Below are 72089 nucleotides of genomic sequence, written 5' to 3'. Positions count from 1 at the left end.
CACCAAGGGTCCAGTCTGGCTACAGGAGGTGATCACTTCAGGTTCCATATTCCCACTGCTAGGAGTCTCAACTAAAATTGCCCCCATAGAGGCTCTTGGTAGCCTCCCCCATCCTGGGTTTCTGGCAGGTTCTAGAGATACCACCATCATTATGCTATTTTTAATTATTTATTTGCATTACAAATGTTACCCTCCTCCCAATCCCCTCCCTTCCCCCCTCTCCCTAGACATCCCCCTACCCTGAGGTATCTAGTCTCTACAGGATTAGGTATGGCCTTTCTCACTGACACCAGACAAGGCAGTCCTATGCTGCATATATACCAGGGGCCTTGGACCAGCCTGTGTATGCTCTTTGGTCGGTAGCTTGGTCTCTGGGAGCTCTGAGGGATTCAGGTTAGTTGACACTGTTAGTATTTCTATGGGGTTGCCATCCCCTTCATTACCTTCTATCCTTTCCCTAACTCTTCCATAGGGGTCCACCAACTCAGTCCAATGCTTGCCTGTAAGTATCTGCATCTGTCTTAGTCAGCTGCTGGTAGAGCCTCTCACAGGACAGCTATGCCAGGCTCCTGTCTGCAAGCATAACATGGCATCAGTAATAATGTCAGGGATTGGTGCCCACCATGGGATGGACCCCAACTTGGGCTGGTCACTGAACAACCTTTCCTTCAGTTTCTGCTCCACTTTTGTTCCTGCATTTCTTTTAGATGGGTCCAATTCTGGATCAAAACTTTTGAAAGTGGGTTGGTAACCCTACCCCTCCACTGTAGACCATGTCTATCTACTGGAGGTGGTCGCTATAGATTCTATCTCCCTAGTGTTGGGCATTTCAGCTAAAGTCATCACAATTGAGCCCTGGGAGACTCACATTCCAGGTCTCTTGGACTTTCTAGAGGTTCCCCCTATTTCCACCCCTGCAGTAGCATATTTCAATTCTCTTGGCTTTCTGCACCTGTCTCCTGTCTCCCCCAATACCTGATCCTGCCCCCCGCTTTTTCCTCTCCCCTGCCCCTCTCCTACCCAGGTCCTTCTTTCACTCTGCCTCCAGTTATTATCTTGTTCCCTTTTCTAAATGGGATTGAAGCATCATTGCTTGGGCCTTCTGTCTTGTTAAACTTCTTATAGTCTATGTGTTTTATCCTAGGGATTCTGTACTTTTGGGCTAATATCCACTTATTAGGAGAGAACCAGCTAGACAAATGTATTGTCTGACATGCACATAGTGGCATGTACACACACATAAGCACATCAGAAATGTATGGAGTGGTAGTAGTAATTAATAATAATAAATGATTTTAAGACCCACTAGAACTTCAGCCCCTTCTCCAACTGTATTTGGTACTTATCATCATCCTGACTACTTCTGATGGACTCTCTCCTTCATCTTTATATGGGTTCAAAGGACCCAACTCAGATGGTCAGGCTTGCTCTGTAAAAGTCATTTTGGCTGAGCCCTCTCTCTCTGTCCCAAGGCAACAATATTCTGCAGTATGATTTGAGAGTCTGCAGTTTATGAGCAGCTATGGTAAGAGTCTAGTGACTCTTGCCACTATATAAGATTTTTTCTTTTTCTTTTTTGAATTAATTAATTAATTTTTACACACCATATTTTATTCCCTCACATCCACCCTATGATGGCTCCACATCCCACACCTCTTCCCCAACCCCCTGTCTCCACATAGATGTCCCCACTCACCACCCCACCTGTACCCTAAAATTCCTGCGGCCTCCAGTCTCTTGAAGGTTAGGTGCATCATCTCTGATTGAACACAGAACCAGAAGTCCTCTACTGTATGTGTGTTCGGGGCCTCATATATCATATATATACCATATATATATATGTATAATATATATATATATGGTATATCCTGTCTGTTTTATGGTCCAGAGTTTGAGAGATTCCGGTGATCCTGATTAATTGAGACTGCTGGTCCTCCTACAGGATCACCCTTCTCCTCAGATTCTCTCAGCCTTCCCTAATTCAATAAAAGTGGTGAGCTCCTTCTGTCCATTTGTTTTGTGCAAATATCTGTCTCTGATTTTTTTCAGCTGCTTGTTGGATCTTTTAGAGAGCAGTTATTCTAGGTCCATTTTTGTGAGCACACCATAGCCTCAGTAATAGTGTCAGGCCTTGGGGCCTCCTCTTGAGCTGGATACCACTTTAGGCCTTTCACTGGACCTTCTTTTCCTCAGGCTCCTCTACATTTCCATCCCTGTAATTCTTTCAGACAGGAACAATTATGCAACCGAGGTATGACTGTGGGATAGCAACCCCGTCCCTCACTTGATGCCATGTCTTCCTGCTGGAGGTGGGCTATATACGTTTCCTCTCCCTACTGTCAGGCACCTCATATAAAGTCCCTCCCTTTGGGTTCTAAGAGTCTCTCACCTCCCAGATCTCTGGTGCATTCTGGAGGGGACCTCCAACCTCCTATCTCCCTGTTTCCATTATTTCTGTTGGCACTCAGAGAGCTATTACATGTGGGTAGGGAGGAACCTGGGAGGAAAAGTGGACAGGGAAGGGGATTGGGGGGGAGGGCAGAGGGGAACCTGATGTGGTATTGGGTGAGGGAAGATAAGATGCTTGTCTTCTATAGAAGGAAAGTTTTCACTTTCCACATATGGATTCGAACATTGTGATTTTTGCCTTCCTGTGCCTGCTGTATCCAACAAACATCTGAACCCTCATCACTAAAAAGGATATGTTTTTCAGTCAAGATGCCTGAGAAGGTTATAAGCAGCTCCTTTCTTCTTCTTCATGCCATGGCCAGGTGGACAGGATTTCATTTGGAGGATTATCTGGAAGGCATATCACATAAAATTCTACAACAAGAATAAAGAATGCATATTATTATAGATAATGAGTGAGTGGCAAACATATACCACATTCAGTTTGAATGCACACTGTCCTGTATTCCATCCTAATGCAGTCACATGCCATCCTATGTACACACATGCAGACACTTATTTTTCCATGTTTTACAGAGATAACAGTAGACAGATGGGGGGAGAGTTGTGCAGGTGTCTCCAGCAGTGAGCCTTGCTCTCATTTTGGAATGCAGTCTGTAGTCTTAGCAACCAACAGGGTTGTTTGGGATTCCCATGGCCAAAAACACAATTAGATATAACCCGGTTCTGGTACCAGAAGGTCCATTTGGTGGCAAGCGATGCCAGTTGGGACTCTTTCCTATTATATGGCAGTTTCGCTTAGATTTCCATACATACATACATACATACATACATACATACATACATACATACATATATGACTACCACTCAAATGCCCCCTAATGTTAGGTGCCTTTCCCCATATTTCCCACACTCTATCCTATCTCCTTTCCCTCCCTCTTGATTCTTCCATTCTAGCTCTACATATCTATCAGTAATTATTTATTCTGTCTCCCTTTCCTAATGAGAAGCATCTGTCCCATCTGGTCCCTAATAGTACACCTACTATAATACTGTTAATACTACTATAGTCTCTGGTTCTTAGGTATCATTAACTTCACAGCTAATATATGCATACAAGTGAATATATACCATATTTGTCTTTCTGAATCTGGAACACATCATTCATGTATTCCTAAGTTCTGTCCATTTGACTGCAAATTTTATGATATCATTTTTAAGAGCTGAGTAATTCCCCATTGTGTAAATGTACCATATTTCCTTTATACATTCTTCTGTTGAAGAACATCTGGTTTGTTTCCAAGTTCTTGCTATTATGAATACAGCAGTATTTAACATGGTTGTGCAAATGTCCTTAGGATAGGATGGAGCATTCTTCAAGTTCAAGGGTCCCCAGTATCTCTCTCTTCTATTAGTGTATCTGGCTTTCTGTTGAGGTCTTGGAACATTTGGGGTTGAGTTTTGTGCAGAGGGATAGATGTGGTATATTTAGATTCTTCTGCATGCAGACATCCAGTTTGCAGTTTGACAGCACCATTAATTGACGACACTGTCATCTTTCCATTGTTTAATTTTGGCCTCTTTATCAAAGAACAGGTGTCCATGGGTGTGTGGCTTTATGTCTAGTACTTCAATTAGATTTCATTAATCAACCTGTCTGTTTTTTGTGCCAATACCATGCTGTTTTAAATGCCCTACCTCTGTAGTTCATCTTGAAGTTGGGAATAATGAGACCTCCAGCAGTTTTTTTTTCTTCTTCAGGACTGTTTTAACTATCCTGTGGCTTTTGAGTTTCCATATGAACCTGAACATTGTCTTTTTAATGTCTATAAAGAATTGTGTTACAATTTTAATGGGTACTGCATTGAATCTGTAGATTGCTTTCAATAGGAAGGTCATTTTTACCAGTTGATGACCATGGAATCACTTTCCATGTTATGATAAAGAAGACTTTAATTTCTTTCCTCAATGACTTGATGTTTTTATCACCCAAGACTTTCACTTGCTTGGTTAGAGTTACCCAAAAATATCTTATTTGATGTTACTGCGAAGGGTGTTGTTTCTCTGATTTCTTGCTCAGTCCATTTGTCATTTGTTTATAGGAGGGCTACTGATGTTTTTGGGTTAGTTTTGTATTCAGATACTTTGCTGAAAATATTTATGTGCCATAGAAGTTTCCTGGTAGAATTTTTAGGGTCACTCATATATACTATTGTGTCACCTGCAAATGCAGATACATTGACATCTTCCTTTCCAATTTGTTTCCCATTGATCTCTTTCACTTGTCTTTTTATTGATGTAGCTAAGGCTTCAAGCTATTGAACAAGTATGGAGAGAGTGGACAACCTTGTCTTATTCCTTATTTTAGTGGAATTCCTCTGAGTTTAAACTGCTTTTTTATGTTGAGGTATGCCCCTTGTATCCCTAACCTCTCCAGGACTTTTATGAAGTGGTGTTGGATTTTGTCAGAGGTCTTTTCTGCATCTAATGTAGTGTTTAATCTTTCACGTTGCTCATATGGTGTATTACATTTATCTATTCATGTATGTTTGACCATGCTTAGATCTCTGGGATGAAGCCTGCCTGATCATGGTGCTTGATTTGTTCTTGGATTTGGTTTGCAAGTATCTTATTGAATATTCTTGCCTGTATGGTTTTATAAGGGGAAATTGGTCTGTAATCCTCTTTTGTTGTTAGTTTTTTATGTGGTTTGGGTATCAGAGTAAATGTGGCCTCATAAAATGAATTGGGCAGTAGTGTTCCTTCTGTTTCTGTTTTGTGAAATACTCTGAGGAGTTTTGGCATTAACTCTTCTTTAAAAGTCTGCAAAAGGGCTGGAGAGATAGCTTAGCAGTTAAGAGCACTGACTGCTCTTCCAAAGGTCCTGAGTTCAATTCCCAGAAACCACATGGTGGCTCACAACCATCTGCAATGAGTTTTGATGCCCTGTTCTGGTGTGTCTAAAGACAGCTACAGTGTACTTACACATAATAAAGAAATAAATCTAAAGAAAAATAAAAAGGTCTGGAGAAATGGCTCAGTAGTTACTGCTTTTTCAGAGGACCAGGCTCAATTCCCAACACCTACATGATGGCCCACAACCATATCTAACTCCAATTCCGGTGGATATACTGCGGACTTCTGAAAGCACCAGGCACACTGGCAGTGCACAGATATTCATACAGGCAGAAGACTCGCATAAATAAGATACTAAAGTTAATTTTAAACTCTAGTCTGATTGCACTCTGTGCTAAAACCATCTGGTCCTGGGATTTTAGGGAGTGGTGGGATATTTTAATGACTCTTACTATTTCAATTGGAGTTACACATCTATCTAGTTTGCTTATCTTGATTTAACTTTGGTAAGTGGGATGCACAGAGAAAATTATCAATTTCGTTTGGATTTTCCAGTTTGGTGAAGTACAGATTTTAAACTATGCCTTTATGATTCTGTGGATTTCCTTGGTTCTGTTGTCAAATCTCTCTTTCATTTCTATTTTTTTTTCATTTGAACATTCTCTCCTCACCTTTTAATTAATTTTGTATAAGGGCTTTTCCATCTATAACTTTCCAAAGAACTTTGTTTCATGGATTCTTTGTGTTGCTTTGTTTGGTTCTATCTTATCTATTTCTGCCCTGAATTCGATTTTTTCTTTCCATCTACTTCTTTGCGGTGTGATCTCCTCTTTTTATTCTAGAGTTTTCAATTGTGTGTTTTTTATATAAGCACTTAATGCTATGAATGTCCACTTTAGAACTGCCTTCAATGTATTCCATAACTTTGTGTATGTTGGGTATTTGTTTTCAATCAGTTCTGCAAAGTCTTTTATTTCTTGATTTCTCTTTTGACTCATGTAGTGGTTTGACAATACCCCCAACCCACAGACCCATAGATTTGAATACTGAGCACCAGGGAATGGCTCTATATAGAGAGATTAGAAAGTGTGGCCTTTTGAAGAAAGTATGCCACTAGAAGTAGGCTTTGAAGGTTCAAATGTCCACACCAGAGTGAGTGTCTTGCTCTCTCTCTCTCTCTCTCTCTCTCTCTCTCTCTCTCTCTCCTGCCTGGGGATCAGGATGTAACACTCTCAGCTAATTTTCTAGCAATGTGCCTTTTGGCTTCCCACCATGATAGTAATGGACTGACCCTCTGAATTAGCCCCTAATTAAATGTTGACTTTTATAAAAAAAAAAAAAGTATTGTCTTGGTCATGGGGTTTCTTCATAGCAATAAAACAATAAGTAAGAAAAGGATACCAAAAATTTTGCCTCTGAATAAAGTTGAATTAATTATGAAAAAATCTTTTAAAAATAAGAAAAAGCTTGAATTTTGTGCTGGATACTCCAATTTGGATAACCTGGAGTCTAGCTCTCCTTGCCAGCCAAGACTGTTCCTGGAGAACACCCATATACACCGCGCCCTCTGCTGGACATGTTCTTATCTTCAGTCGTCTCACAAACAGCACAGAAAGGCTAGGACAATGTAGAGAACAAGATCAGGGAATCATGTCTGCCCTCTAGAGGCTGAATAGAACCAGGCTGACCCTCCAGAGAAGCCCCTGAGACAAACTGCACCCAGCTATTTGGAACCACTTGGCACCTGCACTTTAGCCTCCAGAGACACCACCACATGTGCATCTCAGTCGTCAGAATCATCACCATCTTCTGGAACAGTGAAACTGTTCCTGGAGGATAGAGAGTCCAAGGATCAACCACAACAGCCCTGTTGAGAGGCCCTCTCCTCTGAGTCTCCTGTGCTCTCTGCCTGCTGTGGGTCCCATAGCTGCCTCTGCTCTCAAGATAAATTAGCAAACTGTTTAGAAAGGTGATCAGACTGGAGAATATGTGAGGGGAGACTGGACAGAGGAAATGAGAAGAGGAGGAGAGAGAAGAGTGCAATGATCAAACTTGATTTACTCAAGAACCAGAGGGAAAATCAGAAGAATATCTGAGGTAGTGCCAGGAAAAGGTGAGCCGAGCCAGACACAATATTGTTAGGAGACAGTAGAAAGATAATTGTGCTAACAGACTCAGAAGATAGTTTGTGACAAGTGAGCCAGGAGAAGCTGAGCTGAGCACATAAGCTAGAACCCTGTTTATCATTTGGAGCTGCTAGTGTTGGGGAAAGTGGGAGAAGGGGCTGTTTGAGCTCACTGTTGGGGAACTGAGGGAGGAGCAGTGAAGACACACTTTGGAAGACACACTTTTGGAAGACTCACTCTGGCCTGGAAACTGAGAGGAGGGCTGATGTTTGCAAGAAAAGGGGACAGAAGAATCTACAAAATAGCAAGAGAGAAAAACTATAAACAAGGATGGGGAATAATTGTTTCTTCTTCTGCAAAAGCTCCAGTCTACTTCTCTTCTTACTTCACATCTTTGAGGATCATGGCATTACATGGGTTCTCTACCCAATGGCCTTAAGGAAGGTTGCCTTGCAGTATGGCTAGAATCATGCAACTGCTCCCATGTGACCAAGTTGCCTTCCTTAGCTTGCTCTGGGCTGTTTGCTTTACCACCATGCTGGTTTGGAAGGGAATGGTCCCCATAGGCTCATAGATTTGGATGCTCAGTGCCTACTTGAGAGGGATTGAGTGGTATGACCTTGTTAGAGTTGATGTGTCACTGGGGGTTTAGGATTTCGAAAGTTCAAGGCAGTTCAGTGTCCAGCAGTCTCTGTCTCTCTCCTCTCTCTCACCCCTCCCTTTCCCTCCCTATCTCCCTCTCCTTCTACCACTCTGCCTATTGATCAATATGTAGAATTCTCAGATCCTTCTCCAGCTGCTATATCTTCCTGTGTCCGACCATGTTTTCTGCCGTGATGACAATTAACTAAACTTATGAAATTGTATGCCAGCCCCAATTTAGTGTTTTCCTTTACAAGAGTTGCCTTGGTCATGATGTCTCTTCACAATGACAGAAAACTAACACAGCTACCAAAAGTCACTTTTGTTTTTGAGCTTTGTACATGTAAATGAATCTGACCCAAACAGAGTTTTGTTTCATCTCAGACATATATCCAATTTTAAGAAGATACGACATTATCCCTTTGTGTAGTGGATTTGCCTGGTGCTGCCTGTATGCAAATGCTAAATTCTGTACCCCAAGATCTGGCTTCTGCAAAACAAGGAGATCCTCAGTGTGATGGTTTGTACATCCTTGGACCAGGGAGGGGCACCATCTGAAGGTGTGGACTTGTTGGAATATGTGTGACCTGGTTGGAATGGGTGTGTCACTGTGGGTGTGGGTATAAGATCCTCACCCTAGTTGCCTGGAAGTCACTCTTCCACTAGCAGCCTTTGGATGAAGACATAGAACTCTCAGCCCCTCCTGCACCATGCCTGCATGGATATTGCCATGCTCCCACCTTGATGATAATGGACTGAACCTCTGAACCTGTAAGCCAGCCCCAATTAAACGTTGCTTTTTATAAGACTTGCCTTCATCATGTTGTCTGCTCACAGCAGTAAAACCCTAAATAAGACAGAAGTTGGTACCAGGAGTGGGGTATTGCTGTGATAGGCCTGACCATGCTTTTATTTGAAAGAATGTGGATTTTGGGACTTTGGATTAGAAAAGCAGTAGAATGCTTTAAATGGGGCTTAATGGGTCATCCTAGTAGGAATATGGAAGATTTTGTTTCTGGGAGTGATTTGAACTGTGTTGACCTGGCCCAAGTGATTTCAGAGGAGAAGAATTTCAGAATGTGGCATGAAGACTGTTTTTGTGGTATTTTGGTGAAGAATGTGGCTACTTTTTGCCCTTGTCTGAAAAGTTTGCCTGAGGCTAAGGTGAAGAGACTTGGATTAATTGCATTGAAAAAAGAAGTTTCAAAAAAGCCCAGCAGAGACTTTGTTCTCTGGTTAAGTCTTATGAAGAGAAGTTTGAATAAGCATAGCAAGCTTAGAAAGGAAAAATATAAAATATATGGTTCGAGTATTAAAGGAGTACCAGGAAGTAAAATGGAGCAAAATCTTGTGTTCTAGGAGATAACAGATTAGGAGTGGGACCTTGGGGCAAGATTCTACCCAGCTTAATTAGATCCAGGCATGGTGGTACACACCTTTAATCGCATGCTGATCTCTACATTCAAGGTCTATAATCTATAGAGCAAGAACCAGGATAGCCAAGCTTAGGCAGTAAAGGATTTAGAAAACATAAAGCTAGTGATAATGTAATAGTACAAGGGGATCATGTTCTAGTTCCTGTAAGCAGCAGAACTCAGCAGTTTCAGCCATGTGGCTCTGGATCTAGAGTTAAGAATGGAAGGAACTACAGGGAAAATTGATGCTGGTTAGCTGGAGCTAAGGAATTAGGAGTGATTAAGAAGAGATCAGCATCACTGAGGTGAAATCTTCTGGAAATTGTTTTCTGGGAGCACAAAGAAGCTGTGTTCCAGAGATACCCAAGGTTGTACCTCATGCTGTGGCTGGACTTGGTAATGTGTAAGAGTCACTCAGTTGGTACTGCTTGTGAAGGAATGAAGGGATCATGGAGAGAAGCTGAGGCTTAGCACTGTGAGAGGCCAGGGAAGGCCATTGGGGAAGGTGAAGCCTCAGGTGTAGTTGATGGCCCAGGACTGAAGGGGTCATGCAAAGGATTTGAGGCTTGGCACCCTGAAGAGAGCCTATGAGAGGCTATTGGTGAAGCCTAGTTGGAGTGGAACACCCCAGTGTATTGGAAATGTCAGTACCATGGGATGATCACCAAGAACAGCAGCCGTAGTGGATTGGATCAACCTGACCATAGAGTGATACAGAGGACAGAGATGGAGAAGTGATGCCAGCCCTTAGGAGGAGTCCAAAAGATCAAGCAGAATCCCAGACACTGGAAGAAGAAGCTGTAACATTGAAATTGCCTTGGAGACTCAAAGATGTTAAAGATGCCAGAGCCATGGGATACATGCTGAGGAAAGCTTCTAACAGGGAGTAGAACCAGCCCAGGAGAAAGCAGTTTGTCGCAGTCAAGAAAGATGAAAAAGGAGTGGAGATCTGAAGACCACTTTGACATCAGTCATGGAGATGCAGAGTTTAGAGTTTGCCAAGGTGGTTTCCTACCTTGTTTTGGGGATTACAGTTAATTAAGTTGAATGAGTCTCAGAAGAGACTTTGAACTTTGGACTTTTAACATTGCTGCAACTGCTATAGACTATGAGGACTTTGAAAGTTGGACTAAATGCATTTTGCATTATGCTATGTTTAAGTATGGCCCCCATAGACTCATGTCTTTGAACAAGTCTATGGGGACCAGGGAGTGGAATGTGATGGTTTGTATATCCTTGGACCAGGGAGGGGCACCATCTGAAAGTGTGGACTTGTTGGAATAGGTGTGACCTGGTTGGAATGGGCGTGTCACTGTGGGTGTGGGTATAAGATCCTCACCCTAGTTGCCTGGAAGTCACTCTTCCACAAGCAGCCTTTGGATGAAGACATAGAACTCTCAGCTCCTCCTGCACCATGCCTGCCTCGATACTGCCATACTCCCACCTTGATTATAATGGACTGAACTTCTGAACCTGTAAGCCAGCCCCAATTAAATGTTGCTTTTTATAAGACTTGCCTTCGCATGTTGTCTGTTCACAGCACTAAAACCCTAACTAAAACACTCAGGTACACCAGATTTTGTTACATATACGTAACCCCACCAAGTTATCCCTCTTTGGTTAATAAAGATGCCTGTGTCCTGGGCTGCACAGAAGAGAGGAGGAGGAACAGAATTCCTGAACTTGAAGTCCCAGTCAGAGACCGTGAGGAGAGAAGAAAGAAAAACACGGGGTAGGGGGTAGGGTGTGAGCCACCATAGAGAAGGTAGGTCATGAGTGTATGGCCAAGAATTTGGCCAGAAGAAATAGGAGAGGCCCATGTGGAAGGAACATGGCAAGTATCTTAATTAGGGTTTTCCAGCTGTGAACAGACACCATGACCAAGTCAACTCTTATAAAGGACATCATTTAATTGTTCTGGCTTACAGGTTCAGAGGTTCAGTCCATTATCAAGGTGGGAGCAGGGCAGCATCCAGGCAGGCATAGTGCAGGAACAGCTGAGGATTCCACATCTTCATCTGGAGGCTGCTAGTGGAAGACTCACCTCCAGGCAGCTAGGATGAGGGTCTTATCTTTCTCGTCACCTGCTGCTCTCCCTAAGCTTGGCTGTTCTATAGATTGACCTTGAGTTCAGAGATCTGAATGCCTGTCTCCAGGGATTAAACGTGTGTACCACCATGCCTGGATCTAAAAGTAACTCGGTAGGATCTTGCCCCAAGGTCCCACTCCCTTAATCTGGTCTCTTCTAGAACACAGGATTCAGCTCCACTCTATTTCCTAGTGCCCGTTTAATTGAACTCTTGAACCACATGTTTGCTTTCTTTCCTTTCTCAACTTGCTCCTTTTCATTAAACTGCTCTTCATAAGAGAGAACTTTAGTAACCGCACAACAGAATTTACACCAGGCTTTTTTGAGACTTCCTGTTTCAAAGTAAATAATGAAATTATTTCACCTTAGTGTTAGGACAGACTCTTTGGACAATGGCAAAAAGCAGCCACATTCTTCGCCAAAATACCACAGAAACAGTGTCTGAGCCTCATACTGAAATTTCTTCTCCACTGAAACCTCTTGGGGCCCGTCCTCATAGTTCAAACCACTCACAGCAGCATAGTCTTCCATATTCCTTCTAGGATAGCCCATTAAGCCTCACTTAAAGCATTCCATTGCTCTCCAAATCCAAAGTCCCAGAATCTACATTCTTCCAAACAAACACATGGTCAGGCTTATCACAGCAATACCCAACTCCTAGTACCAACCAATGTCTTAGTTAGGGTTTTACTACTGTGAACAGACACCATGACCAAGGTACCTCTTAAAAGGAAAACATATAATTGGGGATGGCTTGTAGGTTCAGAGGATAAGTCTATTATCATCAAAGTGTGAGCAGGGAAGCATCTAGGCAGGCATATTGTAGGCAGAGCTGAAAGTTCTACATCTTCATCTGAAGGCTGCTAGCAGAAGACTGGCTTCCAGGCAGTCTTAAAAGCCACACCCACAGTGACACACCTACTCCAACAGGATCACACCTACTCCAACAGGGTCACACCAACTCCAACAGAGCCACCCACACCTTCTAATAGTGCCACTCCCTGTGCAGAGCATATACAAATCATCACAGCCAGGTAGTCCCTTCTATCTTCAAGATGTTTAGGTCAACACATGGTTTATATTTGTTTCCTGTAGGGGAATTGCTAAGGGATTAAAACTAGAATCAGGGGTACCTTAGAATTGGCTCCACAACAGAAGTAAATTTCCCTCATACTCTGAAAGTATTAATTACCTACAGGTCCTTCTCAGGAAGGAGTAGGATTTCATAAGCCCCTCTCCCTAGCAACTATTAACTTTCTATCAATACCCAGGAATGGGAGAGAGGCTCATAAGCATTCTACCCTCTCTGTGACAGGGAAGGAAGGCCCAATCTTCATCAGGTAGTAACAGCTGCTGAGACTTCAGGCATGCAAATGCTATGTCATGTCCTAGAGACTTGAGTCCACACCACTCCACCCTCTCTTCTACCTTACATACATTCTTTTCTTGCTTCTATGGAGCTGTCTAGCCCATGGAGGGGATGATATGCATGCCTCTTTTAAGACTGTGAATTCCATCTGGACATGCTGGTGCATGCCTTTAATCCCAGCACTTGGGAGGCAGAGACAGGCAGATTTCTGTGTTCCACGCCAGCCTGGTCTACAGAGTGAGTTCCAGGACAGCCAGGGCTACATAGAGAAACCCTGTCTCAAATAAAAAGTCTGTGAATTTCACAATCACATATTCTCATCACTTTGGCCAGTTAAGAATCTCTGCAGTAACTGCTATCAGACATTTCTCTGGGCAAAACCAATAGCAGCACTAACATAAATTTCACTTGTTAAAATCCCCTGTAATACCTCTAATAATTCCTTTGTTGCTTGAAATATTTGCACTCTATTCATTATGTTCGGTCTCTCTCATTCCAAGAGACACTAAACTTTGTGTCATTGTCAGACTACCAGCTGCTTCTTAAAGCTATTTTGCTCATTGAGCTTGGTAAATGTGGTGACTTAGAACCAGATTCTCCATGCTAAGAGACTCTCAAGGAGTTTCTGTGGAACGGGGCTGGTCCAGACACTCTAAGAGTGAGAAGTGAAAAGCGTCTGGGTGAAGCATCTGAAGATGAGAGGAACGAAGAGCCCAATTTACCACTTTAAACAACTCAGCATGCAGTAGCTGTGCTTTTCATCTTCTTGTACCTACAGTACAGGAGCCATAAGCTGAGGTGAGAGCTCAGCACCAGGGCCTGACAATGTGTTAAAGAGGCTGAGTGACTTTGGACCTTACAAGAGCAGCCCATGCCCTCCAGTTCAGCAAGCACAGAACCCTTTAATAAAGGCCTGCATCCACACCCACATTCAGTGTCTTTTCTGGGTGGATATGTACCTACTGAGTATCCTCCAGGAAGCAAAATGCAGGTGCAAGCACAGCTTGAAATCTGAATAACTTGGATACAGAATTTCCAAATGTCTCAGTTGGCACTTGGACTATATCAGTTGTATTCATTGTGTATTTGGTATTTTCACAAATAGTTATTATTTGGGGATTCCTAATATGTTCAGAACAAATCATATACATTTTAATTTCTATAGGAACATATGAAGAACACTTAAAAATGTATAAATGAATTGAGCTATGGGTGGTAGCCTTCCATTCTGCATGAATGTAAATCAAAATAGTTTAGGGCGTATTTTCAGAACCCTGCACCACAAGGTCCATCCCACATTCCTCTGAGCATGCTACTGCAGCTGGAAAGCATTAGTCTGCCAGTATTAGAATTTGCCTTGGGATTGATCTTCAGTACCTGACATGTGTGATTGTTCTGATGGCCATTCAGTGAGTGTTAGTGAGAGAGATGACACAGTAAGGACACTTCTAGAGAGTGACAAGAACAACCAGCTTCCAACTTCCATTCCTGACTCCCAATTTTCCTTAAATATAAGATTTTCTTCCTCCAACGGTGGACCACTAACTCTGCTTCAAAAGTAGACATTTTCTCTTCCCATTTCATCCTCAAGAATCTATTTCTTTGATGTTTAAAGGCAGCATATAAAGTAATGGGTTTCATGATGACAGATTCCCATACCTTGTCCCACCCCATATCCCCGTCTTGCTAGTCCCCTTCTTTCTCCCTGATTGTCCCTGTTACTACTTTCCTGGCCCCTGTACACAAAGTTACTCTTTGTACCTCTTTAAGGACTTCACCTCCTATCTTATTATAACCTTTCTAGTTTCATGCCCTACCCAATACAAAATTGCACAAGAACACAAATTTAAACATGGTTACTCATTTGAAGTTAACCCTGAACCATCTCTTTCTGCATTTGGTTTGTTTTGTTGAACACATACATTTATCAGCGCCTCTGAAACCTCTCTGCATCCTCACATAGTGCTGAAGCAGAGGCCTCTTGTCTCTTCCCTCTCTATAGTTCTGTTCATCAGAGCCAAATGCATAGCAATACTCATTACCTCCATCATCCCTAGGAGAGTTACATGGGGCATTATGTCTCCTACATATGAGTGCTATGTGAAATGGGCATATGACATAGCTCACTTCATAGCATCGACCATGGAACACTAATAATAATTCTAGACTTGACTGAAACCTTTATGATACTACTGCAGTCTCTGACCTGCAGAGACAAGAAAGACAGGGACACCAAGGAGGGTTCACGCAGCAACTTCTTTACTTGTGGCTTTTTCTCTTACATCTTTCTTTCCCACAGCTTCTTCTTTCCCTGTTCTCCTCGCACCAGGCCCTATTCTCCTTACTCACAGCAACTGACCTCATCTCGCTCCACACCACCTCATCCAATCAGAAATCACACATGCTCCAGACTTGAGCTCAGGTTGTTCACTGATAGGCTGACAGATCTGGATCACGAGGAATATGCATGCTTTCACTGTGCATGTTCGGGCAAGGCAGTAAACATGCTGGGTTCACAGGGCCTGGCAATGGGCCAGGGCGCTGTCTTGGCCCATGCGGCTCCACTTACTTCCCGCATCTCCTCCTTTTTGTTTTATTAGTATCTCTGGGATCAGCATCTGTCTTAGGTTGCCCCCATCCATGCCACATCCTTAGCCTTCATGGGAGTGACGAACTCACTCTCACCATCCTGTCTTAGGAAAACACATTACCTCCATCATCCCTAGGAGAGTTACATGGGGCATTATGGCTCAGACATATGAGTGCTATGTGAAATGGGCATATGACATAGCTCACTTCATAGTATCAACCATGGAACACTAATAATAATTCTAGACTTGACTGAAACCTTTATGATACTACTCACCTGAGGGTCTTACCCGTCAATGACTACTGATCCAGCATATTGAGCCAACATTGGGGGGATGTTCCTGCTTCCAAGGCTGCCATAGCCTGCAATAAGGCTCATGTATCAGCCCTGTACCACTGTTGCATATGTGCCATCCACCAAAGCATTCCTCCACACACAACAGTCAGCAGGAACACCCAAAAGACCATCCCGCCCCAATTTTTTAAGAATCTCACAGTTCCCTGGATGATCTCCATCCATGGCTTTGCAGTTGCAATCTCCACATGGGTGTTGTTCATGGCAACAATTGATGATCGCAATTCCTTCATCTTTGTGTCGAGATTGTGACTCCAATTTCCTAGCAGCATCTCACCAATTTCCTGTGATAGATTTGCAGCTCTGGAAAAATTCTCATACTGAAGAGAGGTTACACACATTCCTGCCATATGAGTAATGCAGGAAGCAAATACTAACTGCTCCAAAATATTCATCTGTTCCTACAACCAATCCACTCTTTGGTTAACCATAAAGATACCAGCTTTCAAATTCGTATTCCAGTGGAACCGAAGTCCTGATTTCCTCTTTTCAGTCCCCTTGAAGGGAAGCTAACATGGTGACTAGGCAAAAGCAAAATTTGAGCAATTCTATCTCCAGGGGAAATGGCAGACACCGCTCTGGGGGAGGAAAACATGATCTTATTTTTGTGAACACCTTATTACTTTCAAAACACAGAAGTACATAAAGAAAAACCTTTTATTCAAACTTGGCTATATTCTGTTTTATACCCCATACCACACTATCTTCTGTTCCCTGCCTGTTCACTAAATATCTTTTCCACATCGTTTCAATACTTACTAAAATACAGATTTTATAGACATAAATTTGTAACATATTTACATAGAGCATACATATGCATACCTAAGAACTTTAAGTGTTTTTATCTTACACAAAACAATGGTCTCTTTCATAGTGTTGTTTTCCTTCTAATACTATTGACTAGTCCTCCCATCCACTATATAAGACCATCTTTTCTCTTTTTCTTTCATTTAAAGCATTCTCCTTTAATGGCTCAAGTTTCTACTACTGAGTCTTCAGGAGCTTTCCTGCAGGTTGCAATGTTTTATCTTTGAGGAAATTGCTCAAAAAGTACCTAACTCTTACTGCCTTTATCAGAGTTTAAACATGTGTTCGAGATTTTACTTTTGCATGAAGACTATGCTTTCCCCTTTTGTCTCCCTCATCTTTATAGGGGGGAGGAGAAGGCAACAGAGGGGCTGATGGTTTGGGTGGCCTACTGCACCTCAAACTCCAGCGGGCATCCGATTACAGATGTCACTGTTACTATCAGTCCCCGTAGCTGTCACTAGTAGACCTTTTAGAGCTAGATTCCTTCTTCTCTTTCTTATCTTTGGTTTGTTGTCTAAGCTGTTTAGGTTTTCAGTGGCTAGCCTGAGAAGCAATCTCCTTAGCCTCCTCAAGGGCCGCCGATCCTTCCTCTATTTCAGCTGTGTACTTTCCACTAGCATCCCTCAAACATGTCCTGACCAAGTTCCAGATGGCTAACATTTTTACTTTCATTTTAGTCGCAGTTGAACCCATGTTGCTGAAATTCCCTTCATCTCTATTCCTGAGAACCTTAATGCTTTGTTCCCCTTTTCCCGGGAACCTTACCTTCATCTCTATACCTGAGAACCTTAATGCTTCGTCCCCTTTTTCCCGGGGAACCTATCTGATTTTCTCCTTCATGAAGAGAGACAATCACTTAGAATGATTATTAATAAAGACAACTTGAAGCACCTGCTGCATGGGCACATTGTATGTTGTAACAAAGGACCAGATCCTCCTCTCCTGTGTGTATGCACCTATGTTAACACAGGGACCACCACACAGGGACCATCATTCACTGTACTGATTTTAAGAGAAGCTCTAACAAAAAGTCTTCATAAAATACTTAAGAAGTGGGATACACTGCAGTGAAGTGGAATATTTAATACTTATGTAAATGCAGAGCACAAAGCTCAGAAGATAAGACAGAAAGGGATCAGTACAGAGACTTTATTGGGGGGATCTGGGTTCTCAAAAATGAAACTTTCATTACATCATCTTTACATTTTTTTTGAGAACAGGAAGAATTTTATACATCTTTACAGACTTCTCACTGACTAAATAGTCAATAAATATTTGCCTATTTGGTGAAACCCAGTATCAAACAGAACTAAACACAACAAAAAACTTAAGAGAAAATGAATTAACAGGGAACATTTAAGATAACTACAATAAATGTTGACAAGTACCTGTGACAGAGTAGAATAATTTTTGTTAGTTATAATTCCAAATAATCGGCAGTGGTATGTTCTCAGTATTGTTTAGATAAAAACACAGAATTTAGAAGTTTCCACAGACTCTTACAGTCTAACTAAAGAGGTTCTAAACAGGCCACTTACCTAAATTTCCTTACCACTGCTTACTAAACTTTCCTTACCACTGCTTACTAAACTTTCCTTTCCGCTGCTTACTGAAATTTCCTTACTTCTACTCTTACCAAAATTTCCTTACCGCTGCTTACCAAAATTTTCAAAGGCCTGTACTTTCTTTACTCACCATTGCCGAACAACTCAATGAGTTCCCCTTATGGGCCACCAGTTGTCACTGGTTCTTCGAGCATGAGAGACAAGAACAACAAGGACAACAAGGCAGGTTCACGCAGCAGCTTCTTTACTTGTGGCTTTTTCTCTTACAGCTCTCTTCCCAACAGCTTCTTCTTTCCCTATCCTTTTTGCAGCAAGCCCTATTCTCCTTACTCACAGCAACTGACCTCATCTCGCTCCACACCACCTCATCCAATCAGAAATCACACACACTCCAGGCACGAGCTCAGGTCGGTCACCGATAGGCTGACAGATCCGGATCACAAGGAATAGGCATGCTTTAACTGCGCATGTTCGGGCAAGGCAGTAAACATTCCGGTTTCATGGGGCCTGGCAAGGGGCTAGGGCACCATCTTGGCCCATGCTGCTGCACCCGCTTCCCGCACATACCAACACAGGTTATGTGTCTCTTGTCTGCAGTGGTCCAAAACCCTAGGTCTCATTTTATCTATGCCCTTCATTTATAAGCCTTAATTCTTCTATTCCATAAGCTCTTCTACCTTGGCTGCCATTCGGCTCTGACTTTGGACTTGGCTCTATTTCCACATTTGTGAGACCTCCCTTAGGCTCTGTTAAGTATCTACTTTATCATCTATTGATATTCATATAAAATCCTTAATTTCTGCCGTTGTATCTTATTTTTCTAGAGTGATACCTTGTCCCCTAGGCCTGTTGTATATGTTGGCTAGGGTCAGTCTTTACTAGTAAACCATATCCCAGGCTAAAAAGAAGTATTTTTTTTAACAATTATTATTTATCTTAATGTATATGAACACACTGTCCTTGTCTTCATACACACCAGGAGAGGGCTTCAGATCCCATTACAGAGGGTTGTGAGCCACCATGTGGTTGCTGGGATTTGAACTCAGGACCTCTGGAAGAGCAGTCACCACTTTAACTACTAAGCCATCTCTACAGCTCCCAAGGAGTATACTTTATTGTGAGTTTGGTGAGTCCTGCTCACAACACTTTCCTTGTGATGACCCTACTGTCTTCCTTAGATTGTTGCTCCCTAAATCCTGTTATAGGGACCTAGGTCAATGTTAAACTCGCTTAGAAATGTATTCAATCACACTATGTACAGTAGTATACTCTTGTAAGCCCAGTACTCCAGAGGCTGAGTGGGGCAAAAATACCACAATTGGGCTATAAAGTGAGTTTCAGTATAGCCTGGGATGCATAATGGAACATATATCAGTGAAAAAAGTAAACAAAAAGATATTTATTAGAGCCCAGGAGAAGCTCTGATCCTGAAAACTTGGAAGTTGACAGAGGACAACTGCAAATTTGATGCCAGCCTGGGTGATTTAGTGAAACCTCATCTGGAAATGACACAAACAACTGAGTATGTGTGTTAATTTTGATAGTCTGAGTGTTTCAGAGAAGTCTAGGACATAGTAGGAAAAGTTCCACTTTTTCCCATGTGTGAGGACATTTTTGAAAGTAATTATGTTGTGGGATCTCTCATCTAATCGCCAAGCAAATCTGTTGGCAAGTTGTCACATGGTATTGGTAGTTACGTGGGAGACAAGGATGCTTGAGGAATTAGTTCATTAGAACCATATACTTGAGTCTGTTTCTTACCTTGGGCCTTCCTATATTCCTTGTTGGCCACCCTAATCCAAGATGAAGGGAAGAACAGCCTCCCTTCATACACTGCATGTATGGTAAAAGCGTCTATCAACTAAGCCCACTGAAACTGTAAGCCCAGAGTAATCTTTCTGCGTTAACTTTCTTTCAGGATTCTGTAAACAATGAAGCAATAAAAACTAGTCCAGTGCAGCTCAGTGGTGAGCCCTCACCGCACATGCAGGAGGGCCTGGGTTCAATCCCTAGAATCAGACACTACACTTACTCCCAAAAAGTTAAAATTAGAGGGTAAAAAAAATAACTTTTGATCTCCATAGACATGAGCATCTGTCTACACTGAGCCTCAGGCTCTTTGGTAGATGAAGATCCTATGTGTGGTCAAGCAAAGACAGATTCTACCACATAAAAGAATTTGGATTTGTCACCTTTGTGCACACAGGGAAGGAAGTGTATCCTAGCCAAACAATGAAACGAGATAGTTGTAAGTAAATACATTTCTAGTGTAGCATGGCAAGTAAAAAGTGTCCCTAGTGATGACTGGTATATGTGTTTTTGCAAGATAGAGAAACGTGTTGACATAGACAAATAGATGGCTTCTTGGCAGTCCAAGGCAAGGCGAGGCAGTTTGCTTCAGTGCAATGATAGCTGACACACGATTCCACATATGAGTACAGGGCACACAACCAGCAATATGCATTAGGTATATTCCTTGCTAAATGGAATGTTGATAGGCTTCTTATATTTTCAATTGTTTTTTGAGTTATTTTGTGCTTGTATGCATGGATATGTGTGTATGTGTGTGCACACGCAAATGTGTTCAGTTGTGAATAGCAAAGGACACTGTGAGGGAGCCAGTTCTCTGTGTCCACCACGTAGGTCTTTAAGATTGAAGTCAAGTCTGACTGCAGGATTCTTTATCACTGAGCCATTTAGCCTGCTTGAAACATTGGTATTCTGCCAGAGTGGCTGTCACCCAGTAAGATAATACTAACAGAGTTCTTAGCATGTACTACCCACAGTGCTGACCAGATGCTTGCCATACACAAAGATCTTTGTTTAAAGAGTGCCTGGCACAGAAAGAGCAGTTCTAGTGGGGCTCAACACAGTGACAATCATAATAGGAAATGTTTGGCAATATAGAAAAAGACTCCTTATCAGTGTTTGGCACATCCTACAAAATTGCTAAGAGAACAAACATGTGACAAATGCTGACTCAGACTTCTAGTAGACTTTTATGAATTAATAAATATAGGTATACATGTATATAATAAATAAATATATAAATAAATGTTTGTATCTATACTGCTGATATTTAGTCTTTCAAAGCTGTAGCTGTGATGTCGAATCGACACTCCATCCTTCTTCCAACGTGGGTTTATTTCGACTGTCTGTGGTTGAGACAAGAAAGAGAAGGAAGAGAAATGCTAGTGAGTTGCCACCACCTACTCAGTGTCCTGTTTCAGCCTGTCCTTCACAGCCTGCATGCTCTCCTTCCCCCCAGCATCAGAGCTCTGCCCCACAAGCACACCCTCTTCTAAAGCATGGCCCTGCCTCACCAGAGGAAGTAATGGCCTACACTTTGAGTGATAACCTGGGATTTAGAAGCCCATAGCATCCTGGCTAGGGAAGGTCTCCAAACTACCCAGCACTGCAGTAAAGGAAGCATGACTTATTACATCCGGTTCAGTCTTGCACCCCAAAGGACTAGAAGTGGATGATTGGGTAGGGTCTAATACCGTATGGGAAACATGTGTGTTTTGGGTGTTGTGAGGACCACTTACTGGTTCAGTAATCATCATCTTCTTCCTCTTCAGGATCACTAATCTCTGAATATATCACTCGATACTTCCTCTCTCGCAGCCGGTGGCTCCAAACATTGACCTGAATGCCATCAGTTTCTAAAATGTAGAGAGGTTAGTGCATGAGTGCTAGGCCTTTTCTCATCAGAAAAGAACAGGGCTTGGCCCTCCCATGAGCCTCTGGGCCTTTACTGCTGGCTCACAGGGATTGAGATGTCAGCCATACAGACCAAAGGCCAGTTTGGGTTATATTGTCCAGTGTACTGACTGGTTCCCCTTCCAATCCCCTGATATAGATTTCCTATTTTATCCTCCATTAGGAGGAGGGCCCAGTGACCATTCACATATATCGTATAGATTTCAGGGTTAGCTTCAGAACATGTAGAAGACTTGTCCAGTGTCACATGGCTTTCAGAAGGAAAAGTCAAATTATGATTTTAGAGACCCATTGTAACATCTGAACTGGTGCTGGGGGGAGTGCCTCACCCAGAAAGGCCAAACACCTCGAACAATCTAGGGAAACCAGAGTATTGTTTCCCCTGTGCTTTTTTCTCATCCAATGCCACCCTGTTGTCTGTCCCCAAAGCATGGGCTTTCTCTTTGTTGTGCTGGTGTCTCTGAGCCTGCTGTTCCTGGAACACATGTTGGGTTATTCCTTCCGTGCTGCCTTCTTCAGCGGTTATTAAACACTGAAGCACTTATTCAGGTAGTCAGTAGTATGTTTGTATTGTCTTAGAGGTTAAGTGTCTTCTCATGTATTTTTCTAAAGATTCTATTAGCATATATTAGTTATATATGTTGTTCCATTTCATTATTACATTTTATATGCATATATAATGTAATTTGATCATGTGTGCACCTAATGGCTTCCATGAGTCACTCTGATGCCCTTCCTCCCTACCCCTAGATTCCCTTTTATTGCCTCTTGCTTGGTATCGGTGAGACCCAGTGAGCTTAGTTAGGCTTACTTGTGTGTGTATTGGGCCTAACTGTCCTTTTCCCTTAGCACCTGGCAACTGCCATCATATCCTCTGAGAGGGGCAGAAGCTGGTGAGCCCCTCCTTCCATGGCAGAATGTTACAGGGCTTGATCTTTTGCAGGAGTTTTTAAAGGATTTTTCATAACATATTAATCACACTTGACAAAGTATTTCACTTTTTGTAACTAAATAAAAAAAAGAACACGGGTGTTTAAATGGGAAAGAAATGTCCTAAGTAAACATAGTTTCCACAGCTACAATGTTTGCCTTTATATTGTTAATACACTGTCATTTGAGCAAGCAGAAGAGATGAAATCAAGAGTAAGGAACAAAGATTAGGTGAAGAAAAGCGCTGGAAGAAGCCACAGGCTCTGGGAGAGGCAGGAATATGAACTACTTGGCTGCACACAGAAGGTGGTGGTGCACTGCATGCACAGTAAGTAAAGCATGAACAGAATGAAGGACACAGCACTGCATGCACCTTGCTGCCACATGCAGATGGATGTACCATGGTGGCCTGTGGTAATTAACGCACAATGGTAGTGAGTGCATGTGAATGTACCCTGGTGGTGTGTCCGGGTGAGTGTACTATGGTGGTATGTGCATTTGAATGCCCCGTAGTGGCGTGTGCAGATGAATATGGCATGTGCAAGTGAATGGAGCTGGGGACGGGGTAGAAAGAAAGGAGACAGTGATGTAGGTATTAAAGAACCTCGTGCCAGAGGTGATATCTCATGTGATGCTGGTGAGAGCACTGCAGGTGGAACTGGGCAAGGTGGTGCCTACACCCTTTCTGTTGATATGCCAAGATGTGCCATTAGTCACTAATCCTCAGCTACCTTTCATTCACCTTCCTGAGTCATGCATGAGGGAGTATATGTACAACTAAAAGAAGTCAGAAACTGAATGTAAAGCCTTTTATTGTATGTTTACATTTGTATTTCTCTGTATGTCTCTGTGTATGTGGAACATGTATGTGGATATGCCTGTGGAGGAAACACTGTGTCAGATACTCTGGATCTGGAGTGTCAGATAATAGTAACCACCTACATTTGCACTATCAGGATTCCTCCCTTCATACAGTCAGTCCTTAGCTGGGTCCTCACTGGTCACTAACCTCAGCTCCCAGAACTCTCTCGACACTACACTGGACCCTGCAGCTGTGGGAACCCCCATTCCATAGTCAGGTGCCTCCTGGGGGTCCTCTGGCTTGGGGCTGTGGGGCAGAAAGTTCTCAGGTATAGATATGTCCTGAACTTGATCAAAGTCGAAGGGGTCTACTATGAAAGCCCTATCATTTGTAGCAGAAGAGTGCATGGGCCCTTCAGAGAGCATAGGCCAGCTGGAGATCCCTATGTGGAAAGTGAGTGTCAGGATGAAAGAATGTGCAAGCTCTGCGAGAGAATATTGACAGAAGCATCACCTAGGCTTTAGAAACTAAGGAAGACTGGACTACACTTCAGTGGGTTGGGCTACAGGTTAGCTAGCAAGCAAGTGGAACTGCTCTTTGGGTCAATAATCTAGCGCAGTTGAGGCAATCCTCATTATCAATACTCTAAGTACTAAAATGCTCTAATTGAAGAAACACAGGTCCTGTACTGTAAGTATGACCAAGAACCTGTAGTTGCACAGGACCATTGGGAAACCCAATATGATTTTGCTAAATGAATGTATTACAAACTGTCTTCTAAACTCAAAAGTCTCTACTCATAGGGAAAGGAGCTCTCAGACAGCTTCAGAGAAGTTGTTTTGTACAGTGATTGGTGGCTAATGCAGAAACTCCCATCTGGTTAGACTGCACAAAGTAAGTGTCTATGGATTGCCCACAAAACATCAAACATGTCACACACTCTCCCCCCAAGCTCAAGTTCCATAACAAAAGAAGGGGATCGAGAGATTTGAAGAGGCAGAAGACATTTGCACCAGAGCAATGTAGTGTTTGAGGGACATGACATGGTTATTAGACTCATGAACACACAGTAGGTGTCTTTGCCCCTATGAGACCTGCACAAGATCAAGCCTGCCAGCACTCTGGCATGGACTGAGTGGGAATTCCTGTGCTCTTAACAGTAGGTGGTTTTTGTGGGAGAAAGAGTCCATTTTAAGAGTATAGCCTCTGGTAGGTCAATCATACTCTAGTGGATGGTTCTACATCCCACAGTATGTAGATAGCACAAATTTTCCTTGAGTTTTGTTTATTTTTAAATAACATAAAAAAGGTATGGTGGTTTTGAGAAAAACTGTGAGGAAAGATGTTCTATATTCATTAAATAAAAGGGTGGGGTATGTGCGAATATGTTTAAAATCAATTATATAAAATCCTCAAAGAATTAAATAAATACCATATTGACAAACAGTAACTTATGATAAGGAATAGGAATTAGATTGCAGCCAACCTGCCAAGTTGGAATCATTCTCTCCAGAGGCAAGGCTTCCTTCTACATTATGAATACTTATTGTCACTGATGTCAGCTATAAAAGAGAATCAGAGAAAAGGCATTTTGGCAAATAGTAATCTACATGGAGTGTTTCTGCTACTTGATAAAGGGTGTTCCAATTTGCTGGATAATATTTAGGACAGGGCCTGGCAAATAAATAAAATCATCACACACCCAAAGATTCAATGACTATAACTATATGGACTAACTATATATAACTCTATGAAAGATACAGTTAGAATTGGCATTTGAAACAGCATGTGAAGCTACACATTAAAATTTACACTTTAAGTATCAAATATATATTTATAAACTTATCCACCACCAAGAAGAAAACTATGTTCGCAACAATGTGAACATGAAAGAAGAAGAAGAAGGAAAAAGAGGTGGCTGGCAAGATGGCTCAGCGATTAATAGCACTGACTGCTCTTCTGAAGGTCCTGAGTTCAAATCCCAGCAACCACATGGTGGCTCACAACCATCTGTAATGAGATCTGTTGCCCTCTTCTGCTGTGTCTGAAGACAGCTACAGTGTACTTACATATAATAATAAATAAGTCTTTAAAAAAACATTATGGACAAAAACTGAGGGACAAACAGGGTGCACTCCTTCAGAAAGAGGTGATACTTGCCTTCATTCGTTTTCTTGGTGTCACACCAAAAGATTCTTCAAAGCATTCATCTACAGATAGTGACAAATCAGATGGTTTTGTTTGTTAGTAAATATTCCAAAGGCTCAGACTCTTGCTGATTTAGGGAAGGCTAGAGTGGAGAGTGGGCCCATTCATGAAGGAGGAGCTAGTGGAGCCTGGCTCTCTTTCATCTGACCAATGACAGGTGCCCTTTTAGAAGTCTCCTTCTGATTGGATAGGAAGTGTCAGCTAAGCCACATCACTGCATCATCCCCTCACAAGCTGGTAGAACACAGGGCATTCTGACTCTCTTTGAAGGTGTTACACATTGGCCATTTACTTATTATCCAGTATAATGTACACAATAATGTTTTAGAATTGTGCATGACAGGATCTTCTACATAATCCTCAGAGTGAGCTCTGTTCCACACAACCCTGATCTGAACAAGAAAAGAGCTTCCTATCACCTTAGCATGCATCTTGACTGAGAAGGTGCACTTTCACAGCCTCTACCTGATCACTCACCTTCACTGTCATGAACTTCAATGCCTTTCACCAAGGATTGCTTGGCCTGCTCCTTGCCACTCATGAAGACTGGTTGGTTCACGGTGACCCCTAAGAGGAAGCAGAGTGCTTGTTCTTTAACAGGCAGTGCAATGAGGGGATATGCTGCTAAGAGCTGTGCTGCAGCCCAGATCTTAAGGCCCATAAGAGGCCGGCACTCTATTGCCTATGATCTATGCTGTCAGCTCTGAAAAGGGTGGAAAAGAGCTGCTGCAGGCTCGACAAGCACCTTGACATTACTCAGTAAAGAAAGGTATTGTGGGAGAGGGCCCTGCTACAGGTTGAGAAGATTGGCATAGCAAACAACCTGGAACCCCCCAGACTGGTCTGAACCCAGATTTCATCTTATCTTGGCCGGTCATTCTGGTGTAGTTTCTTTTCATGTACATGTAGGCACTTTTCTGCCATTCAGTCAGCTTTCCCCACTCTTCACCAGAGAAGTATGTAGAAATATCCTGGAAGGCCTGGAAAAGAAGGGAATGAAAACTCTGGCAACTGCTCTGCTGGATGTCTGTGCCATTCATCCCAGAATGCCCTTTGTGGTGGAGGACTTAGTGGTCCACCAGAAAATCAAGACAATCGATCCTGGGACATATGAGGGTTGAGTGAGAGACAGCCTTTTCCCCAGCCACTATAAATGCTCAATGCTGCTCATGTGTTCTCCTCCCTCACTTACAAGGGACTGAGTGTCACCAAATGAATGTAGGACTAGGTCACTAATCTGAAGTCCTCATGGAGGCTGTAGAAGGACTCATGGAGCATTTGTGCATGGAGAGAAAACCTGAGACTTATGGAGGTCCAGTGGAGACTGTAGTCCTTGTCCCAAGTGCCTCTGATTTCCACCTTCTGGTAAGTCATTCTACAGTGGCCCTTGGTCACTCAGCTGCTTCTGTCCACCCCACTACCCAGCCCCCTCACCTTGCAGATATTCTTTGGTTTATGAAGTACTTCCATGGGGATCTTTTCACAGGAAATCACTGTTTCCATGTCAGTGTGTTTTTGAAAAGCACCATCTTGTCTTCTTCAAGCCCAAAACTAAATGTCCTGTGAAGGAAGGAGTTGCACATACACAGTAAAAGTCGGTAGCTGACATTACTTGTACTCCTCTTCACCCTGGGATCATCTTTCCTTGATTAGGTCTATGGGAGAGTTGGTGGTTAGGAATCAATTAGACTCTATCAACATGGATAAACATGTATGAAGGTATCCTGAGACTTTGAGAGTGGATCAAGTGTCTGTCCTGATTAATTCCCTGAAGTTTTCATTGAGATTAAAGGAAATAGAAACTTATTGAATTGGGCAAGCACATGTTCGCACTCAGGCGAGGACAGTGAAAACTGATTTAATAGAAGATAAGAATGCATCAGTTGTCACTAGAAAATGGGTTGTGAGGAGTTCAGTAGAAGAAGGTACACCAAGCACCAAATACAAGCAGAGAGGAAGAATAACTCCTAGTGTTTTACAAAACCCTTTAGTGACTAGTTTGTAGCTACCTAGCGTGAGTTTGTAAGGGAGGAAGAGAAGCCAGAGTTCCCTTCTTATGCCTGTAACACAGGGTAGTTGGGAGGCTGAGGTAGAAGGGTGGTATGTTCAATGCCTGTCTGAGTCAACCATAAAGTGAGATCTAGGACAGTCAGGGTAATATATAATTAAATCCTGTCTCAAAGACTCAATCAGGGTTTAAGTTGTAGCTTAGTAGTAGGATTCTTATGTAACATGTGAGTGGGCCTTGCATTAATTCCCTAGTTTTGCCAAAAAAGAAAATATTAGAAGAGAGAAGTCATAAAGCTTCACTCATGTGTAAATGAATAGGAAAACAGAGAAATATGATGAATTAGCCATATTTGATAAGCAGACACACGTGTGTCTTGAACCATCATACTTTTCCTATATGTTGCCTCCCATGCTCCTTTCCTGTAGGTTCATCCAGCTCTGGGTGATTACTTAACATTTCCAGAATTTTCCCTTCATGAGTAAATAAATGCTTTAACTTTTTATTTTATTACAAAAGTAATAGGCACAGAGAGGCTTCACCCAGCACCTGATGGAGACAGATGCAAATACCCACAGCCAAACATTAGGCGGAGATTAGGGAATCCTGAGAAGAGGGGTAGCAAGGGCTGTAGGAGCCAGAAGGACCAAGGACACTAGAAGAAAACTTAAGAATCAAATAATTTTGGTCCATAGGGGCTCATGGAGACTGAACCGCCATCTAGGGAGTGTGCATGGAATTGAGTTAATCCCTCTACGCATATAACATTTCAGCTTGGGCTTCATGTAGGACTCCTAACAGCAGGGGATGTCTGTGATTCTGTTGCTTGCCTTTGGGACTCTTTCCTCCTGGGTTACCTCTAGCCTTAACAGAGGATGTGCCTAGTCTTACTGCAACTTGATATGCTAAGATTGGTTGATATCCATGGGAGGGCTGCCCTTTTCTGAAGAGAAACAGAGGAGGAGTGGATGGGGGGTAGAAGGGAGGTGGGGGCAGGACTTGGAAGAGGGAAGGAAGGGGGACTACAATTGCGTGGGTTTAGAGTAAGTAAATGATTAAATAAATAAATTTAAATGTAATAGACACTATAAACTTTTTAATAAAAGACAGTTCTGTGCGCCTGCTGAAACTTAAATACATGTGTCTACTTCATTACCTACTCTTAAGTTTTTCCCCTGGAGACAGAATGTGGCTAGGTTGCTAAGGTTAACAGAGAAACCATGAACCCAAACACTTCTCCTGTACCTGCCTTTTAAGGAATTTAGATCACCATTTTGTGGTACAGTGCACTGCATCATGTGTAGATTTTTGTGGTGTCCAATATATACTTGGTGAGAGGACTGCCACAGATTTAATAGTCCCCTCCCCAACTGATGGTTTCCAGGGACCTAGGAAATGGCTATATGGCGATGCTGTGCTGAAAGTGGGTGTACATGTTAAGTAGAGTATGACCTGCTGGGCTGTTACTAGGGTAGCTTAGATAAAGTCCTAGAATCTCCACATCTACAGGACCAACTGTCACAGAAGGTCAAAGACCTTGGCACATCTCAAGATACACTAACCAAGGATCCTCAAACTAAATCCCCCAGAGACCTTTTAGTGAGTAGACATTGAGGTGTCTCTGGGACCTTGAAGACTGTGTCTTCATCCAAGAGGAAGTTTGAAAGTAGCCCCTCAGACAGAGATCATTTGGTGTCACTGAGGATGGAGGGAATCTCAAGGCAAATAGGAAGTTTCAAAGTTTGTGAAGCTAAGAGGTATACTACTTCCCTCACAAAGAGTAACATAGTCTGTCAGACATAAAAGGGTTATAATTTCTAGGTTTCATAAGTAATTGCACAGTGACGGTTTAGCTCAAAGAACAGTTCTAAGGGCTGAGCAATGCTGGAGACACAAGAAACGCACAGGTTGATCCAAACAGGCTAACTTTTCTATCTGTTAAGGTTTAGTTTACTGGGACATCCCCGAGGAAGAACCTACCTCAGACAGGAAGGGACAAAGGAGTGTTTCTCCAAGAAGAGACCCAAATAAGCACCTTGATTCAGCTGTTACTAGAGACTCAGCAACCAGGCAACCAAACCCTTTGAATTCCTCAGGGAACTGATGGAGGAAATGCGGTAAGAACGGAATGTTGGAGCCCAGGGTTTCAGGCAGGAAGTACATCACCAAAGGGATGTACTAAATATCCCCACTATAATATAATGATCCCAACCCCCACGGCATTGTTACTCCTGGATCTCTTTACCTGTTGAAACGTGAATTCCTCTGGATACCTGGCCTTTCCCTTATATCTAGACTACTGTCTACTGTGCAGTTGTTTTTCTAAAAAAAAAGACTAGCCACATCTTTCTTTTCTGTCTTCCTTAGACATTCTACCCTGGGACCTCTTTACAATAAACCCACAACATTGAAATTATTTATTAAAGGAAAGTTTAGAGTTGAAATTATTCCTATATGTGCTCTTTCTCCAAAGACCCAAGAGCTTGTTTTCTGTGAAATTCTTATGAATAATAGCAAAACAGTCTGCTTATGATTAGAGTTTATAATGCTTTTTAAAGGGTTCCCAAGTGCTTCTGTTAGGAAGGCTTCTCTACTCAAATGGCATGTGCCTCCATTCCTCCTTAATGCTATGTAGACTTTGCATTCTGAGGACTGCTCTGTCAATAATGTCCTGCTCAGAATGACTGAGACTTTTTTTCTGGCAAGGCAATGGTCCATGGACCTTGGGACCAGCATTAAAACTTCAACTGCATATTCTCCTTATGTTTTCTTCTTAAACATTTATAATAATTAATTTTAAGTCATATTACAAAGGAATGGCTTCCCCCACAGCCCACAGTCAGCATTTTCTTAAATGGAGAGCAATGTGAAGCAGTCCCTCTAAAAACATAAGTCAGGGCTGTCCACTGTCCCCACTCCTTTTCCATATAGTGCCTGAAACAGTAACTGCAGACAAAGTTACTTCATTTTAATCAAGGGATCAATCAATTAATAAAATACTATAATACTATGCAAAATATGCACAAAACTCTGGTGCAGCCAATTTCATTAAATCATATTAATGGAATTAAAACTCCAGATTAACACAAACTTCATAATAGGAAGCAATTTCAGCACTCCAGTTTCTGCTATAGATGGGACATCTGGACCAAAAATAAAGAAAGAAACAGATACTTCAGAACTCAATGACCCCTTTTATCAAATGGACCTAAGAGATATCTACAGAATATTCAAACCAAACACCAAGAATACACAAATATACATGCTACTCCGCATCACAATGCACATTTTCTACAGTGGAGCACTTGCTGTAACACAAAACTTAGTAATTGCAGAAAAATTGAAATAATTCCACATATCCTGCCCAGCCATTGTGCAATATCCTTAAGATGAATAGTAAACAAAACCCTACTAAGTATATACACTCATGGAAATTAACAGTTCATGACTGAATGATAAAGGGGTCAAACAAGAAAATTAAGTATTCTTGGAACTAAGTAAACCAGAATCACAACACGACAAACCATTTGGGAAACAGTAAAAGCACTTTTAAGAGGAAAGTTTATAGCCCTAAGTGTCTACATTTAACAAAAAAAAGAGTGCAATCAAATGACTTATTATGCAACACAAGAATTTGGAAAAAAAAACCAAAGTCAAACTCAGTACATATTAAGAGGTAATCAATTTTTAGAAATAAGGTGAAAGGTTTGGAGAGATGGTTCAGTGGTGAAGAGCACTGTCTCCTCTTCCAGAGGTCCTGAGTTCAAGTCCCACCAACCACATGGAGGCTCACAACCATCTATAATGGGATCTGATACCCTCTTTTTGTGTGTCTGAAGACAGAGCCCTCATGAATATAAAATATATAATGTTTTAACAAATCAGGCGACAAAGGAAGTCAACTATCCAGGCCTAGTGAGTTCATGAGAAGAACCTATATTACAAGTTTATTAAGTCAGCACAAAACCCAACTATATTTTTCCTTATTTATTCACTTTACATCCAAATTCTGCCCCTTGTCCTCCCAGTCCTCTCCCTCACACAGTTCTTCCTCCCAACCCCCTCTCCTTCGCCTTTGAGAGGGTGGAGCCCCCTCAGTATCCCCAAATGCTTACACATCAAATCTCTGCATAGCTAGGTACATGCTGTCTCACTGAGGCCAGACAAGTCAGCCCTGTTGTGGAACAGTTTCACAGACAGGCAGTAGATTGAGGGAAAGCCCCTCCTCCAGTTGTTGGGGGATCAGCATGAAGACCAAGCTGCATATCTGCTACATATGAGCACAGAGGCCTAGGCACAGTCTGTGTGTGTTCTTTGGTTGATAGTACAGTTTCCGGGAACTGCCAAAGGTTAGTTGAATCTATTGCTCTTATTGTGAAGTTCCTATCCCCTTCAGGGACTTCAATCCTTCCGTACCTCTTCCATAAGAGTCCCTGACTTCCATTTGGTGTTTGGCCATAGATTTCTGCATCTGTTTCAGTCAGCTTCTGGATACAGACTCTCAGAGGACACTAATGCTATGCTCCTCTCTGCAAGCAAAACAGAGTATCATTAATAGTTTCAAGGATTGGTGCTTGTCTATTTGATGAGTCTCGTTGGGCTTGTTATTGCTTGGACATTCCTTCAGTCTCTGCTCCATATTTTGTCCCTTTCTTTTTGTAGACAGGAAAAATTTGGGGTTAAAAGTTTTGAGGGTAGATCAGTGTCCTTATCACTCCACCAAGGGTCCTGTCTGTCTAAAGGAGATGACCACCTCAGGTTCCATATTTCCACTGCTAGGAGTCTCAACTAAAATTGGCCCAATAGAGGCTCCTGGGTGCCTCCCCAATCCTGGGTCTCTGGCTGGTCGTAGAGATGCCCCCATCAGAATGATACTTTTAATTATTTATTTGCATCCCAAATGTTGCCCTCCTCCCAGTAAACTCCCCTTTCCCCCACCCTAGGCATCCCCCAATCCTGGCGCATCATGTCTCTACAGGATCAGGTATGACCTTTCTCACTGAGACCAGACAAGGCAGTCCTATGTTTGAGATAGATAGATAGATAGATAGATAGATAGATAGATAGATAGATAGATAGATAGATAGATAGATAGATAGATAGATCAGGGGCCTTGAACCAGCCTGTGTATGCTCTTTGGTTGGTAGCTTGGTCTTGGGGAGCTCTGAGGGATTCAGGTTAATTGACACTGTTAGTATTTCTATGGGGTTCCAATCCCCTACATGTCCTTTACTCCTTTCCCTGACTCTTCCATTGGGGTCCCCAAGCTAAGTCCAATGGTTGGCTGTAAGTATCTGCATCTGTCTCAGTCAGCTGCTGGTAGAGCCTCTCACAGGATAGCCATGCCAGGCTCCTGTCTGCAAGCATAACATGGCATCAGTAATAATGTCAGGGATTGGTGCCCACCATAAGATGGAGCCCAAGTTGGGCTGGTCACTGAACAAGCTTTCCTTCATATTCTGGTCTACTTTTGTTCCTGCATTTCTTTTAGATGGGTCCAATTCTGGATCAAAACTTTTGAAAGTGGGTTGGTGACCCTACCCCTCCACTGCAGACCATGTCTATCTACTGGAGGTAGTAGCTTTAGGTTATATCTCCCTAGTGTTGGGCATTTCAGCTAATTTCATCACAATTGAGTCCTGGGAGACTCACATCCCAGGTCTCTTGGACTTTCTAGAGGTTCCCCCTATTTCCACCCCAGCAGTAGCATATTTCCACTCTCCTGGCTTTCTGGCCCTGTCTCCCCCAATACCTGATCCTGCCCCCCGCTTTTTCCTCTCCCCTGCCCCTCTCCCACCTAGGTACCTCTTCTCCCTCTGCCTCCAGTGATTATCTTCTTCCTTCTTTTAAGTGAGATTGAAGCATCATCACTTGGGCCTTCTTTCTTGTTAAACTTCTTACACTCTGTGTTTTATCCTAGGGATTCTGTACTTTTGGGCTAATATCCACTTATTAGGAGAGAACCAGCTAGACAAATGTATTGTCTGACATGCACATAGTGGCATGTACACACACATAAGCACATTAGAAATGTATGTAGTGGTAGTAGTAATTAATAACAATAAATGATTTTAAGATCCACTAGACCTTCGGCCCCTTCTCCAACGGTTTTTGGTACTTATCATCATCCTACCTACTTCTGATGGACTCTGTCCTTCCATGTTTATATGGGTTCAAAGGACCCAACTCAAATGGTCAGGCTTGCTCTGTACGAGTCATTTTGGCTGAGCCCTCTCTCTCTGTGGCAAGGAAACCATATTCTGCAGTACAATTTAAGTGTCTACAGTTTTTAAGCAGTTATGGTAAGTGTCTAGTGACTAATGCCACAACATAAGATTCTATTTTTTCTCTTTTTTTCAATTAATTAATTGTCTGACATGCACATAGTGGCATGTACACACACATAAGCACATTAGAAATGTATGTAGTGGTAGTAGTAATTAATAACAATAAATGATTTTAAGATCCACTAGACCTTCGGCCCCTTCTCCAACTGTTTTTGGTACTTATCATCATCCTACCTACTTCTGATGGACTCTGTCCTTCCATGTTTATATCCTTTTCAGTCAAGATGCCTGAGTAGGTTATACACAGCTCCCTTCTTCTTCTTCACCCATGGCCAGGTGGACAGGATTTCATTTGGAGGAATATCTGGAAGGCATATCACATAAAATTCTACAACAAGAATAAAGAATGCATATTATTATAGATAATGAGTGAGTGGTAAACATATACCACATTCAGTTTGAATGCTCACTGTCCTGTGTTCCATCCTAATGCAGTCACATGCCATCCTATGTACACACATGCAGACACTTATTTTTCCATGTTTTACAGAAATAACAGTTGGAAGAGGGAGGAGAGTCGTTCAGGTGTCTTCAGCAGTGAGCCTTGCTCTCATTGGGAAATGCAGTCTGTAGTCTTAGCAACCAACAGGGTTGTTTGGGATTCCCATGGCCAACAACACAATTAGATATAACCCGGTTCTGGTACCAGAAGGTCCATTTGGTGGTAAGAGATGCCAGTTGGGACTCTTTCCTATTATATGGCAATTTCGCTTAGATTTCCATACATACATACATATATGACTACCACTCAAATGCCCCTTAATGTTAGATGCCTTTCCCAATATTGCATCACACTATCTTCTATCCCCTTTCCCTCCCCACTTGATCCTTCCATTCTAGCTCTACATATCTATCAGTAATTATTTATTCTGTCTCCCTTTCCTAATGAGAAGCATCTGTCCCCTCTGGTCCCTTATAGTACACCTACTATAATATTGTTAATACTACTATAGTCTCTGGTTCTTAGGTATCATTAACTTCACAGCTAATATATGCATACAAGTGAATATATACCATATTTTTCTTTCTGGATCTGGAATACATCACTCATGTATTCCTAAGTTCTGTCCATTTGACTGCAAATTTTATGATATCATTTTTAAGAGCTGAGTAATTCCCCATTGTGTAAATGTACCATATTTCCTTTATCCATTCTTCTGTTGAAGGACATCTGATTTGTTTCCAAGTTCTTGCTATTATGAATACAGCAGCATATAACATGGTTGTGTAAATGTCCTTCTGATAGGATGGAGCATCCTTTAGATATATACTCAAGAGTAGTATAGCTGGATTTTGAGGTAGATCAACACCCACATTCCCGAGGAACTGTCACCCTGATTTCCATAGTCACTGCACATGTTTGCACTGCCACTAGCAATGGATAAGTTTTCCTCTTCTTATTCCATGAACTGTCATGTATTTTGTTGATCTTAGCCATTCTGACAAGTGTAAGATGGAACCTCATGGTTTTGATTTGCATTTCCCTAATGGCAAAGGATGATGAACATTTCTTTAAGTGTTTCTCGGCTGTTTGTGTTTTTTCTACTGAGCATTCTGTTTAGATCTTTCCCCCGTTTTAATTGGATTATTTGGTTTTCTCATTTTGAATTTTTGAGCACTTTATATATTTTGGATATTGACCCTCTGTATATTCAGCGTTGGTGAATATCTTTTCCCATTCTGTGGGCTGCCACGTTGTCTGAATGATTGTCTTTTGCCTGATAGAAGCCTCTCAGTTTATTAGGTCCCACTGACTGTTGATCTTAGAGCCTGGAGTGTTCTGTTCAGAAAATCGTCTCCTGTGACAATAAGTTCAAGGGTTCCCCAACACTCTCTCTCTCTCTCTCTCTCTCTCTCTCTCTCTCTCTCTCTCTCTCTCTCACTCTCTCTCATATCTCATATCAGTGTATCTGGCTTTCTGTTGAGGTCTTGTATTGAAGCATTTGGGCTTGAATTTTCTACAGAGTGATAGATGTGGTATACTTAGATTCTTCTGCATGCAGACATCCAGTTTGCAATTTGACATCACCATTCAATGAAGATGCTGTCATCTTTCCAGTTTTTGATTTTGGCCTCCTTACCAAAGAACATGTGTCCATGGGTGTGTGGCTTTGTGTCTAGGTCTTCAATTAGATTTCATTAATCAACCTGTCTGTTTTTATGCCAATAACATGCTGTTTTAATTACTCTACTTCCCTAGTACATCTTGAAGTTGGGAATAATGAGACCTCCAGCAGTTCTTTTATTCTTCAGGATTGTTTTAACTATCCTGTGGGTTTTGTGTTTCCATATGAACCTGAACATTGTTCTTTTAATGTCTATAAAGAATTGTGTTACAATTTTGATGGGTTCTGTATTGAATCTGTAGATTGCTTTCAAAAGAATGTTCATTTTTACCAGTTAATGATGACGGGATCGATTTCCATGTTCGAATAAAGAAGACTTTAATTTCTTTCCTCAATGACTTGACGTTTTTATCGTCCAAGTCTTTCACTTGCTTGGTTAGAGTTACCCAACAATATATTTTTTGGTGTTATTGCAAAGGGCGTTGTTTCTCTGATTTCTTGCTCAGTCCATTTGTCATTTGTATATAGGAGGGCTACTGATGTTTTTGGGTTAGTTTTGTATTCAGATACTTTGCTGAAAATGTTTATGTGCTGTAGAAGTTTCCTGGTATAATTTTTAGGGTCACTCATATATACTATTGTGTCATCTGCAAATGCAGATACTTTGACATCTTCCTTTCCAATTTGTTTCCCCTTGATCTCCTTCACTTGTCTTTTTATTGATGTAGCTAAGGCTTCAAGCTATTGAACAGGTAAGGAGAGAGTGGACAACCTTGTCTTATTCCTTATTTTAGTGGAATTCCTCTGAGTTTAAACTGCTTTTTTATGTTGAGGTATGCCCCTTGTATCCCTAACCTCTCCAGGACTTTTATAAAGTGGTGTTGGATTTTGTCAGAGGTATTTTCTGCATCTAATGTAGTGTTTAATCTTTGAGGTGGCTCATATGGTGCATTACATTTATCTATTCATGTATGTTTGACCATGCTTACATCTCTGGGATGAAGCCTGCCTGATCATGGTGCTTGATCTTTGTGATGTGTTCTTGGATTTGATTTGCAAGTATCTTGTTGAATATTCTTGCCTGTATGTTTTTATAGGAGAAATTAGTCTGTAATCCTCTTTTGTTGTTAGTTTTTTATGTGGTTTGTGTATCAGAGTAATTGTGGCCTTATAAAATGAATTGGGCAGTGTTCTTTCTGTTTCTGTTTTGTGGAATACTCTGAGGAGTATTGGCATTAACTCTTCATTAAAAGTCTAGGGAAGGGCTGGAGAGATGGCTCAGCAGTTAAGAGCACTTACTGCTCTTCCAAAGGTCCTGAGTTCAATTCCCAGCAACCACATGGTGGCTCACAAGCATCTGCAATGAGATCTGATGCCCTGTTCTGGTGTGTATGAAGACAGCTACAGTGTCCTTACATATAATAAAGAAATAAATCTAAAAAAAAAGTCTGGAGAAATGGCTCTGTAGTAGCTGCTTTTTCAGAGGACCAGGCTCAATTCCCAACACCTACATGATGGCCCACAACCATATCTAACTCCAAATCTGGTGGATATACTGCTGACTTCTGAATGCATCAGGCACACTGGCATTTCACAGATATTCATACAGGTAGAATACTCGCATAAATAAGATAATAAAGTTAATTTTAAAAACGAGTCTGGTGGCACTCTGTGCCAAAATCATCTGGCCCTGGAATTTTGGGGAGTGGTGGGATATTTTAATGACTCCTTCTATTTCAGTTGGAGTTACACATCTATCTAGTTTGCTTATCTTGATTTAACTTTGGTACGTGGGATGCACAGAGAAAATTATCAATTTCTTTTGGATTTTCCAATTAGGTGAAATACAGATTTTAAACTATGTCTTGATTTTTCTGTGGATTTCCTTGGTTCTGTTGTCAAATCTCTCTTTAATTTCTAATTTTTTTATTTGAACATTCTCTCCTCATCTTTTAATTAATTTTGTATAAGGGTTTTTCTATCTATAACTTTCCAAAGAATTTTGTTTCATGGATTCTTTGTGTTGCCTTGTTTTGTTCTATCTTATCTATTTCTGCCCTGAATTTGACTATTTCTTTCCATCTACTTCTTTGCAGTGTGATCTCCTCTTTTTGTTCTAGAGTTTTCAATTGTGTGTTTTTTATATACGGACTAATGCTATAAATAACACCTTTAAAACTGGCTTCAATGCATTCCATAAGTTTGTGTATGTTGTATAATCGTTTTCAATCAGTTCTGCAAAGTCTTTAATTTCTTGATTTCTCTTTTGAATCATATAGTGGTTTGAATGACAATGCCCCCAGCCCCACAGACCTATAGATTTGAATACTGATTACAAGGGAGTGGCACTATATGAGAGAGATTAGGAAGTGTGGCCTTATTGAAGAAATTATGCCACTGGAAGTAGGATTTGATGGTTCAAATGCCCACACCAGACCCAGTGTCTTGCTTTCTCTCCTCACCCCCTCTCGCTCCTGCTGCTCCCTGGGGATCATGATGTAACACTCTCAGCTAATTCTATACCAATGTGTCTGTCGGATCACCACAGTGTTGGTAATGGGCTGATACTCTGAATTAGCCCCTAATTAAATGTTGACTTTTATAAGTGTTGTCTTAGTTATGGTGTTTCTTCATAGTAATACAACAATAACTAAGACAAAGACACCAAAATTTTTGCCTCTGAGTAAAGTTGAATTAATTATGAAAAAATCTTTAAAAAATAAGAAAAAGCTTGAATTTTGTGCTGGATATACCAGTTTGGATAACCTGGAGTCTAGCTCTCCTTCCCAGCCAAGACTGTTCCTGGAGAACATCCATGTACACCCTGCCCCCTGCTGGACAAATTCTTATCTGCAGGCTCCTCACAAACAGCACAGAAAGGCTAGGACAATGCAGAGAACAAGGTAAGGGACTCATCTCTGTTCTTTAGAGGCTGAAAGAAACAGGCTGACTCTCCAGAGGTGCCCCTGAGACAAAATATACCCAGCTATTTGGAATCACTTGGCACCTGCACTTTAGCCTCCAGAGACACCACCACACGTGCATCTCAGTCGTCAGAATCATCACCATCTTCTGAAACAGTCAAACTGTTCCTGGAGGATAGAGAATCCAAGGATCACCCAAAACAGTGCATTCACCTGGACATGCCACCACGGTGCATTCACCTGGACATGCCACCATGGTGTGTTCATCTGCACTCACTACCATTGTGCGGTCATCACCACAGGCCCTATGGTACGCTCATCTGCACATGACACTAAGGTGCATGCAGTGCTGTGTCCTTCTTTCTGTTCATGCTTTACTTACTGTGCACGCAGTGTACCACCAACTTCTGTGTGCAGCCATGTATTTCATATTCCAGCCTCTCCCAGAGCCTGTGGCTTCTTCCAGCGCTTTTCTTCACCTAATCTTTGTTCCTCACTCTTAATTACATCTCTCCTGCTTGCGCAAATGACAGTGTAATAACAATATAAAGGCAAATATTGTAACTCTGGAAACTAGGTTTACTTACGACATTTTTTCCCATTTAAACACCCGTGTACTTTTTTTTATTTAGTTACAAAAAGTGAAATAATTTGTCAAGTGTGATTAATATGTTATGAAAAATCCTTTAAAAACACCTGCAAAAGATCAATCCCTTTAACATTCTGCCATGGAAGGAGGGGCTCACAAGCTTCTGCCCCTCTCAGAGGATATGATGGCAGTTGCCAGGTGCTAGGGGAAAAGGCCAATGACACCCAATGCACACATAAGTAAGCCTAACTAAGCTCACTGGGTCTCACCGATACCAAGCAAGAGGCAATAAAAGGGAATCTAGGGGTAGGGAGGAAGGGCATCGGAGTGACTCATGAGAGCCATTAGGCGCACACATGATCAAATTACATTATATATGCATATAAAATATAATAATGAAGTGAAACAACATATATAACTAATATATGCTAATAGAATCTTTAGAAAAATACATGAGAAGACACTTAACCTCTAATACAATACAAATATACTACTGACTACCTGAATAAGTGCTTCAGTGTTTAAAAACTGCTGAAGAAGGTAGCAGGGGGAGGAATAACCCAACATGTGTTTCAGGAGCAGTAGACTCAGAGACACCACACACCCAAGAGAAAGCAAATGCTTTGGGGACAGACAATAGGATGGCATTGGATGAGAGGAAAGTAGAGGGGAAACAATACTCAAGTTTCCCTGGAATGTTTGAGGTGTTTGGCCTTTCTGGGTGAGGTCCAGAAAGGTGGTGGTCCCCCCAGCACCAGTTCAGATGTTAGAACAGGTCTCTATAATCATAATTTGACTTGTCCTTCTGAAATTCATGTGACACTGGACAAGTTTTCTACATGCTCTGAAACTAACCCTGAAATCTATACAATATGGATGGTCATTGGGTCCTCCTCCTATTAGAGGATAAAATAGGAAATCTATTTCAGGGGATGGGGATGCTAATGGGGACAAGACAGTACTGGACAATATAACCCAAGCTGGCCTTTGGTCTATATTCCTGTATGGCTGATATCTCAATTTCTGTGAGCCAGCAGTAAGGCCCACGGGCTCATGGGAGGGCCAAGCCCTGTTCTTTTCTGATGAGAAAAGGCCTAGCACTCATGCACTAACCTCTCCACATTTTAGAAACTGATGGCATTCAGGTCAATGTTTGGAGCCACCGGCTGCGAGAGAGGAAGTATCGAGTGATATATTCAGAGATTAGTGATCCTGAAGAGGAAGAAGATGATGATTACTGAACTGGTAAGTGGTCCTCTGACACATCTCACAACACCCAGAACACACACGTTTACCATATGGTATTAGACCCTACCCAATCATCCACTTCTAGTCCTTTGGGGTGCAAGATGAACCGGATGTAATATGTCATGCTTCCTTTACTGCAGTGCTGGGTAGTTTGGAGACCTTCCCTAGCCAGGAAGCTATCGGCTTCTAAATCCCAGGTTATCACTCAAAGTGTAGGCCACTACTTCCTCTGGTGAGGGAGGGCCATGCTCTAGAAGAGGGTGTGCTTGTGGGGCAGAGCTCTGAAGCTGGGCAGAAGGAGAGCATGCAGGCTCTGAAGGACAGGTCGAAACAGAGTGCTGAGTAGGTGGTGGCAACTCACTAGCATTTCTCTTCCTTCTCTTTCTTGTCTCAACCACAGACAGTGGAAATAAGTCCAAGTTGGAAGAAGGATGGAGTGGCGATTCAACATCACATCTCCAGTTTGAAAGACTAAATATCAGCAGTATAGATACATACATTTATTTATATATTTATTTATTATATACATTTGTACCTATATTTATTTATTTATAAAAGTCTACTAGAAGTCTGAGTTAAGCATGTGTCATGTGTTTGTTCTCTTAGCAATTTTGTAGGATATGCCAAACACTGTTAGGAGTCTTTTTCCGTCGTGCCAAACATGTCTTACTGTGTGACAGCCACTCTGGCAGAATACCAATGTTGCAAGCAGGCTAAATGGCTCAGTGATAAAGGATCCTGCTGTCAGACTTGAGTTTAATCTTAAGGACCTACATGGTGGACACAGAGAAATGACTCCCTCTCAGTGTCCTTTGCTATTCACAACTGAACGCATTTGTGTGTGCACACACATACACACATATCTATGCATACAAGCACAAAATAACTCATAAAACAAGTGGAAATATAATAAGCCTATCAACATTCCATTTAGCAAGGCATATACCTAATGCATATTGCTGGTTTTGTGCCCTCTACTTTTATGAGGAATTGTGTGTCAGCTATCATTGCACTGAAGCACACTGCCCTCCCCTTGCCTAGGACTGAAAAGCAGCTATTTGTCTATGTCAACATGTTTCTCTGTCTCTCACACACATATACAAGTCATCACTAGGGACACCTGTTACCTGCCATGCTACACTAGAAATGTGTCTACTTCCAACTATCTAGTTTTATTGTTTGGCTAGGATACACTTTCTTCCCTGTTTGCACAAAGGTGACAAATCCAAATTCTGTGATGTGGTAGAATCTGGCTTTGCTTGACAACACATAGTATCTTCATCTACCAAAGAACCTGAGGTTCAGTGTAGAGAGAGGCTCATGCCTATGAAGATCAAAAGTTATTTTTTTAACCCTCTAATTTTAGCTTTGTGGGAATAAATGTAATGTCTGATTCTAGGGAATGAACCCAGGTCCTCTGCATTGCAAGGCAAGGGCTCAGCATTGAGCTGCACTGGACTAGCTGTATTGCTTCATTGTTGACAGAATCCTGAAAGAAAGTTAACGCAGAAAGTTTACTATGGGCTTACACTTTCAGTGGGCTCAGTTGATAGATGAATTTTCCATACATGCAGCATATGAAGGGACGATGTTTTTCCCTTCATCTTGGATTAGGGTGGCCCACAAGGAATATAGGAAGGGCCCAAGGCAAGAAACAGACTCAAGTACATGATTCTAATGAGCTAATTCCTCAAGCATCCTTGTCTCCCACATAACTACCATGATCATGTGACATTGCCAACAGATTTGCTTGGGAATTAGATGAGAGATCTCACAACATAATTACTTTCAGAAATGTTCTCATACAAGGGGAAAAGTGGAGCTTTTCCTACTATGTCCCAGACTTCACTGAATCACTCAGACTATCAAAACTAACACACATATTCAGTTGTTTGTGTCATTTCCAGATGAGGTTTCACTAAATCACCTAGGCTGGCATCAAATTTGCAGTTGTCCTCTGTCAAATTCCAAGTCATCAGGATCAGAGCTTCTCCTGGGCTATAATCAATATCTTTCACTTTATTTTTGTTCACTGATATAGGTTCCATTATGCATCCCAGGCTATACTGGAACTCACTTTATAGCCCAATTGTGGTATTTGTGCCCCACGCACTCTCTGGAGTATTGGGCTTACAAGAGTAGACTACTGCACATAGTGTGTGAATACATTTATAAGTGAGTTTAACATTGACCTAGATCCCTAGAACAAGATTTAGGGAGCAACAAGGTAAGGAAGACAGTAGGGTCATCACAAAGAAAGTGTTGTGAGCAGGACTCACCAAACTCACAATAAAGAATACTCCTCGGGGGCTGGTGAGATGGCTTAGTGGTTAAAGTGCTGACTGCTCTTCCAGAGGTCCTGAGTTCAAATCCCAGCAACCACATGGTGGCTCACAACCATCTGTAATGGGATCTGATGCCCTCTCCTGGTGTGTATGAAGACAATGACAGTGTGCTCATATACATTACCATTAATAATAATTGTTTAAAAAATACTTCTCTTTAGCCTGGGATATGGTTTACTAGTAAAGACTGATTAACATATACAACAGGCCTAGGGGACAAGGTATCACTCTAGAAAAATAAGATACATCGGCAGAAATTTAGGATTTTATATGAACAGGAATAGATGATAAAGTAGATACTTAACAGAGCCTAAGGGAGGTCTCACAAATGTGGAACTAGAGCCAAGTCCAAAGTCAGAGCCGAATGGCAGCAAAGGTAGAAGAGCTTATGGAATAGAAGAATTAAGGCTTATATCTGAAGGACATAGATAGTACAAATGAGACCTAGCGTTCTGGACCACTGCAGGCAAGGGACACATAAACTGTGTTGGTATGATAAAGGTTTCAGTCGGGTCTAGAATTATTATTAGTTTTCCATGGTCGATGCTATGAGGTGAGCTATGTTATATGCCCATTTCACATAGCACTCATATGTCTGAGCCATAATGCCCCATGCAACTCTACTAGGAATGATGGAGGTAACGAGTATTGCTATGCATTTGGCTCTGATGAACAGACCTGTAGAGAGGGAAGAGACAAGAGGCCTCTGCTTCACCACTATGTGAGGATGCAGAGAGGGTTCAGAGGCACTGATAAATAGATGTGTTCAACAAAACAAACCAAATGCAGAAAGAGATGGTCCAGGGTTAAGTTCAAATGAGTAACCATGTTTAAATTTGTGTATTGTGTAATTCTGTATTGGGTGGGGCATGAAATTGGAAAGGGTATCATAAGATGGGAGGTGGAGTCCTTAAAGAGGTACAAAGATTAACTTTGTGTACTGGGGCCAGGAAAGTAGTAACAGGGACAATCAGGGAAAAAGAAAGGGACTAGTAAGATGAAGATAGGGGGTGGGACAAGGTATGGGAATATGTCATCTTGAAACCCATTACTTTATATGCTGCCTTAAAACATCAAAGAAATAGATTCTTCAGGATGAAATGGGAAGAGAAAATGTCTACTTTTGAAGCAGAGTTAGTGGTCCTCCTTTGGAGGAAGAAAATCTTATATTTACGGAAAACTGGGAGTCAGGAATGGAAGTTGGAACCTGGCTGTTCTTGTCACTCTCTAGAAGTGTCCTTACTGTGTCATCTATCTCACTAACACTCACTGAATGGCCATCAGAACAATCACACATGTCATGTATGAAGATCAAGCCCAAGGTAAATGCTAATTCTGGCAGACTAATGCTTTCCAGCTACAGTAGCATGCTCAGAGGAATGTGGGATGGACCTTGTGGTGCAGGGTTCTGAAAATATGCCCTAAAGCATTTTGACTTACAGTCATGCAGAATAGAAGGGTACCACCCATAGCTCAATTCATTTATGCATATTTAAGTGTTCTTCATAAGTTCCTATAGGAATTAAAAATGGATATGATTTGTTATAAACATATTAGGAATCCCCAAATATTAACTATTTGTTAAAATATGAAATACACAATGAATACAACTGATATGGTCCAAGTGCCAACTGAGACATTTGGGAGTTCTGTATCCAAGTTATTCAGAATTCTAGTTGTACTTGCACCTGAATTTTGCTTCCTAGAGGATACTCAGTAGGTACATATCCACCCAGAAAAGACACTGAATGTGGGTGTGGATGCCAGCCTTAAAGGGTTCTGTGCTTGCTGAACTGGAGGGCATGGGCTGCTCTTGTAAGGTCCAAAGTCACTCAGCCTCTTTAACACATTGTCAGGCCCTGGTGCTGAGCTCTCACCTCAGCTTATGGCTCCTGCACTGTAGGTACAAGAAGATGAAAAGCACAGCTACTGCATGCTGAGTTGTTTTAAGTGGTAAATTGGGCTCTTCGTTTCTCTCATCTTCAGATGCTTCACCCAGACCCTCTTCACTTCTTACTCTTAGAGTGTCTGGACCAGCCCCGTTCCACAGAAACTTCTTGAGAGTCTCCTAGCATGGAGAATCTGGTTCTAAGTCACCACTTTTACCCAGCTCAATGAACAAAATAGCTTTAGGAAGCAGCTGGTAGTCAGACAATGACAAAAAGTTTAGTGTCTCTTTGAATGAGAGAGACCGAACATAATGAATAGAGTGCAAATATTTCAAGCAACAAAGGAAACAATAGAGGTATTACAGGGGATGTTAACAGTGAAATTTATAACTTCCCTGCTCTGCTACATCATCCTAAATAGTTCAGCTTGCATAAATCCACGTATTAGTGAAGTACATATGTGGATGTACCTACTTTTAAGACAGAATTTCTGAAGCTCCCCGTTAAAGCTGGTGTGGCCTGGATAAGTCTTTTAGTGAGAAGCTTTTTGTGCATTTTAGCATTTTCCCTGAGGCTTAGCAGGTTTAGCAGTGTCCATTAGTAATTAGCAAATAGACAGCATCCTAATTGTGGCAAGAAGGACGAAATGTCAAGAAGAGATGGTGTTAGCAGTAAACATTCACTAATGATGACAACAATCGGGAAAAGGTACCACTTTTGTGTATTTTAGCAAAGTATAATGACAAATTTGCATATAAAGCCAAAGATTTTCTAGTTATTCATTTTTATGCCCAGAAGTTAGTGCTGCTATTGGATTTGGCCAGAGAAGTGTCTGATAGCAGTTACTGCATAGATTCTTAACTGGCCAAAGTGGTGAGAATATATGATTGTGGAATTCATAGCCCTTTTTTTTTCAATTCCAATTTTTTTTCCATTTTTTATTAGGTATTTAGCTCATTTACATTTCCAATGCTATACCAAAAGTCCCCCATACCCACCCACCCCCACTCCCCTACCCGCCCACTCCCCCTTTTTGGCCCTGGCGTTCCCCTGTTCTGGGGCATATAAATTTTGTGTGTCCAATGGGCCTCTCTTTCCAGTGATGGCCGACTAGGCCATCTTTTGATACACATACAGCTAGAGTCAAGAGCTCCGGGGTACTGGTTAGTTCATAATGTTGATCCACCTATAGGGTTGCAGATCCCTTTAGCTCCTTGGGTACTTTCTCTAGCTCCTCCATTGGGAGCCCTGTGATCCATCCAGTAGGTGACTGTGGGAATCCACTTCTGTGTTTGCTAGGCCCCGGCATAGTCACACAAGAGACAGCTACATCTGGGTCCTTTCGATAAAATCTTGCTAGTGTATGCAATGGTGTCAGCGTTTGGATGCTGATTATGGGGTGGATCCCTGGATAAGGCAGTCTCTACATGGTCCATTCTTTCATCTCAGCTCCAAACTTTGTCTCTGTAACTCCTTCCAAGGGTGTTTTGTTCCCACTTCTAAGGAGGGGCATAGTGTCCACACTTCAGTCTTCATTTTTCTTGAGTTTCATGTGTTTAGGAAATTGTATCTTATATCTTGGGTATCCTAGGTTTTGGGCTAATATCCACTTATCAGTGAGTACATATTGTGTGAGTTCCTTTGTGAATGTGTTACCTCACTCAGGATGATGCCCTCCAGGTCCATCCATTTGCCTAGGAATTTCATAAATTCATTCTTTTTAATAGCTGAGTAGTACTCCATTGTGTAGATGTACCACATTTTCTGTATCCATTCCTCTGTTGAGGGGCATCTGGGTTCTTTCCAGCTTCTGGCTATTATAAATAAGGCTGCTATGAACATAGTGGAGCATGTGTCCTTCTTACCAGTTGGGGCATCTTCTGGATATATGCCCAGGAGAGGTATTGCTGGATCCACCGGTAGTACTATGTCCAGTTTTCTGAGGAACCGCCAGAAGGATTTCCAGAGTGGTTGTACAAGCCTGCACTCCCACCAACAATGGAGGAGTGTTCCTCTTTCTCCACATCCACGCCAGCATCTGCTGTCACCTGAATTTTTGATCTTAGCCATTCTGACTGGTGTGAGGTGGAATCTCAGGGTTGTTTTGATTTGCATTTCCCTGATGATTAAGGATGTTGAACATTTTTTCAGGTGCTTCTCTGCCATTCGGTATTCCTCAGGTGAGAATTCTTTGTTCAGTTCTGAGCCCCATTTTTTAATGAGGTTATTTGATTTTCTGAAGTCCACCTTCTTGAGTTCTTTATATATGTTGGATATTAGTCCCCTATCTGATTTAGGATAGGTAAAGATCCTTTCCCAATCTGTTGGTGGTCTTTTTGTCTTATTGACGGTGTCTTTTGCCTTGCAGAAACTTTGGAGTTTCATTAGGTCCCATTTGTCAATTCTCGATCTTACAGCACAAGCCATTGCTGTTCTGTTCAGGAATTTTTCCCCTGTGCCCATTTCTTCAAGGCTTTTCCCCACTTTCTCCTCTATAAGTTTCAGTGTCTCTGGTTTTATGTGAAGTTCTTTGATCCATTTAGATTTGACCTTAGTACAAGGAGATAAGTATGGATCGATTGGCATTCTTCTACATGATAACAACCAGTTGTGCCAGGACCAATTGTTGAAAATGCTGTCTTTCTTCCACTGGATGGTTTTAGCTCCCTTGTCGAAGATCAAGTGACCATAGGTGTGTGGGTTCATTTCTGGGTCTTCAATTCTATTCCATTGGTCTACTTGTCTGTCTCTATCCCAGTACCATGCAGTTTTTATCACAATTGCTCTGTAGTAAAGCTTTAGGTCAGGCATGGTGATTCCACCAGAGGTTCTTTTATCCTTGAGAAGAGTTTTTGCTATCCTAGGTTTTTTGTTATTCCAGATGAATTTGCAAATTGCTCCTTCTAATTCGTTGAAGAATTGAGTTGGAATTTTGATGGGGATTGCATTGAATCTGTAGATTGCTTTTGGCAAGATAGCCATTTTTACAATGTTGATCCTGCCAATCCATGAGCATGGGAGATCTTTCCATCTTCTGAGATCTTCTTTAATTTCTTTCTTCAGAGACTTGAAGTTCTTATCATACAGATCTTTCACTTCCTTAGTTAGAGTCACGCCGAGATATTTTATATTATTTGTGACTATTGAGAAGGGTGTTGTTTCCCTAATTTCTTTCTCAGCCTGTTTATTCTTTGTGTAGAGAAAGGCCATTGACTTGTTTGAGTTAATTTTATATCCAGCTACTTCACCGAAGCTGTTTATCAGGTTTAGGAGTTCTTTGGTGGAATTTTTAGGGTCCCTTATATATACTATCATATCATCTGCAAAAAGTGATATTTTGACTTCCTCCTTTCCAATTTGTATCCCCTTGATCTCCTTTTGTTGTCGAATTGCTCTGGCTAATACTTCAAGTACTATGTTGAAAAGGTAGGGAGAAAGTGGGCAGCCTTGTCTAGTCCCTGATTTTAGTGGGATTGCTTCCAGCTTCTCTCCATTTACTTTGATGTTGGCTACTGGTTTGCTGTAGATTGCTTTTATCATGTTTAGGTATGGGCCTTGAATTCCTGATCTTTCCAGAACTTTTATCATGAATGGGTGTTGGATCTTGTCAAATGCTTTTTTTGCATCTAACGAGATGATCATGTGGTTTTTGTCTTTGAGTTTGTTTATATAGTGGATTACATTGATGGATTTTCGTATATTAAACCATCCCTGCATCCCTGGAATAAAACCTACTTGGTCAGGATGGATGATTGCTTTAATGTGTTCTTGGATTCGGTTAGCGAGAATTTTATTGAGGATTTTTGCATCGATATTCATAAGAGAAATTGGTCTGCAGTTCTCTATCTTTGTTGGATCTTTCTGTGGTTTAGGTATCAGAGTAATAGTGGCTTCATAAAATGAGTTGGGTAGAGTACTTTCTACTTCTATCTTGTGAAAAAGTTTGTGCAGAACTGGAATTAGATCTTCTTCTCTGCACTAAACCCGTCTGGTCCTGGGCTTTTTTTTGGCTGGGAGACTATTTATAACTGCTTCTATTTCTTTAGGGGATATGGGACTGTTTAGAAGGTCAACTTGATCCTGATTCAACTTTGGTACCTGGTATCTGTCCAGAAATTTGTCCATTTCGTCCAGGTTTTCCGGTTTTGTTGAGTATAGCCTTTTGTAGAAGGATCTGATGGTGTTTTGGATTTCTTCAGGATCTGTTGTTATGTCTCCCTTTTCAGTTCTGATTTTGTTAATTAGGATTTTGTCTCTGTGCCCTCTAGTGAGTCTAGCTAAGGGTTTATCTATCTTGTTGATTTTCTCAAAGAACCAACTCCTCGTTTGGTTAATTCTTTGAATAGTTCTTCTTGTTTCCACTTGGTTGATTTCACCCCTGAGTTTGATTATTTCCTGCCGTCTACTCCTCTTGGGTGAATTTGCTTCCTTTTTTTCTAGAGATTTTAGATGTGTTGTCAAGCTGCTAGTATGTGCTCTCTCCCGTTTCTTCTTGGAGGCACTCAGAGCTATGAGTTTCCCTCTTAGAATTGCTTTCATTGTGTCCCAAAGGTTTGGGTACGTTGTGGCTTCATTTTCATTAAACTCTAAAAAGTCTTTAATTTCTTTCTTTATTCCTTCCTTGACCAAGGTATCATTGAGAAGAGTGTTGTTCAGTTTCCACGTGAGTGTTGGCTTTCTGTTATTTTTTTGTTATTGAAGATCAGCCTTAGTGCATGGTGATCTGATAGGATACATGGGGCAATTTCAATATTTTTGAATCTGTTGAGGCCTGTTTTGTGACCTATTATGTGGTCAATTTTGGAGAAGGTACCATGAGGTGCTGAGAAGAAGGTATATCCTTTTGTTTTAGGATAAAATGTTCTGTAGATATCTGTCAGATCCATTTGTTTCATCACTTCTGTTAGTTTCAGTGTGTCCCTGTTTAGTTTCTGTTTCCATGATCTGTCCATTGGTGAAAGTGGTGTGTTGAAGTCTCCCACTATTATTGTGTGAGGTGCAATGTGTGCTTTGAGGTTTACTAAAGTTTCTTTAATGAATGTGGCTGCCCTTGTATTTGGAGCATAGATATTCAGAATTGAGAGTTCCTCTTGGAGGATTTTACCTTTGATGAGAACGAAGTGCCCCTCCTTGTCTTTTTTGATGACTTTAGGTTGGAAGTCAATCTTATCAGATATTAGGATGGCTACTCCAGCTTGTTTCTTCATACCATTTGCTTGGAAAATTGTTTTCCAGCCTTTTATTCTGAGGTAGTGTCTATCTTTTTCTCTGAGATGTGTCTCCTGTAAACAGCAAAATGTTGGGTCTTGTTTGTGTAGCCAGTTTGTTAGTCTATGTCTTTTTATTGGGGAGTTGAGACCATTGATGTTAAGAGATATTAAGGAAAAGTAATTGTTGCTTCCTGTTATTTTTGTTGTTAAAGTTGGCATTCTGTTCTTGTGGCTGTCTTCTTTTAGGTTTGTTGAGGGATTACCTTCTTGTTTTTTCTAGGGCATTGTTCCCGTTCTTGTATTGTTTTTTTTCTGTTATTAACCTTTGAAGGGCTGGATTCGTGGAGAGATAATGTGTGAATTTGATTTTGTCGTGGAATACTTTGGTTTCTCCATCTATGGTAATTGAGAGTTTGGCTGGGTATAGTAGCCTGGGCTGGAATTTGTGTTCTCTTAGTGTCTGTATAACATCTGTCCAGGCTCTTCTGGCTTTCATAGTCTCTGGTGAAAAATCTGGTGTAATTCTGATAGGCTTGCCTTTGTATGTTACTTGACCTTTTTCCCTTACTGCTTTTAGTATTCTATCTTTATTTAGTGCATTTGTTGTTCTGATTATTATGTGTCGGGAGGAATTTCTTTTCTGGTCCAGTCTATTTGGAGTTCTGTAGGCTTCTTGTATGTTCCTAGGTATCTCTTTCTTTATATTTGGGAAGTTTTCTTCAATAATTTTGTTGAAGATGTTTGCTGGTCCTTTGAGTTGAAAATCTTCATTCTCATCCACTCCTATTATCCGTAGGTTTGGTCTTCTCATTGTGTCCTGGATTTCCTGGATATTTTGAGTTAGGATCTTTTTGCATTTTCCATTTTCTTTGATTGTTGTGCCGATGTTCTCTATGGAATCTTCTGTACCTGAGATTCTCTCTTCCATCTCTTGTATTCTGTTGCTGATGCTCAAATCTATGGTTCCAGATTTCTTTCCTAGGGTTTCTATCTCCAGTGTTGCCTCACTTTGAGTTTTCTTTATTGTTTCTACTTCCCTTTTTAGGTCTAGTATGGTTTTGTTCATTTCCATCACCTGTTTGTATGTTTTTTTCCTCTTTTTCTGTAAGGACTTCTACCTGTTTGATTGTGTTTTCCTGTTTTTCTTTAAGGACTTGTAACTCTTTAGCAGTGTTCTCCTGTATTTCTTTAAGTGATTTATTAAAGTCCTTCTTAATGTCCTCTACCATCATCATGAGATATGCTTTTAAATCTTGGTCTAGGTTTTCGGGTGTGTTGGGGTGCCCTGGACTGGGCGAAGTGGGAGTGCTGGGTTCTGATGATGGTGAGTGGTCTTGGTTCCTGTTAGTAGGATTCCTACGTTTAACTTTCGCCATCTGGTAATCTCTGGAGTTAGTAGTTATAGTTGACTCTGTTTAGAGATTGTTCTTCTGGTGATTCTGTTACCGTCTCTCAGCAGACCTGGGAGACAGATTCTCTCCTCTGAGTTTCAGTGCTCAGAGCACTCTCTGTTGGCAAGCTCTCTTACAGGGAAGGTGCGCAGATATCTTGTTTTTGGACCTCCTCCTGGTCGAAGAAGAAGGCCCAAAACAGGGCCTCTCTCAGAAGCTGTGTTGCTTTGGCAGTTCCCAGAAGGTGTCAGCTTCTGTGGTGCAGACTCTCACCTGTGCAGACTAAATTCCTAAGTTCCAGGGAGTCCTGGAACCAAGATGGCAACCGCTGCTCCTGAGGCTGAGGCCGCCTCCGGAGCCAGGCGGACACCTGTCCTCTGGTCCGGACGGTGGCCGGCTGTCTGCAGCCTGCAAAGGGTACTGCCTCAGCGGCTCTGTGCTTCTGCCTGTCCCAGAAGCTGTCCGGTTCTCTGGCGCACCCTCTAACCTGTTCAGACTAATTTCCTAAGTTCTGCTGAGTCAATTCAATTATTTCTTGCCATCTACTTCTTTGCAGTGTGGTCTTCTCTTTTTGTTCTAGAGTTTTCAGTTGTATGTTTTTTATATAAGCACTTAATGCTATGAATATCCCCTTTAGAACTGCCTTCATTGTATTCCATAAGTTCGCAGATGTTGTGTATGAGTTTACGATCAGTTTTGCAAAGTATTTAATTTCTTGATTTCTCTTTTGACTCAAGTAGTGGTTTGAATGACATTACCCCCACCCTACAGACCCATAGATTTGAATACATATCACCAGGGAGTGGCACTATATGAGACGGATTAGGAAGTGTGGCCTTACTGAAGAAAGTGTGACACTGGAAGTAGGCTTTGAGGGTTCAAATGTCCACACCAGACCCAGTGCCTTGCTTTCTTTATCTCTATCTCTCTCCCTCCCTCCCTCTGTCTGTCTGTCTCTCTGTCTGTCTGTCTGTCTGTCTGTCTGTCTGTCTCTCTCTCTCTATCTCTCTCTCTCTCTCTCTCTCTGCTGCCTATGGGTCACGATGTAACACTCTCAGCTAATTCTCTACCAATGTGCCTGTATGCTTCCCACCATGATGGTCATGGACTGATCCTCTGAATTAGCCCCTAATTAAATGTTGACTTTTATAAGTGTTGTCTTCCTCATGATGTTTGTCATAGTAATAGAACAATAACTAAGACAAAGACATGGAAATTTTTGTGTCTGAGTAAAGTTGAATTAATTATGAAAAAATCTTTTAAAAATAAGAAAAAGCTTGAATTTTGTGCTAGATACTCCAATTTGGATAGCCTGGAGTCTAGCTCTCCTTCCCAGCCAAGATTGTTCCTAGAGAACATCCACGTACTGTGCCCCATGCAGGACACATTCTTATCTACAGTCCCCTCACAAACAGCACAGAAAGGCTAGGACAATGCAGAGAACAAGGTCGGGGACTCATGCCTGCCCTCTAGACGCTGAAAGAAACAGACAGACCCTCCAGAGAAGCCCCTGAGACAAATGGAACCCAGCTATTTGGAATCACTTGGCACCTGCTCTTTAGCCTCCAGAAACACCATCACACATGCATCTCAGTCGTCAGAATTATCACCTTGTTCTGGAACAGTGAAACTGTTCCTTAAGGATAGAGAGTCCAAACATCACCCACAACAGACCTTCTGAGAGCCCCACTGCCCTAAATCTACTGTACTCTCTACCTTCTCTGGTTCCCATAGCTGCCTCTGCTGCCAAAATAAATTAGCAAACTGTTTACAAAAGTGATCAGACTGGAGAATCTGGGAGTGGAGTCTGGACGGAATAAATGAGAAGAAGAGGAGAGAGAAGAGTGGAGCAATCCAACTTGATTTACTGAAAACCAGGCGGAAAATCAGAAGGATATCTGAGGTAGCGCCAGGAAAAGGTGAGCCAAGCCAGACAACATATTGTTAGGAGACAGTTGGAAAGATAACTGTGCTAACAGAGTCAGAAGATAGTTTGTGACAAGTGAACCAGGGGAAGCTGAGCTGAGCAGATAGACTATAACCCTGGTTGTCATTTGGAGCTGCTAGTGTTGGGGAAAGTGGGAGAAGGGGCTGTTTGAGCTCACTCTTGTAGAACTGAGGAATGATCGGTGAAGACACACTTTGGAAGAGACTGGCCTGGAAACTGAGAGGAGGGCTGATGTTTGCAAGAAAAAAGGGACAGAAGAACCTGCAAAGTAGCAAGAGAGAAAAGCTACAAACAAGGATGGGGAATAATTGTTTCTTCTTCTGCAAAAGCTCCAGTCTACTTCTCTTCTTACTTCACTTCTTTGAGGCTCATGTCACTACATGGCTTCTCTACCCAATGGCCTTAAGGAAGGTTGCCTTGCAGTTTGGCTAGAATCATGCAACTGCTTCTATGTGACCAAGTTGCCTTCCTTAGCTTGCTCTGGGCTGTTTGCTTCACCACCATGCTGATTTTGATGGGAATGGTCCCTGTAGGCTCATCGATTTGGATATTCAGTGACTACTTGAGAGGGATTGAGTGGTATGACCTTGTTAGAGTTGATGTGTCACTGGGAGATTAGGGTTTCAAAAGTTCAAGGCAGTTCAGTGTCCAGCAGTCTCTGTCTCTCACCTCTATCTCTCTCTCCTGTCTCCTTCTCCTTCTTCCTCCCAACTTCCCTCTCCCTCTCCTTCTACCACTCTGCCTATGGATCAAGATGAAGGATCCCAGATCCTTCTCTAGCTGCTATATCTGCCTGTGTCCTACCATGTTTCCTGCCGTGATGACAATGAACTAAATTTCTGAAATTGGAAGCCAGCCCCGATTCAGTGTTTGCCTTTACAAGAGTTGCCTTGGTCAGGGTGTCTCTTCACAATGACAGAAACTAACATAGCCACCAAAAGATACTTCGTTTTTGAACTTTGTACACGTAAATGCATCTGACCCAAAAAGAGTTTTGTTTCATCTCAGACATATATTCAATTTTAAGAAGAAATGACATTATGCCTTTGTGTAGTGGGTTGGTCTGGTGCTGCTTGTATGCAAATGCTAAATTCTGTACACCAAGATCTGGCTTCTCAAAATCAGGAGATCCTGACGTACACCAGCTTTTGTTATATAAACATCGCCACACCAAGTTATCCCTGTTTGCTTAATAAAGATGCCTGAGGCCTGAGCTGGACAGTTGGGAGGAGGAGGAGCAGAGTTCTTGAACTTGAAGTCTCAGTCAGAGACCGTGATTAAAGAAGAAAGAAGAACACGGGGGAGGGGGTGTGAGCCACCATAGAGAAGGTAGATCCTGAGTGTGTGGACATAAGGTTGGCGACTAGGAATAGGAGAGGCCCATGTGGAACATGGCAAGTGTCTTAGTTAGGGTTTTCCTGCTGTGAACAGACACCATGACCAAGTCAACTCTTATAAAGGTCAACATTTAATTGGGGCTGGCTTACAGGTTCAGAGGTTCAGTCCATTATCATCAAGGTAGGAACAGGGCAGCATCCATGCAGGCATAGTGCAGAAACAGCTGAGGATTCTACATCTTCAACTGGAAGCTGCTAGTGGAAGACTCACCTCCAGGCAGCTAGGATGAGGGTCTTATCTTTCTTCTCACCTACTGCTCTGCCTAAACTTGGCTGTTCTATAGATTGACCTTGAGTTCAGAGATCTGAATTACTGTCTCCATGGATTAAAGGTGTATACCACCAAGCCTGGATCTAAGAATAGCTGGGTAGGAACTTGCCTCAAAGACACACTCCCTTAATCTGGTCTCTTCTAGAACACAATATTCAGCTCCATTCTACTTCCTGGTGTGCCTTCAATTGGACTCTTGAACCATATGTTTTGTTTTTTCCTTTCTCAACTTGCTCCTTTTCACTAAAATACTCTTCATAAGAGAGAACTTTAGTAATCACACAACAGAATTTACACCAGGCTGTTTTGAGACTTCCTGTGTCAAAGAAATTAAGCTAAATTTCTTCACCTTAGTGTCAGGACAGACTCTATGGAAAATGGCAAAAAGCAGCCACACTCTTCGCCAAAATACAACAGAAACAGTGTCTGAGCCACATACTGAATTTCTTCTCCACTGGCATATCTTGGGCCCCATCCACACAGTTCAAACCACTCACAGCAGCAAAGTCTTCCATATTCCTTCTAGGATAGCCCATTAAGCCCCACTTAAGGCATTCCATTGCTCTCCAAATCCAAAGTCCCAGAATCTACATTCTTCCAAACAAACACATGTTCAGGCTTATCACAGCAATACCCAACTCCTAGTACCAACCAATGTCTTAGTTAGGGTTTTACTACTGTGAACAGACACCATGACCAAGGTAACTCTTAAAAGGACAACAGGTAATTGGGGATGGCTTACAGGTTTAGAGGTTCAGTTTATTGTCATCAAAGAGGGAGCACGGAAGCATCTAGGCAGGCATGTTGCAGGAGGAGCTGACAGTTCAACATTTTCATCCATAGGCTGCTAGCAGAAGACTGGCTTCCAGGCAGTCTTAAAATCCACGCCCACCGTGACACACGTACTCCAACAGGATCACACCTACTCCAACACAGTCACACCAACTCCAACAGAGCCACCCACACTCTCTAATAGTGCCACTCCCTGTGCCCAATATATACAAAACATCACACCCAGGTATTCACTTCTATCTTCAAGATGTTTTGGTCAACACATGGTTTACATTTGTTTCCTGTAGGGGCATTGCTAAGGAATTAAAACTAGAATCATGGGTACCTTAGAAGTGGCTCTAAGCTGAGACAAATTGATGTACCATCTAGAGACTGCCATACCTGGGGATCCATTCCATAATCAGCCTCCAAATGCTGATACCATTGCATACACTAGCAAGATTTTTCTGAATGGACCCTGATATAGCTGTCTCTTCTGAGACTATGCTGGGGCCTGGCAAACACTGAAGTGGATGCTCACAGTCAGCTATTGTATGGATCACAGGGCACCTAATGGAGGAGATACAGAGAGTACCCAAGTAGCTGGGGGGATCTGCATCCCTATACGTGGAACAACAATGTGAACTAACCAGTATCCCCTGGAGGTTATGTCTCTCGCTGCATATGTATCAAAAGATGGCCTAGTCGGCCATCAGTGGAAAGAGAGGCTCATTGGTTGTGCAAACTTTGTATGCCTCAGTACAGGGGAACGCCAGGGCCAAGAAGTGGGAGTGGGTGGGTGGGGGAATGGGTGGAGGGGGATGTGGGGGACTCTTGGGATAGCATTGAAAATATAAATGAATAGATACTTAATAAAATATTTAAAAGATATAAGTTCACAAACAGACACAAACACAAATGTTTTAGTGAGTAACTTAACTTGTATGAAAGGCACTCGGAATCATTTGTTTTATGATATCTTTAATGTAAAAATAAAATAGAAAGCTGTAAAAAATACAAATTAAAAAATGAATAATTAGAAAAACAAACTTGTCATTATGCTGTGCCAAAATACACAAAAGTGGTGCCTTTTTCTGATTGTTGTCATCAATAGTGAATGTTTACTGCTACTACAATCTCCTCTTGACATTTGGCCCTTCTTGCCACAATTAGGATGCTGTCTATTTGCTGATAACTAATGGACATTGCTAAATCTGCTAAGCCTCAGGGACAATGTTAAAATGCACAAAAAGCTTCTCATTAAAAGACTTATCCAGGCCACACCAGCTATATCCCCGAGCTTCAGAAATTCTGTCTTAGAAGTAGGTACATCCACATATGCACTCCGCTAATACATGGATTTATGCAAGCTGAACTATTTAGGATGATGTAGCAGAGCAGGGAACTTATAAATTTCACTGTTAACATCCCCTGTAATACCTCTATTTTTTTCCTTTGTTGATTGAAATTTTGCACTCTATTGATTATATTTAGTCTCTCTCATTCCAAGAGACATTAACTTTGTTTCATTGTCAGACTACCAGCTGCTTCATAAAATTATTTTGCTCATTGAGCTGGGTAAAAATGGTGACTTAGAACGAGATTCTCCACGCTAGGAGATTATCAAGGGGTTTCTGTGGAACAGGGCTGGTCCAGACACTCTAAGAGTGAGAAGTGAAAAGCATCTGGGTGAAGCATCTGAAGATGAGAGGAACGAAGAGCCCAATTTACCACTTAAAACAACTCAGCATGCAGTAGCTGTGCTTTTCATCTTCTTGTACTGACAGTACAAGGAGCCATAAGCTGAGGTGAGAGCTCAGCACCAGGGCCTAACAATGTGTTAAAGAGTCTGAGTGACTTTGGACCTTACAAGAGCAGCCCATGCCCTCCAGTTCAGCAAGCACAGAACCCTTTAAGGCCTGCATCCACACCCAGATTCAGTGTCTTTTCTGGGTGGATGTGTACCTACTGAGTATCCTCTAGGAAGTGAAATTCAGGTGCAAACACAGCTTGAAATCTGAATAACTTGCATACAGAACTTCCAAATGTCTCAGTTGGCACTTGGACCATATCAGTTGTATTCATTGTGTATTTGGTATTTTCACAAATAGTTATTATTTTGGGATTCCTAGTATGTTCATAACAAATCATAATCATTTTAATTCCTATAGGAACATATGAAGAACCCTGAAATATGCATAAATGAAATGAGCTATGTGTGGTAGCCTTCCATTCACCGTGACTGTAAATTTAAATGGTTTAGAGCATATTTTCAGAACCCTGAACCACAAGGTCCATCCCACATTCCTCTGAGCATGGTACTACAGCTGGAAAGCATTAGTCCGCCAATATTAGCATTTGCCTTGGGCTTGATCTTCAGTATGTGACATGGGTTATTGTTCTGATGGCCATTCAGTGAGTGTTAGTGAGACAGATGACGTGGTCAGGACACTTCTAGAGAGTGACAAGGGCAGCCAGCTTCAAAGTTCCATTCATGACTCCCAGTTTTCCTTAAATATAAGATTTTCTTCCTCCAATGGGGGACCACTGATTCTGCTTCAAAAGTAGACTATTTTCGCTTCCCATTCCGTCCTCAAGAATCAAATAGTATTTCTTTGATGTTTTAAGGCAGCATATAAAGTAATGGGTTTCATGATGACATATTCCCATACATTGTCTCACCCCTATCCCCATCTTGCTAGTCCCCTTCTTTCTCCCTGATTGTCCCTGTTACTACTTTCCTGGCCCCTGTACACAAAGTGACTCTTTGTACCTCTTTAAGGACTCCAACTCCAATTTATGATACCCTTTGCAATTTCATGCCCCACCTAATACAGAATTACACAAGACACAAATTTAAACATGGTTACTCATTTGAAGTTAACCCTGAACCATCTATTTCTACATTTGGTTTGTTTTGTTGAACACATCCATTTATCAGCGCCTCTGAAACCTCTCTGCATCCTCACATAGTGCTGAAGCAGAGGCCTCTTGTCTCTTCCCTCTCTATAGTTCTGTTCATCAGAGCCATATGCATAGGAACACACATTACCTCCATCATCCCTAGGAGAGTAACATGGGGCATTATGGCTCCTACATATGAGTGCTATGTGCAATGGGCACATGACATAGCTCACCTCATAACATCGACCATGGAACACTAATAATAATTCTAGACCTGACTGAAACCTTTATCATACCAACACAGGTTATGTGTCCCTTGCCTGCAGTGGTCCAGAACCCTAGGTCTCATTTGTACTATCTATGTCCTATTCCATAAGCTCTTCTACCTTTGCTGCCATTCGGCTCTGACTTTGGACTTGGCTCTAGTTCCACACTTGTGAGACCTCCCTTAGCCTCTGTTAAGTATCTACATTGTTATCTATTCCTGTTCATATAAAATCCTAAATTTCTGCCGGTGTAACTTATTTTTCTAGAGTGATACCTTGTCCCCTGGGCCTGTTGTATATGTTAGTCAGTCTTTACTAGTAAACCATATCCCAGGCTAAAGAGAAGTATCTTTTAAACATTTATTATTTATCTCAATGTATATGAAGACACTGTCATTGTCTTCATACACACCAGGAGAGGGCATCAGGTCCCATTACAGATGGTTGTGAGCCAACATGTGGTTGCTGGGATTTGAACTCAGGACCTCTGGAAGAGCAGTCAGCACTTTAACCACTAAGCCATCTCTCCAGCCCCCAAGGAGTATTCTTTATTGTGAGATTGGTGATTACTGCTTACAACACTTTCCTTATGATGATCCTACTGTCTTACTTAACTTGTTGCTCCCTAAATCCTGTCTAGGGACCTAGGTCAATGTTAATCTCACTTGGAATGAATTCAATCACACTATGTGCAGTAGTCTACTCTTGTAAGCCCAGTACTCCAAAGGGTGGGTGGGGCACAAATACCACAATTGGGCTAAAAGGTGAGTTCCAGTATAGCCTGGGATGCATAATGGAAGATATATCAGTGAACAAAAATAAAGCGAAAGATATTAATTATAGCCCAGGAGCTCTGATCCTGATGACTTGGAAGTTGACAGAGGACAACAACAAATTTGATGCTAGCCTGGGTGATTTAGTGACACCTCATCAGAAAATGACACAAACAACTGAGTATGTGTGTTAATTTTGATAGTCTGAGTGTTTCAGAGAAGTCTAGGACATAGTAGAAAAAGTTCTGCTTTTTCCCATGTGTGAGGACATTTCTGAAAGTAATTATGTTGTGGGATCTCATATCTAATCGCCAAGCAAATCTGTTGGCAATGTCACATGATCTTGGTAGTTACAAGGATGACTGAGGAATTAGCTCATTAGAACCATGTACTTGAGTCTGTTTCCTACCTTGGGCCTTTCCTATATTCCTTGTTGGCCACCCTAATCCAAGATGAAGGGAAGAACAGCCTCCCTTCATACGCTGCATGTATTTAAAAAGCGTCTATCAACTGAACCCACAGAAAGTTTAAGCCCAGAGTAATCGTTATGCCTTGACTTTCTTTCAGGATTCTGTCAACAATGAAGCAATAAAAACTAGTCCAGTGCAGCTCAGTGGTGATCGCTCGCCTCACATGCAGGAGGGCCTGGGTTCAATCCCTAGAATCAGACATTACACTTACTCCCCAAAACGTTAAAATTAGAGGTTAAAAAAATAACTTTTGATCTCTACAGGCATGAGCATCTGTCTACATTGAGCCTCAGGCTCTTTGATAGATGAAGGTCCTATGTGTGGTCAAGCAAAGCCAGATTCTACCACATCACAGAATTTGGATTGTCACCTTTGTGCAAACAGGGAAGGAAATGTATCCTAGCCAAACAATGAAACAAGATAGTTTTAATTAGACACATTTCTAGTGTATCATGGCAGGTAACAGGTGTCCCTAGTAATGACTTGTATATGTGTGTGTGCAAGACAGAGAAACATGTTATCATAGACAAATAGATGGCTGCTTGGCAGTCCTAGGCAAGGGGAGGGCAGTGTGCTCCAGTGCAATGATAGCTGACACACGATTCCTCATCAGAGTACAGGGCAGGCAGCCAGCAATATGCATTAGGTATATGCCTTGCTAAATGGAATGTTGATAGGCTTATTATATTTTCAATTGTATATTGAGTTCTTTTGTGCTTGTATGCATGGATATATGTGTATGTGTGTGTACCCACAAATGCCTTCAGTTGTGAATAGCAATGGACACTGTGAGGGAGCCAGTTCTCTGTGTCCACCATGTAGGTCTTAAAATTGAACTCAAGTCTGACAGCAGCATCCTTTATCACTGAGCCATTTAGCCTACTTGAAACATTAGTCTTCTGCCAGAGTGGCTGGCATACAGTAAGACAATACTAACAGAGTGCTTAGCATGTACTACCCACAGTGCTGACCAGATGCTTGCCATACACAAAGATCTATGCTTAAAGAGTACTTGGCACAGAAAGACCAGTTCTAGTGGGGCTCAACACAGTGACAATAATAATAGGAAATGTTTGTCATGAGGGAAAAATACTCCTAACAGTGTTTGGCACATCCTACAAAATTGCTAAGAGAACAAACACGTGACACATGCTTAACTCAGAATTCTAGTAGACTTTTATAAATAAATAAATATAGGTATAAATGTATATAATCAATAAATATATAAATAAATGTATGTATCTATACTGCTGATATTTAGTCTTTCAAAGCTGGAGCTGTGATGTTGAATCACCACTCCATCCTTCTTCCACCGTGGGCTTATTTCAACTGTCTGTGGATGAGACAAGAAAGAGAAGGAAGAGAAATGCGAGTGAGTTGCCACCACCTACTCAGCGCTCTGTTTCCACCTGTCCTTCACAGTCTGCATGCTCTCCTTCCACCCAGCTTCAGAGCTCTGCCCCACAAGCACACCCTCTTCTAGAGCATGGGCCTGCCTCACGAGAGGAAGTAATGGCCTACACTTTGAGTGATAACCTGGGATTTAGAAGCCCATAGCATCCTAGCTAGGGAAGGTCTCCAAACTACCCAGCACTGCAGTAAAGGAAGCATGACATATTACATACGGTTCAGTCTTGCACCACAAAGGACTAGAAGTGGATGATTAGGTAGGGTCTAATACCATATGGGAAACGTGTGTGTTCTGGGTGTTGTGAGATGTGTCAGAGGACCATTTACCAGTTCAGTAATCATCATCTTCTTCCTCTTCAGGATCACTAATCTCTGAATATATCACTCGATACTTCCTCTCTCGCAGCCGGTGGCTCCAAACATTGACCTGAATGCCATCAGTTTCTAAAATGTGGAGAGGTTAGTGCATGAGTGCTAGGCCTTTTATCATCAGAAAAGAACAGGGCTTGGCCCTCCCATGAGCCTCTGGGCCTTTAATTCTGACTCATGAGACTGAGATGTCAGCCATACAGCAATACAGACCAAAGGCCAGTTTGGGTTATACCGTAGAGTGTACTCTCTTGTCCCCATCAGCATATCAATCCCCTGATATAAATTTCCTATTTTATCCTCCAGTAGGAGGAGGGCCCAGTGACCATTCACATATATTGTATGGATTTCAGGATTAGCTTCAGAACATGTAGAAGACTTGTCCAGTGTCACAAGGCTTTCAGAAAGACAAGTCAAATTATGATTATAGAGACCCATTGTAACATCTGAACTGGTGCTGGTGGGAGTGCCTCACCCAGAAAGGCCAAACACCTCGGACAATCTAGGGAAACCAGAGTATTGTTTCCCCTGTGCTTTTTTCTCATCCAATGCCACCCTATTGTCTGTCCCCAAAGCATTTGCTTTCTCTTTGTTGTGCTGGTGTCTCTGAGCCTACTGTTCCTGGAACACATGTTGGATTATTCCTCCCGTGCTGCCTTCTTCAGCAGTTTTTAAACACTGAAGCACTTATTCAGGTAGTCAGTAGTATGTTTGTATTGTCTTAGAGGTTAAGTGTCTTCTCATGTATTTTACTAAAGGTTCTATTAGCATATATTAGTTATATATGTTGTTCTGTTTCATTATTATATTTTATATGCATATATAATGTATATTGATCATGTGTGTGTCTAATTGCTGGCTTCAGTCACAGTGACGCCCTTCCTCCCTACCCCTAGATTCCCTTTTATTGCCTCTTGGTTGGTATCGGCGAGACCCAGTGAGTTTAGTTCAGCTTAATTATGTGTGCATTGGGCCTCATTGGCCTTTTCCCCTAGCACCTGGCAACTGCCATCATATCCTCTGAGAGGGGCAGGAGCTGGTGACCCCTTCCTTCCATGGCAGAATGTTAAAGGGCTTGATCTTTTGCAGGTGTTTTTAAAGAATTTTTCATAATGCATTAATCACACTTGACAAAGTATTTCACTTATTGTAACAAAATAAAAAACGAACACGGGTGTTTAAATGGAAAAGAAGTGTCCTAAGTAAACCTAGTTTCCAGAGCTACAATGTTTGCCTATATATTGTTATAACACTGTGATTTGCACAAGCAGAAGAGATATAGTTAAGAGTGAGGAACAAAGATTAGGCGAAGAATGTGCTTTAGGAAGCCACAGGCTCTGGGAGAGGCAGGAATATGAAATACATGGCTGCACACAGAAGCTGGTGGTACACTGCGTGCACGGTATGTAAAGTGTGAACAGAATGAAGGACACAGCACTGCATGCACCTTGGTGCCACGTGCAGATGAACGCACCATGGTAGCCTGAGGTAATGAACGCACAATGGTAGTGAGTTCAAATGAATGCACCGTGGTGGCTTGTGCAGGTGAACGCACCATGCTGGCATATCCAGGTGAATGCACGGTGGTGGTGTGTGCATGTAAATGTCCCGTGGTGGCGTGTGCAGGTGAATTCAGCAGTGGACGGGATAGAAAGAAAGGAGACAATGTTGTAGGTATTAAGGAACCTCGTGCCAGAGGTGGTATCACATGTGATGCTGGTGGGAGCACTTCAGGTGGAACTGAGCAAGGTGGAGCCTACACCCTTTCTGTTGATATGCCAAGATGTGCCATTAGTCACTAATCCTCAGCTACCTTTCATTCACCTTCCTGAGTCATGCATGAAGGAGTATATGTACAACTAAAAGAAGTCAAAAACTGAATGTAAAGCCTTTTATTGTATGTTTACATTTGTATTTCCCTATATGTCTCTGTGTATGTGGAACATGTATGTGGGTATACCTGTGGAGGAAACACCTTGTCAGATAATCTGGAATTGGAGTGTCAGATAATAGTAAGCACCTACCTATGCACTATCAGGATCCCTCCCTTCACATAGTCAGTTCTTAGCTGGGTCCTCACAGGTCACTAACCTCAGCTCCCAGAACTCTCTCTACACTACACTGGACTCTGCAGCTGTGGAAACCCCCATTCCATACTCAGGTGCCTCCTGGGGGTCCTCTGACTTGGGGCTGTGGGGCAGAAAGTTTTCAGCTATGTACATGTCCTGAACTTGATCACAGTGGAAGGGGTCTACCATGAAAGCCCTGTCATTTGTAGCCAGAAGAGTGCATGGGCCCTTCACAGAGCATAGGCCAGCTGAAGATCACTATGTGGAAAGTGAGTGTCAGGATGAGAGAATGTGCAAGGTCTGGGAGAGAATACTGACAGGAGCATCACCTAGGCTTCAGAAACTACGGAAGACTGGACTACACTTCAGTGAGTTGGGCTACAGGTTAGCAAGCTAGTGGACCTGCTCTTTGGGTCAATAATCTAGCACAGTTGAGGCAATACTCATCATCAGTTCTCTAAGTACTAAAATGTTCTAATTGAAGAAACACGGGTCCTGTATTGTAACTCTGACCAAGAACCTGTAGTTATACAGGACACCTGGGAAACCCGTTACTATGATTATGATAAATGAATGGCCCCTGGTAGGTCAACCATACTCTAGTGGATGATTCTACATCCTACAGTATGTACATAGCACAAATTGCCCTTGGGTTTTTTATTTATAAAAAAATTAAAATAAAAAAGGTATGGATGTTGGGTGAAAAACAGCTGGGAAAGATGTTTATATTCATTGGATGAAAGTGTGGGGTATGTGTGAATATGATTAAAATAAATGATATAAAATCCTCAAAGAATTAAATAAATACCAAATTGACAAACAATAACATATGTTAAGGATAAGAATTAGATTGTAGCCAACCTGCCAAGTTGGAATCATTCTCTCCAGAGGCAAGGCTTCCTTCTACATTATGAATACTTATTGTCACTGATGTCAGCTATAAAAGAGAATCAGAGAAAAGACATTTTGGCAAATATTAATCTGCAGGGAGTGTTTCTGCTACTTGATAAAGGGTGTTCTAATTTCCTGGATAATATTTAGAACAGGGCCTGGCAAATAAGTAAAATCATAACATGCCAAAATTAACCAAACCCGAAGATTCAATGACTATAAATATATAGACTAACTATATATAACTCTATGAAAGATACAGTAAGAATTGGCATTTGAAACAGCATGTGAAGCTACACATTAAAATTTACACTTTCAATATCAAACATATAATTATACACTTATCCACCACCAAGAAGAAAACTGTGTCCTCAACAATGTGGAAAGAAAAAATCGGAAAAAAAAAAAGAGTTGGCTGGCGAGATAGCTAAGTGGTAAAGGACACTGGCTGCTCTTCCGGAGGTCCTGAGTTCAAATCCCAGCAACCAAATGGTGGCTCCCAAACATCTGTAATGAGATCTGAGGCCCAATTCTGGGGTGTCTGAAGACAGTTACAGTGTACTTACATATAATAATAAATAGGACTTAAAAAAAAAACAATGCGGACATGAACTGAGGGACAAACAGGGTGCATTCCTGAGGAAAGAGGTGATACTTGCCTTCATTCGTTTTCTCGGTGTCACACCAAAAGATTCTTCAAAGCATTCATCTACAGATAATGACAAATCAGAAGGTTTTGTTTGTTAGTAAATATTCCAAAGGCTCAGAATCTTGCTGATTTAGGGAAGGCTAGAGTGGAGAGTGGGCCCGTTCATGGAGGAGGAGCTAGTGGAGCCTGGCTCTCATTCATCTGACCAGTGACAGGTGCCCTTTTAGAAGTCTCCTTCTGATTGGTTAGGAAGTGTCAGCTAAGCTTCATCACTGCCTCATCCCCTCACATGCTGGTAGGACGCAGGACATTCTGACTCTCTTTGAAGGTGTTACACATTGTCCATTTACTTGTCCAGAATAATGTACACAATAATGTTTTAGAATTGTGCATGACAGGATCTTCTACATAATCCTCAGAATGAGCTCTGTTCCACACAACCCTGATCTGAACAAGAAAAGAGCTGCCTATCACTTTAGCATGCATCCTGACTGAGTAGGTATACTTTCACAGCCCCTCCCTGATCACTCACCTTCACTGTCATGATCTTCAATGCCTTCAACCAGGAATTGCTTGGCCTGCTCCTTGCCACGCATGAAAACTGGTTGGTTCACGTTGACCCCTAAGAGGAAGCAGAGTGCTTGTTCTTTAACAGGCAGCACAGTGAGGTGAAATGCTGTTAGGAGCTGGGCTACAGCCCATATCTTAAGGCCCACAAGAGGCCTGAGCCCTATTGCCTATGATCTATGCTTTCAGCTCTGTACAGGATGGAAAAGAGCAGCAGGCTCTACAAGCACCTTGACATTTGTCAGGAAAGAAAGGTATCATGGGAGAGGGCCTGGCTACAGGTTGAGATAATGTGGCAGAGCAAACAAACTGGAAACCCCCAGACTGGTCTGAACCCAGATTTCATCTTACCTAGGTCAGTCATTCTGATGTAGTTTCTTTTCATGTACACGTAGGCACTTTTCTGCCATTGAGTCAGCTTTCCCCACTCTTCATCAGAGAAGTATGTAGAAATATCCTGGAAGGCCTGGAAAAGAAGGGAATGAAAACTCTGGAAACTGTTCTGCTAGATGTGTGTGCCATTCATCCCAGAATGCCCTTTGTGGTGAGGACCTTAGTGGTCCACCAGAGAATCAAGACAATCGATACTGGGAAATATGAGGGTTGAGTGAGAGACAGCATTTTCCCCAGCCACTAGAAATGCTCAATGCTGCTCATGTGTTCTCCTCCCCCACTTACAAGGGACTGAGTGTCACCAAATGAATGTAGTACTAGGTCACTAATCTGAAGTCCTCATGGAGGCTGTAGAAGGACTCATGGACCATTTGTGCATGGAGAGAAAACATGAGGCTTATGGAGGTCGAGTGGAGACTGTAGTCCTTTTCCCAAGTGCCTCTGATTTCCACTTTCTAATAAGTCATTCTACAGTAGCCCTTGGTCACTCAGCTGCTTCTGTCCACCCCACTACCTGGTCCCCTCACCTTGCAGTTATTCTTTGGTTCATAAAGCACTTCCATGGGGACCTTTTCACAGGAACTCACTGTTTCTATATCACTGTGATTTTAAAAGACACAATCTTGTCTTCGTCAAGCACAAAACCAAATGTCCTGTGAAGGAAGGGGTTGCAGATAGACAGTAAGAGTCGGTAGCTGACATTTCTTGTACTCCTTTCCACCCCGAGATCATCTATCCTTGGTTAGGTCTATGGAGAGTTGGTGGTTAGGAATCAATTAGATTCTATGAACATTCATAAACATGTATGAAGGTATCCTGAGTCTTTGAGAGTGGGTCAAGTGTCTGTCCTGATTAATTGCCCTGAAGGGTTCATTGAGATTAAAGGAAATAGAAAGTTATTGAATTGGGCAATCACATGTTCTCACTCAGGCGAGGACAGTGAAAACTGATTTCATAGAAGATATGAAAGCAGCAGTTGTCACTAGAAGATGGGTGGTGAGAAGTTCAAAAGAAGGTACACCAAGCACCAAATACAAGCAGAGAGTAAGAATAACTCCTAGTGTTTTACAAAACCCTTTAGTGACTAGTTTGTAGCTACCTAGCATGAGTTTGTAAGGGAGGAAGAGAAGCCAGAGTTCCCTTCTTATGCCTGTAACACAGGGTAGTTGGGAGGCTGAGGTAGAAGGGTCGTATGTTCAATGCCTGTCTGAGTCAACCATAAGTGAGATCTAGGCCAGTCTGGGTAATATATAATTAAATCCTGTGTCAAAGACTCAATCAGGGTTTAAGTAGTAGCTTGGTAATATGATTCTTATGTAACACGTGAGTGGCCCTTACATTATTTCCCTAGTTATGCCAAAAAAGAAAATAGTAGAAGAGAGAAATCATAAAGCTTCACTCATGTGGAAAAGGGAGAAATATGATGAATTAGCCATATTTCATAAGCAGACACACGTGTGTCTTGAACAATCATACTTTTCCTATATGTTGCCTCTAATGCTCCTTTCCTGTAGTCTTTTCAAGCTCTGGGTGATTGCTTAACATTTCCAGAATTTTCCCTTCTAGGAAATAAATGCTTTGACTTTTTATTTTATTACAAAAGTAATAGGTACAGAGAGGCTTCACCCAGCACTAATGGAAACAGATGCACAGACCCACAGCCAAACATTAGGCAGAGCTAAGGGAATCCTGAAAAGAGGGGGAGGAAGGCCTGTAGGAGCCAGAAGGACCAAGGACACTAGAAGAAACCTTAAGAATCAAATACCTTTGGTCCATAGGGGTTCATGGAGACTGAACCACCATCCAGGGAGTGTGCTTGGAATTGAGTTAAGCCCTACGCAAATATAAGAGTTGAGCTTGGGCTTCATGTAGGACTCCTAACAGCAGGGGCTGTCTGTGATTCTGTTGCTTGCCTTTGGGACTCTTTCCTCCTGGGTTACCTCTAGCCTTAACAGAGGATGTGCCTAGTCTTACTGCAACTTGATATGCTAAGACTGGTTGATATCCATGAGGGGGGTTGCCCTTTTCTGAAGAGGAACAGAGGAGGAGTGGATGGGGGAAGAAGGGAGGTGGGGGGAGGACTTGGAAGAGAGAAGGGAGGGGGAATCCAATTGGGGGGATGCTTAGAGTAAGTATATGAGTAAATAAATAGATGTAAAAGTAATAGACACTATAAACTTTTTAATAAAAGACAGTTCTGGGCACCTGCTGAAACTTAAATACATGTGTCTACTTCATTACCTACTCTTAAGTTTTTCCCCTGGAGACAGAATGTGGCTAGGTTACTAAGGTTAACAGAGAAACCATGAACCCAAACACTTCTCCTGTACCTGCCTTTTAAGGAATTTAGAACACATTTTGTGGTACAGTGCACTGCATCATGTGTAGATTTTTTTGTGGTGTGTCCAATATATACTTGGTGAGAGGACTGCCACAGATTTAATAGTCCCCTCCCTAACTGATGGTTTCCAGGGACCTAGGAAAATGCTATATGGCTATGTTGTGCTGAAAGAGGGTGTACATGTTAAGTAGAGTATGACCTGCTGGGCTGTTACTAGGGTAGTTTAGATAAAGTCCTAGAATCTCCACATCTACAGGACGAACTGTCACACAAGGTCAAAGACCTTGGCACATCTCAAGATACACTAACCAAGGATTCTCAAACTAAATCCCTCAGAAACCTTTTAGTGAGTAGACATTGAGGTGTCTCTGGGACCTTGAAGACTGTGTCTTCATCCAAGAGGAAGTTTGAAAGTAGCCCCTCAGACAGAGATCATTTGGTGTCACTGAGGATGGAGGAAATCTCAAGGCAAATAGGAAGTTTCAAAGTTTGTGAAGCTAAGAGATATACTACTTCCCTCACAAAGGGTGACATACAGTCTGTCAGACATAAAAGGGTTATAATTTCTAGGTTTCATAAATAATCGCCCAGTGACAGTTTAGCTCGAAGAACACTTCTAAGGGCTGAGGAATGCTGGAGACACAAGAATGGCACAGGTTGGTCTATACAGGCTAACTTTTCTATCTGTTAAGGTTTAGTTTTCTGGGATATCCCCAAGGAAGTACCTACCTCAGACAGGAAGGGACAAAGGAGTGTTTATCCAAGAAGAGACCCAAATATGCACCTTGATTCAGCTGTTGCTAGAGACTCAGCAACCAGGCAGCCAAACCCTTTGAATTCCTCAAGGAACTGAGGGGGGAAGTGAGGTAAGAATGGAATGTTGGAGCTCAGGATTCTAGGCAGGAAGTACATCCCCAAAGGGATGTACTAAATATCCCCACTAAAGTATGATGATCCAAACCCCCTGGCATTGCTTACTCCTGGATATGTTTGACTGTTGAAACGTGCATTTCTATGGATACCTGGGCTTTCACTTATATCTAGACACACCTCTACTGGGCAGTTGTTTCTCTAAAAAAATGGCTAATCACTGCAATTTTTTCTCCTCTGTCTTCCTTAGTCATTCTAAACTGGGACCTATTTACAATAAACCCATAACATTTAAATTATTTATTAAAGGAAAGCATTAGAGTTGAAACTCTTCCTATATGTGCTCTTTCTCCAAAGAACTAAGAGCTTGTTTTCTACTAATATTATTATGAAGAATAGCAAAAGAGTCTGCATGTGATTAGAGTTTATGGTGCTCTTTAAAGGGTTCCCAAGTGCTTCTGTTAGGAAGGCTTCTCTACTCAAATATTTTGTGCCTCCACTGGCCCCTTAATGCTATGTAGACTTTGCATTCTGAGGACTGCTCTGTCAATAATGCACTTCTCAGAATGACTGAGACATTTCTTGGGGCTAGGCAATGTTCAGTGGACCTTGGGACCAGCATTAAGATTTTCACTGCATATTCTCCTCATGTTTTCTTCTTAATCATTTATAAAAATTAATTTTAAGTCATATTACAAAGGAATGGCTTTCCCCACAGCCCATAGTCAGTATTATCCTAAATGCAGAACACTGTGAAGCAGTCCCTCCAAAAACATAAACAAGTCAGGGCTGTCCACTGTGCCCACTCCTTTTCCATATAGTGCGTGAAGCAGTAACTGTAGACAAAGTTACTTTATTTTCATCAAGGGATCAATCAATTAATAAAATACTATAGTACTAAGCAAATATGCACAAAACTCTGGTGCACCCAATTTCATAAAAGCATATTAATGGAATAAAAACTCCAGATTAACACAAACTGCATAATAGGAGGCAATTTCAGCACTCCAGTTTCTGCTACAGATGGGACACCTGGACCAAAAAATATAGAAACAGATACTTCAGAATTCAATGATCTCTTTTATCAAATGGACCTAAGAGATATCTACAGAGTATTCAACTCAAACACCAAGAATACACAAATATGCATGCTACAACGCAGCACAATGGACCTTCTCCACAGCGGAGCACCTACTGCAACACTACCTTAATAAATGCAGAAAAATTGAAATAATTCCACATATCCTGCCCAGCCAATGTGCAATATCCTTAAGATCAACAGCAAACAAAACTCTACTAAGTATATACACTCATGGAGATTAACAGTTCACTACTGAATGATAAGTGGGTCAAAAAAGAAATTTAAGTATTCTTGGAACTGAGAAAACCAGAATCACAAAACAGCAAACCCTTTAAGAAACAGTAAAAGCACTTTTAAGGAGAAACTTTATAGCCTACAGTTACATATAGTCAATATTTAACAAGGAAAAGAGTGCAAACAAATGACTTATTATGCAACACAGGAATTTGGAAAAACAAATCAAACTCAGTAGATAATAAGAAATAGTCTACTAGTAAAAATCAGGTATAAAGGTTGGACAGATGGTTCAGTGGTGAAGAGCACTATCTGATCATCCAGAGGTCCTCTGTTCAAGTCCCAACACTCACATGGTGGCTCACAACCATCTATAATGTGATCTGATGCCCTCTTCTGGTGTGTCTGAAAACAGAGCACTAATGAACATAAAATATATAATTCATTTTAACAAATCAGGTGACAAAGGAAGCCAAGTATCCAGGCCTAGTGAGGTCATGGATCTGAGAA

The 72089-nt window shown here is 41.7% G+C and overlaps 2 protein-coding genes and 1 long non-coding RNA gene across 5 annotated transcripts; 1 reads left to right on the top strand and 2 right to left on the bottom strand.

Moving 5' to 3' along the window:
* Window positions 1-21777: 21777 nt before the first annotated feature.
* Gm6592 (predicted gene 6592) lies at window positions 21778-27391 on the bottom strand. The gene is made up of 6 exons (NM_001081564.1): window positions 27323-27391; window positions 26760-26868; window positions 26366-26455; window positions 25841-25890; window positions 25167-25242; window positions 21778-21890 (listed from the first exon to the last, which is right to left on the bottom strand). Exons 1-6 carry the CDS (start codon window positions 27389-27391, stop codon window positions 21778-21780), a joined length of 507 nt encoding a protein of 168 aa, NP_001075033.1.
* On the top strand, window positions 21885-43418 carry Gm14502. 2 transcript variants are annotated; one of them, XR_003953038.1, is made up of 3 exons: window positions 21885-27253; window positions 29840-41067; window positions 41471-43418. It is a non-coding gene; the product is annotated as a predicted gene 14502 (long non-coding RNA). The 2 variants fall into 2 exon arrangements; XR_386884.4 differs by lacking the exon at window positions 21885-27253 and having other exon boundaries at window positions 27445-30013; window positions 39239-41067; window positions 41471-43413.
* A 17857-nt stretch (window positions 43419-61275) lies between these two features.
* On the bottom strand, window positions 61276-67694 carry Ssxb5 (synovial sarcoma, X member B5). 2 transcript variants are annotated; one of them, NM_199319.3, is made up of 7 exons: window positions 67581-67694; window positions 67012-67126; window positions 66626-66715; window positions 66104-66153; window positions 65415-65490; window positions 62443-62559; window positions 61999-62038 (listed from the first exon to the last, which is right to left on the bottom strand). In NM_199319.3, the coding sequence occupies exons 1-6, from the start codon at window positions 67614-67616 to the stop codon at window positions 62447-62449; spliced, it is 480 nt and encodes a 159-aa protein (NP_955023.1). In that variant the 5' UTR covers window positions 67617-67694; the 3' UTR covers window positions 61999-62038; window positions 62443-62446. The 2 variants fall into 2 exon arrangements, with proteins under 2 accessions (XP_011245782.1, NP_955023.1); XM_011247480.3 differs by having other exon boundaries at window positions 61276-62559; window positions 67581-67616.
* Between the last annotated feature and the right edge of the window lie 4395 nt (window positions 67695-72089).

The sequence above is a fragment of the Mus musculus genome, chromosome X, assembly GCF_000001635.26.
Source record: "Mus musculus strain C57BL/6J chromosome X, GRCm38.p6 C57BL/6J".
Taxonomy (NCBI): domain Eukaryota; kingdom Metazoa; phylum Chordata; class Mammalia; order Rodentia; family Muridae; genus Mus; species Mus musculus.
The sequence above is the reverse complement of the archived record's forward strand: the minus strand, read 5'-3'. Positions and strand labels throughout refer to the sequence as shown.

Coding starts and splice junctions, on each gene's coding strand:
- Gm6592 (NM_001081564.1), bottom strand. CDS start 27,391: ATGGAAACAGTGATTTCCTGTGAAAAGATCCCCATGGAAGTACTTCAT. Junction 26,869..27,322: donor AACCAAAGAATATCTGCAAG/GTGAGGGGGCTG, acceptor CTTCTTTTCCAG/GCCTTCCAGGATATTTCTAC. Junction 26,456..26,759: donor AAACTACACCAGAATGACCG/GCCAAGATAAGA, acceptor GCTTCCTCTTAG/GGGTCACCGTGAACCAACCA.
- Ssxb5 (NM_199319.3), bottom strand. CDS start 67,616: ATGGAAGTGCTTTATGAACCAAAGAATAACTGCAAG. Junction 67,127..67,580: donor AACCAAAGAATAACTGCAAG/GTGAGGGGACCA, acceptor CTTCTTTTCCAG/GCCTTCCAGGATATTTCTAC. Junction 66,154..66,625: donor TGAAGATCATGACAGTGAAG/GTGAGTGATCAG, acceptor CATTATCTGTAG/ATGAATGCTTTGAAGAATCT.